Here is a 71,694-nt window from a genome sequence, read left to right on the forward strand (position 1 = left end):
ACCTTGAAATAATGTAGTTGACTTAAGTGCAATAGAAAGAGGCTCAACTGAAATTGCAAAAAGATTCTATGACTCTTTAGTGGGTGAGTGAGCAGCTCGACGTCCTGGTCCATATATGTTCCAATTAAATCGGTATGTATGGGAAGGTGGTTCTGTAGAGTGAGGTCAGGGATTTAGCTATTAAATTAAAGGACAGGACCACCACCCGTCCCAGTGTGTCCAGACACAGGAAGTCCATACAGTTCAGCACGTGGCTCAAGCTACGGTGCAGATGGGAGGGGTTCAGAATTCATTGTGTTTATTCCAAGGAACGTGGGATGTCAACAGAAGAGATGGAAGACGGTTTACACATAAACTGGAGTGGAGCTGATATCCTAAAGGGAAGGTTTGTCAGTACTGTGCATGAGAGTTTTTGGGAGAGTTGTTGAACTCGATTTGCAGGGGGATGGGATTCAGAGTTCGAGAGCAGATAGCGGAGCCGATATGGAGACAGATAGTGTTATGACCTCAGAAAAAGTCAGGAGTCAAAAAGTTGTGCATCATGCGACTGGTGCCCTGAGCTCCGTATATTTCATTGCAGGAAGCTTCTAAGAAGCGCAGTTGAGCTCAAGAGCATGAATCAACACAGTGAATATGATTTTTACAGCCACTATTGTGAATTGGGTGTATGAGGAATAAGCAGAACAGCACGATATTTCGGGTTTCCATAATTTTAGACGAGAGTAAACGGAAGGAATAACAGGAGGAGGGGTGACGTTATAGGGCTGAGAAAATGTCACCACACAACACAGTCAGAACAGAGAAGAGAACTCGTCTAAGTGAGGCTTTATGTGTGGAAACATAGAAACATAGAAAAGCTGCAACACAATACAGGCTCTTTGGCCCACAAAGTTGCGCCCAACATGACGCTACCTTAGAAATTACTGGGTCTACACATAGCCCTCTATTTTCCTAAGCTCCATGTATCTATCCAAAATTATTTTAAAAGACCATATTGTATCCGCCTCCATCATCGTTGCCGGCACCCCATTCCACGCACTCACCACTCTCTGAGTAAAAAAACTTGCCCCTGACATCTCCTCTGTACCTGCTCCCCAGTACCTTAAACCATTTCAGCCCTGGGAAAAAGCCCGTGGCTATCCACACGATCAATGCCTCTCATCATCTTATACACCTCTATCAAGTCCCCTTTCTTCGCTCCGAAGAGAAAAGGCTGATTTAACTCAACCTGTTTTCATAAACCATGCTCCCCGATACAGGCAACTTCCTTGTGAATCTCCTTGGTACTGATTCAATTTTTTTTTTTGTTTTTTTAATTGAAATTCACCATCAACCATACATTTCCATAAGATGTATCTCAGATATAGTACATATTTATCATATAGCCATATATGCCACAAATCTCCACATGATATTTATCTGAGGTTTGCATTTACAGAACAGAGAGGAAAGAAAGAACAAGCAAAAGCAGAAAACGATGTACAAGTAGGAAGTGATCTTATTTTAACAACATTGTTTTGTGAGAATAAAATCAGGCCTATGAGGTGTTATGTGGTTAAAATATTTTCCCCTGTATGAATCAAATTGTTCCAATTTATGAGTAACAGATGCTGTTTTCTTCTCCATTTTGTTAATGTCCATTATAATTTCCATCCTTGCGTTTAAAGCTGGGATCTCTTCTGATAATCATTTCCTAGTAAGAGTTTTTTTTTTTTACCAGCCACCAGCAGTATGTTTATTAAATATTTCTCTCTTTTCAACCATTCTTGAGGTACATACTTGTGAGGCGTCCAGCACTGAGCACCATACTCCAAGTGGAGCCTGACCAGGGTCCGAAGTAGCTGCAACATTACCTCTGGGCTACTAAATTCAATTTCGCGGTTTATGAAGGCCACTACACCCGTACGCCCTGTTAACCACAGAGTCAATCTGTGCAGTTGCTCTGAGCGTCCTGTGTACTCGGACCACAAGATCCCTCTGATCCTCCACACTGCCAAGAGTCTTACTACTAATATTATATCCTGCCATAATATTTGACCTACCAAAATGAACCACTTCACTTTTATCCGGGTTGAACTCCATCTGCTATTTCTCAGCCCGGTTTTACATTCTATCAATATCCCGCTGTAACTTATAACAGCCCGTCACTCTATCCACAACACCTCTAACCTTTGTGTCATCAGCAATCTTAATGACCCATCCCTTCACTTCCTCACCCAGGTCATTTATTAAAAAAAAGCAGGAAGAGTGAAGGTCCCAGAACAGATCCCTGAGGCACACCACTTATCTCCAACCTCCATACAGAATATGACCCGTCTACAGCCACGATGGAAAACCAGTTCTATGGGCAAGCCAGTTCTGAATCCACAAAGTAAGTCCGCTTGGATCCCATGCCTCCTTACTTTCTCAATAAGCCTTGCATGGGGTACTTAATCAAATGCCTTTGCTGAAATCCGTATAACCTGCATCTACTGCTCTTCCTTCATGAATGGAAGTGAGCAAATGAGGAATAAGAAATGTTTTGCGATGATATTGGAGTTAAACTGTTGACCAGCGAATACTCTGCTCTATTCGGAGGAGCAGATCTGCAGAGAGATTGCAGATTGTTAGAACCACAGAACCATAGAACATACAGCAGAGAAACAGGCCTTTAGGCCCTTCCTGGCTCTGCTGAAACATTTTTCTGCTTCGTCCCACTGACCAGCACCTGGTCCATATCCCTCCATAAACCTCTCATCCATGTACCTGTCCAAGTTTTTCTTAAATGTTAAAAATGAGCCCAGCATTTACCACTTCACCTGGCAACTCATTCCACAATTCCACCACTCTCTGTGTGAAGAAGCCCCCCCCCCCCAATTCTGCCTTTAAACATTTCCCCTTCACCCATGTCCTCTGGCTTTTTTTCTCCCGTAGACTCAGTGGAAAAAGCCTGCTTGCATTCACTCTATCTGTACCCATCATAATTTTATATACCTCTATCACATCACCCCCTCATTCTTTTACGCTCCAGGGAATAAAGTCCAAACCTATTCAACCTTTCTCTGTAACTCAGTTTCTCAAGTCCCGGCAACATCCTTGTAAACCTTCTCTGCACTCCTTGAATCTTATTAATATCCTTCCTGTAATTCGGTGACGAATACTGCACACAAGTCTCCAAATTCGGCCTCACCAATGCCTTATGTAAACTCCCCATAGCATTCTAACTCTTATACACAGTTCTTTGATTTATAAAGGCCTATATACCAAAAGCTCTCTTTACGACCCTGTGTACCTGTGAAAGTCACTTTTACGGTGTTTTGTATCTGTATTCCCGAATCCCTCTGTTCTACTGCACTCCTCAGTGCCCTACCATTTACCTTCTATGTTCTACCTTGATTTGTCCTTCCAAAGTGCAATACCTCATACATGTCTGTATTAAACTCCATCAGCCATTTTTCAGCCCATTTTTCCGTCAGGTCGAAATCCCTCTGGAAGCAATGGAAACCTTCCTCATTGTCCACTGCATCTCCAATCTTTGTATCATCAGCAAATTTACTGATCTAATTTACCACATTATCTTCCAGATCCATGATATAGATGACAAACAACAATTGACCCAGCTCTGATCCTTTTGACACACTACAAGTCACAGACCTCCACTCAGAGAAGCAATCCTCCACTACCACTCTCTGGCTTGACCTTCTGAGTCAATATCTAATTCAATTTACTACTTCATTATGTATACCTAGTGACTGAATCTTCCAACATAGCTTCCATACAGGACATTGTCATAGGCTTTACTGAAGTCCAGGTAGAAAACATCCACAGCCTTCTCTTCATTCTCTTTCCTGGTAACCTCCTCGGAAAACTGTAATAGGTTTGTTAAATATGACCTAGCACAATGAAAGCCATATTGACTCTCCCTAATATGTCTATGTCTATCCAAATATTTGTAGGTTCAATCCCTTAGTACTCCTCCATATAATTTACCTACTACAAACGTCAGACTTATCGGCCAGTACTTTCCCGGATTACTTTTAGAGCGTTCTTTAAACAACGGCTCCTGTACCCCCTTCTTAATGGTTGAGGGGTTATAACAGTTACAGACCCTGGTAATGTGAGTTCTGAGTACCTTATTTCTGATGGTTCAGGGGTCATAAGATTCCTGAACCTGGTGGTGTGAGTCCTGAGGCTCCTGGAACCGTTCCTGGTGGTTGAGGGGGTAATAACTTTTCCAGAACCTGCGGTGTTAGTCCAAACGTTCCTGTACCTCCTTCCGAGTGGTTGAGGGGAAATAACTGTCCCTGAACCTGGTGGTATGGGCATCCTTCCATATGGTTGCGGGGTTTTAGCGGTTCCTGTATCTTCTGGTGTGTGCCGTGAGTCTCCCGTACCCTCTTCCTGATGGCTGAGGGGAAATAACAGTTCCTGAACTTGGGGTGTGTGTCTTCAAGACAGATATCTACAGTGAGCGATCCTGTGAAAAATAGATGGTTGCAGGGTAATCTCTCTTCAGTGGGGGTACCCGTGACTATTTACACCAGCGATGACATGATGTCTCTCTGTGGGTTCAGAATTTTCTCTGTCAGCAAATCTCAGATAGCCACTCACTGTTCTCTGTTTCCCATTTACAGAATAAACGTGTTCACAGGGATGGATCAACAGGAAAGTCGCTGTTTATCTCATTAAACCTCACGATGAGGCGAAGAAAGAATGTTGAAACAATGGTTCAAAGTTGCTGGAAATGAGCCCAATCGAGGAAGAGGTTTGTGCCAGACCATGTGAGGATGACCCCACACTGTCCGAGGCCTGACAAAGTGAATCTCCCCCAACACACCGTCCCGTCACACACACTCCCGGGGGCAGACACAGAGTGAATCTCCCTCCACACCGTCCCGTCACACACTCCCGGGGTCAGTCACAGAGTGAATCTCCCTCCACACCGTCCCGTCACACACTCCCGGGGTCAGACACAGAGTGAATCTCCAACCACACCGTCCCATCACACACTCCCGGGGTCAGACACAGAGTGAATCTGCCTCCACACCGTCCCGTCACACACTCCCGGGGTCAGTCACAGAGTGAATCTCACACCACACCGTCCCGTCACACACTCCCCGGGGTCAGACACAGAGTGAATCTCCCACCCACACCGTCCTCGTCACACACTCTCCGGGGTCAGACACAGAGTGAAACTCCCTCCACACCGTCCCATCACACACTCCCGGGGTCAGACACAGAGTGAAACTCCCCTCCACACCGTCCCATCACACACTCCCGGGGTCAGACACAGAGTGAATCTCCCACCACACCGTCCCGTCACACACTCCCGGGGTCAGACACAAAGTGAATCTCCCTCCACACCGTCCCCGTCACACAGTCCCGGGGTCAGTCACAGAGTGAATCTCCCTCCACACCGTCCCATCACACACTGCCGGGGTCAGACACAGAGTGAATCTCCCTCCTCACCGTCCCATCACACACTCCCGGGGTCAGACACAGAGTGAATCTCCCAACACACACCGTCCCATCACACACTCCGGGGGTCAGACACAGAGTGAATCACCCTCCACACCGTCCCATCACACACTCCCGGGGTCAGACACAGAGTGAATCACCCTCCACACCTTCCCATCACACACTCCCGGGGTCAGACACTGTGTGAATCTCCCTCCACACCCGTCCCATCACACACTCCCGGGGTCAGACACAGAGTGAATCTCCCTCCACACCGTCCCATCACACATTCCCGGGGTCAGACACAGGGTGAATCTCCCTCCACACCGTCCTATCATACACTCCCGGGGTCAGACACAGGGTGAATCTCCCTCCACACCGTCCTATCATACACTCCCGGGGTCAGACACAGAGTGAATCTCCCTCCACACCGTCCCATCACACACTCCCTGGGGTCAGACACAGGGTGAATCTCCCTCCACACCGTCCTATCATACACTCCCGGGGTCAGACACAGGGTGAATCTCCCTCCACACCCGTCCCATCGCACATTCCCGGGGTCAGACACAGAGTGAATCTCCCTCAGACCGTCCCATCACACACTCCCGGGGTCAGACACAGAGTGAGTCTCCCTCCACACCGTCCCATCACACACTCCCGGGGTCAGACACAGAGTGAATCTCCCACCACACCCGTCCCGTCACACACTCCCGGGGTCAGATACAAAGTGAATCTCCCTCCACACCGTCCCGTCACACACTCCCGGGGTCAGTCTCAGAGTGAATCTCCCTCCACACCGTCCCATCACACACTCCCGGTGTCAGACACAGAGTGAATCTCCCTCCTCACCGTCCCATCACACACTCCCGGGGTCAGACACAGAGTGAATCTCCCAACAACAACACCGTCCCATCACACACTCCCGGGGTCAGACACAGAGTGAATCACAATCCACACCGTCCCATCACACACTCCCGGGGTCAGACACAGAGTGAATCTCCCTCCACACCTTCCCATCACACACTCCCGGGTTCAGACACTGTGTGAATCTCCCTCCACACCGTCCCATCACACACTCCCGGGGTCAGACACAGAGGGAATCTCCCTCCACACCGTCCCATCACACATTCCCGGGGTCAGACACAGGGTGTATCTCCCTCCACACCGTCCTATCATACACTCCCGGGGTCAGACACAGGGTGAATCTCCCTCCACACCGTCCTATCATACACTCCCGGGGTCAGACACAGAGTGGATCTCCCTCCACACCGTCCTATCATACACTTCCGGGGTCAGACACAGGGTGAATCTCCCTCCACACCGTCCTATCATACACTCCCGGGGTCAGACACAGGGTGAATCTCCCTCAGACCGTCCCATCACACACTCCCGGGGTCAGACACAGAGTGAATCTCCCTCCACACCGTCCCGTCACACACTCCCGGGGTCAGACACAGAGTGAATCTCCCTCCACACCGTCCCATCACACTCTCCCGGGGTCAGACACAGAGTGAATCTCCCTCCACACCGTCACATCACACACTCCCGGGGTCAGACACAGAGTGAACCTCCCTCCACACCGTCCCATCGCACACTCCCGGGGTCAGACACAGGGTGAATATCCCTCCACACCGTCCTATCATACACTCCCGGGGTCAGACACAGGGTGAATCTCCCCACCACACCGTCCTATCATACACTCCCGGGGTCAGACACAGGGTGAATCTCCCTCCACACCATCCTATCATACACTCCCGGGGTCAGACACAGGGTGAATCTCCCTCCACACCGTCCCATCGCACAATCCCGGGGTCAGACACAGAGTGAATCTCCCTCTACACACCGTCCCATCACACACTCCCGGGGTCAGACACAGAGTGAATCTCCCTCCACACCGTCCCATCACACACTCCCGGGGTCAGACACAGAGTGAATCTCCCTCTGCACCGTCCCATCGCACAATCCCGAGGTCAGACACAGGGTGAATCTCCCTCCACACACCGTCCCATCGCACAATCCCGGGGTCAGACACAGAGTGAATCTCCCTCCACACCGTCCCATCACACACTCCCGGGGTCCGACACAGAGTGAATCTCCCTCCACACCGTCCCATCACACACTCCCGGGGTCAGACACAGAGTGAATCTCCCTCCACACCGTCCCATCACACAATCCCGGGGTCAGACACAGAGTGAAGGTCCCTCCACACAGTCCCATCACACACTCCCGGTGTCAAGCACAGAGTGAATCTCCCTCCTCTCCGTCCTATCACTAAACTTGAATTGTTGGCGGGGGAGTGGGGGCTGCGAACCGAACTTAAGTGACTAGGGAAGAGGAGGTTGGCTTAAAGCTTGGAGACAGTGCGAGAGGGAGGACACGGAGCTTAAAGGGAAGGGACGAGCTCAGACCGAAAGCTTGCTATGTCTATACTACCTCAAGGAGTGTTGTGAACAAAGCAGAGAGCTTAGACCGTGGATCAGTGCTTGGAGAGATGATGTATTGGTCATTACAGAGGGTTGGATGGCTCAGGGACAGGATTTGTTCATTCAAGTGCCAGGTTTCAGATGTTTCAGAAAGGACTGGGAGGGTGGGACAAGAAATGGGAGCGTGGCACGGTTGATCAGAGCTCGTGTCACATCTGCGGAAAAGGTGGACGCCGTGGAGGGAATGTCTACGGGGGTCTCTGTAGGTACAGGAAGAGGTCATGAACTTTACAGAGTGTTTTTATAGGTTGCCTAATAGTAACAGGGATATCCAGGAGCCTATAGTGAAACAGATCCTGGAAAGCTGTAATAATAATAACAGTGTTGTCGTGATGGGAGAATTTAATTTCCCAAGTATCGATTGGCATCTCCCTAGAGTAATGGATTTAGATGGAATGGAGTCTGTTAGATGTGTTCCGGAAGGTTCCTTGACACAATATGTAGATTAGCCTACAAGAGGAGAGGCTGTACTTGATTTAGTATTGAGAAACTAACCTGGTCAGGTGTCAGATCTCTCCGTGGGAGAGGATTATAGAGATAGTGATGACACAAAGGTTGGGGGTGTTGTGGATAGGGTGGAGGGCTGTCAGAGGTTACAGCAGGACATTGATAGGATGCAAAACGGCTGAGAAGTGGCAGATGTTCAATACAGATTAAGGGTGAGGTGGTTCATTTTGGTAGGTCAAATGTGATGACAGAATATAGTATTAATGGTAAGACTCTTGGCAGTGTGGAGGATCAGAGGGATCTCGGGATCCGAGTGCATAGCACACTCAACGCAGCTGCGCAGGTGACTCTGTAGTTAAGAAGGAGTACGGTGTATTGTCCCTCATCAATCCTGGAATTGTGTTTAGGAGCCGAGAGGTAATGTTGTAGCTATATAGGATACTGGTCAGACTCCACTTGGAGTACTGTGCTCAGTTCTGGTCGCCTCACTACAGAAAGCATTTGGAAGCAATAGAAAGGGTGCAAAGGAGATTTACAAGGATGTCGCCTGGATTAGGGAGCATGTCTTCTGAGAATAGGTTGAGTGATCTCGGACTTTCCCCCTTGGAGCGAAAGAGAACGAGAGGTGACCTGATTGAGGTGTATAATATGATGAGAGGCATTGATCGTGTGGATCGTCAGAGGCTTTTTTCCCGGGGCTGAAATGGTTGCCACAAGAGGACACAGGTTTAAAGTGCTGGGGAGTAGGTATAGAGGAGATGTCAGTGGTAAGTCTTTTACTCAGAGAGTGGTGAGTGCGTGGAATGGGCTGCTGGCAACGGTGGTGAAGGCGGATACGATAGGGACTTTTAAGAGACTTTTGGAAAGGTAAATGGAGCTTAGAAAAATAGAGAGCTACAGTTAAGCCTAGTAATTTCTGAGGGATGCGAAGGACCTGTATTGTGTTGTAGGTTTTCTATGTTTCTACGTTTCTCCCGACTCCTTCAACCCCTTCTTCACCTACCACATTCCCATCCTCAGATATCCCCTTCATCCCCGATACGCATTCCACACCACTCACCACAAACATAGAGCCCCATCGTCTCTGCCACTCCTCCTCTCGCCCCAAACGCCTCCCTCACTGCGTTCACAGGGAATTGTGTGAGACAGTTGATGTCTGGATTTAGTCCTCCCTTCAACCCCATATCAGTTTCTCAGTTCTGAGCCGACACTGAGAGGGGACAATGGGCAGAGTGGGAGATTCAAACAACACACAGAGGATGCTGGTGGAATAGAGCAGGCCAGGCAGCATCTATAAGGAGAAGCACTGTCGACGTTTCGGGCCGAGACCCTTCGTCAGGACTAAATGGAAGGGAATATACTAAGAGATTTGAAAGTAGTGGGGTGAGGAGGAAATGCGAAATGATAGGAGAAGACTGGAGGGGGTGGGATGAAGCTACGAGCTGAAAGGGTGATTGGCGAAAGCGATACTGAGCTGGAGAAGGGAAAGGATCATGGGACGGGAGGCCTAGGAGAAAGAAAGGGGGATGGGGAGCACCAGAGGGAGAAGTAGAACAGGCAGGGTGATGGGCAGAGAGAGAGGGAAAAAACAACTAAATATGTCAAAGATGGTGTAAGAAGGGGAGGAGGGGCATTAACGGAAGTTCATGTCATCAGGTTGGAGGCTACCCAGCCCGTATATAAGGTGTTGTTCCTCCCAACCTGAGTGTGGCTTTATCTTGACGGTAGAGGAGGCCATGGATAGACATATCAGAATGGGAATGGGGCGTGGAATTAAAATGTGTGGCTACTGGGAGATCTGCTTTCTCTGGTGGACCGAGTGTAGGTTTTTCAGCGAAACGGTTCCCAGTCTGCGTCGGGTCTCACCAATATATAAAAGGCCACACTGGGGAGCACCGGACGCAGTATACCACACCAGCCGACTCACAGGTGAAGTGTCGCCTAACCTGGAAGGACTATCTGGGGCCCGGAATGGTGGTGAGGGAGGAAGTGTAAGTGCTGGTGTAAGCAATTGTTCCGTTTACAAGATAAGTGTCAGGAGGGGGATCGGTGAGAAGAGTTTGGGGGGTGGGAGTGGAACGAGTGGACAAGGGAGTCGTATAGGGAGCGATCCCTGTGGAAAGCAGAAAGAGAGGGGGGTGGAGGGAAAGATGTGCTTGGTAGTGGGATCCAGAGTGGGATATTCGCGCTGTTTCTCAAGAATTTCGTGCATTTTGGGTCATTGTGATGGGAACTTCACTCTGTGTCTGTCCCCCGAGAGTTTGTGATGGGACGTTGTGGAGGGAGATTCACTCTGTGTCTGACCCCGGAGTGTGTGATGGGACGGTGCGGGCGGAGATTAGCTCTGTGCCTGTCCTGGAGTGTGATATGAGACTGTGTGAAGGAAGATTACTCTTTACAATCTATATTAATGATTTGGAGAAAGGGACTAAGTGCAACGTATCGAAGTTTGCTGATGACACAAAGATGGGAGGGAGTGTAAGGAGTGCGGAGGACATTGAAACCCTGCAGGGGGACATACATAGGCTTAGTGATTGGGCAGACATTTGGCAGATGAAATATAATACTGACAAGTGTGTGGTCTTGCACTTTAGCAGGAAAAATAATAGAGCAAGTTATTATCTAAATGGAGAGAAACTGGAAAGTGCTTCTGTGCAAAGGGATCTGGGGGGTCCTGGTGCAGGAAACACAAAAAGTTAGTATGCAAAGTGCAGCAGATTGTCAAGAAGGCCAGTGGAATGCTGGTTTTTATTGCTAGGGGGATGGAGTATAAGAACAGGGAGGTCTTACTGCAGTTGTACCGGGTATTGGGTGAGACCACACCTGGAATACTGCGTGCAGTTCTGGTGTCCATATTTAAGAAATGACATACTGGCTCTCGAGGCAGTGCAGAGAAGGTTCACTAGGTTAATTCCGGGGATGGGTGGGTTGATGTATGATGAGAGGTTGAGTAGATTGGGACTCCTACTTATTGGAGTTCCGAAGAATGAGAGGCGATCTTATTGAAACATATAAGATTGTGAAGGGGCTTGATCGGGTGGATGCGGGGAGAATGTTCCCAAAGATGGGTGAAACTAGGACTAGGGGGCATAATCTTAAAATGAGGGGATGCCGTTCCAGGACTGAGATGCGGAGAAATTTCTTCACTCAGAGGGTAGTGGGGCTGTGGAATTTACTGCCCCAGAGAGCTTTTTAAGCTACTACACTCAATAAATTCAAAACGGAGATAGACATTTTCCTGGATAAAAATGGCATTAGGGGATACGGTGAGCGAGCAGGTAAGTGGACATGAGGGTAGGTTTAGATCAGCCATGTGATCTCCAGGACCAGTTTTCGATAGCCTGGATGGGCCGGAGAGGAATTTTCCAGATTTTTTCTCCTCAATTGGCAACTCGGTTTTTTTTCTCCGGGTGATCACATGGATTTGGGCGGGATGAATAATAAAATAAAATGGGCGGCATGGTGCCCTGTTGGTTGGCACTGTTGCCTTGTGGGGATTCGGTGAAAACTAGAGTTAAGATTGGATCAGCCATGATCTTGTTGAATGGCGGAGCAGGCTTGAGGGGGCCGATTGGCCTCCTCCTGCTCCTATCTCTTATGTTCTTATGAGATTCACGCTGTATGACCCCTGGAGTGTGTGATGGGACGGTGTGGAGGAGATTCACTCTGTGTCTGACCCCGGAAATGCTTGTTTTGCTGATGCCGTCTCTCTCTCTCTCTCTCTCTCTCCTCTCTCCTCTCTCTCTCTCTCTCTCATCCTCTCTCTCTCTCTCTCTCTCTCTCTCTCTCTCTCTCTCTCCTCTCTCTCCTCTCTCTCTCTCCACTCCTCTCTCCCTCTCTCTCTCTCTCTCTCTCTCACACACACACACACACACACACACACACACACACACACATACACCACTTCAGCACATCGCCACGGACACTAATATACTACTATACCATCTTCCCCCCACCCCTTCAGTTCCAAACCCCACTTCTCCTTTCGTCTTCGCCCTTACTCACCGTGGAGAATGAAACTGATCCCGGATCTCCAGCAGGCGGCGCCCTTCCTGGAAACGTCCCTGTCACATTTCACTGAGGGGAAGCACAGGTTGAGCGGGAGAGAATGGGATGTGAGAAAGTGGGGTAGAGAGGGTGTAAAAGACAGAAAGAGAAGGCTTAGTGTGGAGAGAACTGAGATGGAAAAGACTCACGGCGGGAGGGTGTACAGAGAAAGAGAGAGCGAGCGGGAGAGAGGTGCGAACCTGAAGCGCGATTGGTACATTTATTGGGAGAGATCGGGGAGACAGTGACTTCTGCGAAGAGCGAAAAGGATAATAAACAGAAGGCGATGGAGGGTGTTTCAGAGAGTTCCTGAACTCCATCTGTTGGGCTGACGTCCCTGCTATTCATTTGTTCTTTTAATGATGAACCAGTCAGTGTAGCCGCAGGCTTTCAAGACTTCTCTGAAATACTGATAACCCTCAACGTATGTTCTATTTGGAGAGGAGAGTGAAACCGGAGATACAGATCAGCGTGATTCATTTTCCTGTAAACTTCAATATCGAGACACCCATATTGTTTGTTGAAAACAGCATAGTCTAAAAATGGTAATCTTGTTTCCGCGACTGCTTCTGGTGTAAATATTCTGTAGATCTGAGAGAGAGAGAGAGAGAGAGAGAGAGAGAGAGAGAGAGAGAGAGGAGTGAGAGAGAGAGAGAGAGAGAGAGAGGAGAGAGAGGAGAGAGAGAGTGAGAGAGAGAGAGAGAGAGAGAGAGGAGAGAGAGAGAGAAAGCCTGTGAGCAGTTGTTCATTTCACTCGGAGGGAGGGGGCTCGCTCGCTTCGGTGGGGTGTTGGGTGTTTGTGACCGGGACCGTGGTTCCCCGCACACAGAGGGTCTGAATCCCCGGCGGTGAGCAGAGAAGTGTCCGACGGCCCAAACAAGGAAACAACCGCGGGGGCGGGGGAGGAGACGAGTGATAAGACTCTCCGGACAACAAGGCTCTGCATGAGTCACAAATACACCTCCTTCTTTCACTTCTTCACAGTGCATCCCTCTCTGATCCCCTTCTTCCACTCCTTTCGCCCCTCTGTTCTCTTTGTATCCCCCTCCATCGTCCCTCCCCTGCATCCCTCCACCCTCTCTGGAGCACTCTCTCTCCTCCCTCTCATTCTCTTCGCCCCCTCCAGGCCCTCTCTCTCTCTCTTTCCCCCTTTCAGCTCGCCCTCTGCCTTCTCCCTCTTATCCCTAAATTATCTTCAAATATCCCCTGCCGCTTTCCCTCCTCTCTATACCCATTCTCTCCTACTTCTGACCGTACCACCTCTTTATTTCAGCTCCTCGCTCCCTGCCCCCTGTCACCCATTTATCTCTCCGATCTCCACATCCTTCCCTCATCCCCCCCCTCCCCTCAATCTCCCCACTTTCACAGTTCCTCACCCCGCCGCTCTCATCTCTCGAGAACACTCGCTTTCACACCCTCAAACTGTCTCCTGCCCGACACCTCCTCCCCTGCTCTCGGCCTGTCTCTTTATCTGCACATCATCTGGTGTTTGTTGCTGCCGGTCAAACTCCCCCTGTAAACACAGGCATCCTTTGTCAATGGTAACATCCCGTTTCTGAGCTCAGGGACGCAGAGAGTCCTCGACAGAATGGACGACAGCGAGACTTCCATGAACGTGAAGTTCACAAAAACGGACTCAGAGACTCCTTCCCGATGTGTGTGGGGGGGGGGGGGGTGGGTGGCAGAAAGTGATGTGGAGGGAGCTTCACTCTGTCTGACCCCGTGAACACTGTTGAACACTGCAATGGTCTAAATATAGCAATCTGTTTCTCGCGACTTCCTCTAGAGTTAATTTGCTGTAGATTTGAGAGAGAGAGAGAGAGAGAGAGAGAGAGAGAGAGAGAGAGAGAGGAGAGAGAGGAGAGAGGAGAGAGAGAGAGAGAGAGAGATGAGAGAGAGAGAGAGAGAGCTGTGAGGAGTTGTTCATTTCACTCGGAGAGAGAGAGAGACAGTGAGGAGTTGTTCATTTCACTCGGAGGGAGGGGGGAGAGAGAGAGAGTAGGTGAGGAGTTGTTCATTTCACTCGGAGGGAGGGAGAGTCTGTGAGGAGTTGTTCATTTCACTCGGAGGGGGGAGGGGGAGTCAGAGAGATAGACAGGGAGAGAGAGAGAGAGAGAGAGAGAGAGAAGAGAGAGAGAGAGAGAGAGAGAGAGATGGAGAGAGAGGTAAGACAGAAAAGACAGAGAGAGAGAGACAGTGAGGAGTTGTTCATTTCACTCAGAGAGAGAGAGAGAGAGAGAGGAGAGAGAGAGAGAGAGAGAGAGAGAGAGAGGAGAGAGAGAGAGAGAGAGATAGCGAGACTGAGACAGAGAGCGAGAGAGCGACTGTGAGGGTGTTGTTGATTTCACTCGAAGGGCGGGTGCGAGAGAGAGAGAGAGAGTAAAAGAGAGACTGTGAGGAGCTGTTCATTTCACTCGGAGGGATGGGCTCGCTCGCTTCGGTGGGTGTTGTGTGTATGTCCCCGGGGTCGTGGTTTCCCCGCACAGAGAGGGTCTGAATCCCCGGCGATGAGAAGAGAAGTGGGAGGTCCGACGGTCAAACCAGGGGACCAACCGCTGGTGGCGGTTAGGTGCCGAGGGGATAAAATTCATCCTGTCAACAGAGGCTCTGAATGAGTGACACATATCCTCCCTTTCAATTCTTCTTCACTCGTCTCATCCATCTCTGATCCACTTCTTCCACTCTTTTCTCCCTTTCTCTTTCCATCCCCTCCATCGACCCTCCCCTGCATCCCTCCTCCCCTCTGTAACACTCTCTGTCCTCACTCACTTACTCTTCTCCCACTCCATGTCCCTTTCCTCTCTCTTTCTTTCCCCCTTCAGCTCGCCCTCTGCCTTCTCCCTCTTATCCCTAAATTATCTTCAAATATCCCCTGCCGCTTTCCCTCCTCTCTATACCCATTCTCTCCTACTTCTGACCGTACCACCTCTTTATTTCAGCTCCTCGCTCCCTGCCCCCTGTCACCCATTTATCTCTCTCCGATCTCCACATCCTTCCCTCATCCCCCCTCCCCCTCAATCTCCCCACTTTCACAGTTCCTCACCCCGCCGCTCTCATCTCTCGAGAACACTCGCTTTCACACCCTCAAGCTGTCTCCTGCCCGACACCTCCTCCCCTGCTCTCGGCCTGTCTCTTTATCTGCACATCATCTGTTTTTTTTTGCTGCCGGTCAAACTCCCCCTGTAAACACGGATTTCATTTGTCAACGGTTACATCCCCTTTCTGAGCTCAGGGACGCAGAGAGTCCTCGACAGAATGGACGACAGCGTACTTACATTAACGTGAAGTTCACAAAAACGGACTCAGAGACCCCTTCCCGATGTAGGAGTGGGGCAGAAAGTGATGTGGAGGGGAGTTTCACTCTGTCTGACCCCGGTGAACACTGTTGAACACTGCATGGTCTAAACATGGCAATCTGTTCTCTCGCGACTTCCTCTGGAGTAAATTTGGTGTAGATCTCAGAGAGAGAGAGAGGGAGCGAGAGAGAGAGTGAGGAGTTGTTCATTTCACTCGGAGGAAGGGGGAGACAGAGAGAGAGAGAGAGGAGAGAGAGAGAGAGAGAGAGAGAGAGGAGAGAGAGAGAGAGAGAGAGAGAGAGAGAGAGAGAGAGAGAGAGAGAGAGAGAGAGAGAGAGAGAGAGAGAGCGAGACTGAGACAGAGAGCGAGAGAGCGACTGTGAGGAGTTGTTGATTTCACTCGAAGGGCGGGTGCGAGAGAGAGAGAGAGAGAGAGAGAGAGAAAGAGAGACTGTGAGGAGCTGTTCATTTCACTCGGAGGATGGGCTCGCTCGCTTCGGTGGGTGTTGGGTGTATGTCCCCGGGGTCGTGGTTTCCCCGCACAGAGAGGGTCTGAATCCCCGGCGATGAGAAGAGAAGTGGGAGGGTCCGACGGTCAAATCAGGACCCAACCGCTTGTGGTGGTTGGGTGCCGAGGGGATAAAATTCATCCTGTCAACAGAGGCTCTGAATGAGTGACACATATCCTCCCTTTCAATTCTTCTTCACTCGTCTCATCCCTCTCTGATCCACTTCTTCCACTCTTTTCTCCCTTTCTCTTTCCATCCCCTCCATCGTCCCTCCCCTGCATCCCTCCTCCCCCCTGATCACTCTCTGTCCTCCGTCACTTACTCTTCTCCCACTCCATGTCCCTTTCCTCTCTCTTTCTTTCCCCCTTCAGCTCGCCCTCTGCCTTCTCCCTCTTATCCCTAAATTATCTTCAAATATCCCCTGCCGCTTTCCCTCCTCTCTATACCCATTCTCTCCTACTTCTGACCGTACCACCTCTTTATTTCAGCTCCTCGCTCCCTGCCCCCTGTCACCCATTTATCTCTCTCCGATCTCCACATCCTTCCCTCATCCCCCCTCCCCTCAATCTCCCCACTTTCACAGTTCCTCACCCCGCCGCTCTCATCTCTCGAGAACACTCGCTTTCACACCCTCAAACTGTCAACTGCCCGACACCTCCTCCCCTGCTCTCGGCCTGTCTCTTTATCAACACTTCATCTGGTGTTTGCTGCTGCCGGTCAAACTCCCCTGTAAACACAGGCATCCTTTGTCAACGGTTACATCCCCTTTCTGAGCTCAGGGACGCAGAGAGTCCTCGACAGAATGGACGACAGCGTACTTACATTAACGTGAAGTTCACAAAAAACGGACTCAGAGACCCCTTCCCGATGTAGGAGGGGGGCAGAAAGTGATGTGGAGGGAGTTTCACTCTGTCTGACCCCGTGAACACTGTTGAACACTGCATGGTCTAAACATGGCAATCTGTTTTCTCGCGACTTCCTCTGGAGTAAATTTGGTGCAGATCTCAGAGAGAGAGAGAGGGAGCGAGAGAGAGAGTGAGGAGTTGTTCATTTCACTCGGAGGGAGGGAGAGACTGTGAGGAGTTGTTCATTTCACTCGGAGGAAGGGGGAGACAGAGAGAGAGAGAGAGAGAGAGAGAGAGAGAGAGAGAGAGAGAGAGAGAGAGAGAGAGAGAGAGAGAGAGAGAGAGAGAGAGAGAGAGAGAGGAGTTGTTCATTTCACTCGAAGGGAGAGAGAGACTGTGAGGAGTTGAGAGAGACTGTGAGGAGTTGTTCATTTCACTCGGAGGAAAGGGGGAGACAGAGACAGAGAGAGAGAGAGAGAGAGAGAGAGAGAGAGAGAGAGAGAGAGAGAGAGAGAGAGAGAGAGAGAGAGAGAGAGAGAGAGAGATTGGGTAGTTGTTCATATTCACTCGGAGTGAGGGGGAGAGAGAGAGAGATTGAGAGTTGTTCATTTTACTCGGCGAGAGAGAGAGGGAGACAGAGAGAAAGACAGAGAGACAGTGAGGTGTTGTTCATTTCTCTCGGAGGGAGGGGGAGACAGAGAGATAGAGAGCGAGACTGAGACAGAGAGCGAGAGAGCGACTGTGAGGAGTTGTTGATTTCACTCGAAGGGCGGGTGCGAGAGAGAGAGAGAGAAAAAGAGAGACTGTGAGGAGCTGTTCATTTCACTCGGAGGGATGGGCTCGCTCGCTTCGGTGGGTGTTGGGTGTATGTCCCCGTGGCCGTGGTTTCCCGCACAGAGAGGGTCTGAATCCCCGGCGATGAGAAGAGAAGTGGAAGGGTCCGACGGTCAAATCAGGGACCAACCGCGTGTGTGGGGAATGTGCCGAGGGGATAAAATTCATCCTGTCAACAGAGGCTCTGCATGAGTGACACATATCCTCCCTTTCAATTCTTCTTCACTCGTCTCATCCCTCTCTAATCCACTTCCTCTCTTTTCTCCCTTTCTCTTTCCATCCCCTCCATCGTCCCTCCCCTGCATCCCTCCTCCCCCCGTAACACTCTCTGTCCTCACTCACTTACTCTTCTCCCACTCCATGTCCCTTTCTCTCTCTCTCTCTTCCTTTCCTCCGTCACCCCCGCTGTCTACTTTCTCCTTCTCACCCCTAAGTTCTTGCAAATATTCCCCGCCGCTTCCCCCTCTCTATACCCATTCTCTCCAACATCTGACACTCCCCATTTTTATCTCCGCTCCTCCCTCTCTGCCCACTCTCACCCAGTTCTCCCTCTCTGACTTCTCCCATACTCCCTCATTGTCCACTCCTGCTCTTTGTCCCCACTCTCACAACTCCTCCCCCCGCCATACATACCTCTCGAGAACACGCACATTCACACCCTCAATCTGCCTCCTGCCCGACAACTCCTCCCCCTGCTCTCGGCCTGTCTCTTTATCAACACTTCATCTGGTGTTTGTTGCTGCCGGTCAAACTCCCCTGTAAACACGGGCTTCCTTTGCCAACGGTTACTTCCCCTTTCTGAGCTCAGAGACGGAGAGAATCCTCGACAGGATGGACGACAGCGAGACTTATATGAATGTGACGTTCACAAAAACGGACTCAGAGACTCCTTCCCGATGTAAGGGGGTCAGAAATACGTTGCGAGGGAGATTAAATGTTTGCTTGACCACGGGGTGGGTGTGATGGGGCGGTGCGGAGGGAGATCCACCCTGTGTCTGACCCCGGGAGTGTGTGATGGGACGGTGTGGAGGGAGATTCACTCTGTGTCTGACCCCGGGAGTGTGTGATGGGACGGTGTGGAGGGAGCTTCACTCTGCGTCTGACATCAGGAGTGGGTGATGGGACGGTGTGGAGTACGATTCACTCTGTGTCTGACCACAGGAATGTGTAATGGGACGGTGTGGAGGGAGATTCACTCTATGTCAGACCCCGGGAGTGTGAGATTGGACTGTGTGGAGGGGGATTCACTCTGTGTCTGAACCTGGGAGTGTGGGATGGGAAGGTGAGCTGGGAGCTTCACTCTGTGTCTGACCCTCAATTTTCTGTCCCCAGCTGAACCTCATGTATCGTACGTGGAAGTTAATTTCAAGACCCCCTCGGCGCCCCTGGTCCGGACAGATCGAGGTCAGTTTCAACTTTGTTAGTCTGTACCTGTTTAGGTGACGTATCCGATCCTGTCGAGAGATCTCAGGGCAAACCTACAGTTTACCCTAATGATTCCGTGGTTGAGAATAACACGGAGGGAACGCGTGAGAGATGCGAAGAGCGGGGGACTCTCTTCGATGATCGGTGCGGAGTGTTGCGCCCTGGGAGGAGCGAAATAGAGGTAGCGCCGTCGGATGGAGTGTGGAAGGAGTGTTGTGGAAACATGGCATGGTATAGGGCGAGTGTAGGATGGGGCAATAAGGAGCGAGCTCTGTCTCGCGGGGGTGGTGGAAATGAGTTAATGTCGTGCCGTTGTGGTGAGGAGGGAGCACAGTGGAAGAGACGGTGAGGCGGGAGTGTGGTATAAAACTTTAACACCTCTCTCCCTTTTCTAACCCCACTGTCTTTTCTCTCTTTCCCCTTCTCTTACCCTGTCTCCTCTTTGCCTTCCTCCCCTGTTTCTTTCTCACTCTTTTTCTCCTGCTGTCTCCCACTGTCCCCTTCTCTTCGCCCTCTCTCATTGCCCCCGTCTCTCCTCTATCACAGTCACCGTCTCTATCACTCTCGGTCTTCCCCTCGCACTCTTTCGCTCTATCTCTGCTCACTCTTATAACCCGGTCAGCTCTGCCCATTCTTCCCACCTCTCTCTGTCGCTGTTTCCCGCTCATCTCCCCTCACACCTTCCCCTCCTCTATCCACCCCTCTCTCCCGCTCCCGACACTCTGCCACCCTCGCTCGTTCCCCTCTCGTTGAAATTCTCCTGTTCTCGTTACCACTTCCACCCTCTCCCTTCTCATTCCCCTCCATTCATCTCTCACACCTCTCACTCCGCTCTCCCCCCTCTACCCCCTTTCTCTCACTCTCTCCCCTTTCTCTCCCCGTTCTCTCTCCCAGTTCTTTCTGTCGCATTTTCCTGCCCAATGCCCGCATCGCGCTCTCCCATCTTTGTCCGTCGTTATCGTCTTTTCTCTGTATCCACGTCTCTGTCCTCTCTCCACCACCCTCACTCTCTCTCGCTCGCTGTCTCAGCCCTTCTCTCCTACTCTCTTAAATCCTCTTTCTCTTCCTTCACCCCTCGCTCTTCTCTCTCTCCCCGACTCCCTCACCCAATCTCTACCGCTCTCACCCTCTTTCTTAACTGTTCTCTCTCCCTCTCTCTCCCAGACGGTGTGACCTCCACCTACTCAGAGCTGAACTTTCGGAAAGAGGAAACCCGCATCGTTGAGGACGAAGATCCGCCCATTTCCTCGGGACCCGGCGGACTGCCAACCACTGCACAAACAGGTCAGAGTTCACAGTGATGACGTCAGTCTGCAGGGTCACTTGTTTTAGTCGCAAGAGTCCTAGTTTCGAATGCATCTATCTCCTGCACCTGGACCATATCCCTCCATACCCGTCATTCCATGTACCTGTCCAAGTTTTTCTTAAATAATAAAAGTGATCCTGCATTCGTCACTTCATCTGGCAGCTCATTGGACAGTCCCCACCGCTCTCTGTGTGAAGAGGTCCCGGCGCATGCTCCTTTACACTTTTCCCCCTTCACCCTTAACCCATGTCCTCTGTTTTTTTTTTCTCCCCTAGCCACAGTGGAAAAATACTTCTTGCATTCCCTCTCTGTATACCCATCATAATATTATAAGACCATACGACAAAGAAGCAGAGGAGAGCAAGTCGGCCCATCGAGTCTGCTCCGCCATTTTATCATGAGCTGATCTATTCTCCCATTTGTTCCCCCTCCTCCGCCTTCTCAGCATAACCTTTGATGTTCTGGCTACACAGATACCTATCAAACTCTGACTTAAATACACCCCATGATCTGAACTCCACTGCCGCCCTCTGGCAAAAAAAAAATCTTCGCATCTCTGTTCTGAATGGGCGCCCTTCAATCCGTAGGTCATGTCCTCTCGTAATAGACTCCCACACCATGGGGAACAACTTTGACACATCCACTCTGTCCATGTCTTTCAACGTTCGAAATGTTTCTATGAGGTCCCCCCACATTCTTCTCAACTCCAAGGTGTACAGTACAGGAGCGATCAAACGTTCCTCGAATGTTAACCCTCTCATTCCCGGATTCATTCCAGTGAATCTTCTCTGAACCCTCTCCAACGTCAGCACAGCACTTCTTAAATAAGGAGCCCAAAACTGCACATAGTTTTCCAAGTGCGGTCTTACCAGTGTCTTATAGAGCCTCAACGACACATCCCTGCTCCTAGAACTGAGTTACTCCAAAAATGAATTCCAGCATTGCATTCCCCTTCTTTGCCACCGACTCAACCCGGAGGTTAACCTTAAGGGTATCCTGCACGAGGACTCCCAAGTCCCGTTGCATGTCAGAACTTTGAATTATCTCCCCTTTTAAATGATAGTCTCCCCTTCTATTTCATCAATTAAAGTGCATGAACGTACAATTTCCAAAATTGTATTTCACTTGCCTCTTCTTTGCCCATCCCCCAATCTATCCAAGTCTCTCTGCAGACTCTCTGTTTCCTCAGGACTACCGGCACCCCGCCTAACTTTGTATCATCAGAAATCATAGCCACAAAGCCATCTATTCCATAATCCAAATCGTTGACATACAGCGTAGAAAGAAGAGTCCCCAGCACGGGCCCCTATGGAACACCACAGGTAACTGGCAGTCAAACAGAATGGATCCCTTTATTCCCACTCTCTGTTTCCTGCCGAACAGCCAACGATCTATCCAAGTAGATATACCTCTTTCAAATCTGCCCTCATTTTTCTACGCTCCAATGCCTTATACAACATCAACATAACATTCCAACTCTTATACTCTGATTTATAAAGGCCAATGTGCCAAACGCTCTCTTTCCTACCCTATCTACCTGTGACGCCACTTTTAGGGAATTATTGTATCTGTATTCCCAGATCACTATCTTCTACTGCACTCATCAGTGCCCTATAATTTACCTTGTATGAACTACCTTTGTTTGTCCAGCCGAAGAGCAATACCTCACACTTGTCTGCATTAAACTCCACCTGCCATTTTTCAGCCCATTTTTCCAACTGGTCCAATTCCCTCTGCAAGCATTGAAAATATTCCTCACTGTTCACTACACCTCCAAACTTTGTATCATCAGCAAGCTTGATGATCCAATTTACCACATTATGATCCAGATCATTGATATAGATGACAAGTAACAATGGACCCAGCACTGATCCCTGTGGCACACCACTAGTCACAGGCCTCCACTCAGAGAAGCAATCCTCCATTACCACTGTTTGGTTTCTCCGTTGGGCCAACGTCTAATCCAATTTACTACCTCACCATGTATATGTAAGAGGTTTCTTCTTACTTTATGTTACCACGACTGCGACCTAGGGACTGAATCTTCCTAACTAACCTGCCATGCGGGAGCTTGTCAAAGGCCTTACTGAAGTCCATATAGACAACATCCACCGCCTTCCCCTCATTCACTTTTCTAGTAACCTCCACGAAAAACCGTATTAGATTGGTTAAACATGACCTACCACGCACTAACCATGTTGACTCTCCCTAATGAGTCCCTGTCTCTCTAAATACTTGTAGATTCTATCCCTTATTACTCCTTCCAATGATTTTCCTACACCTGATGGTAATTTTACCGGCCTATAATTTCCCAGATTTTTTTAGAGCTTTTTAAAAAAAAAATAACGTAAAACGGAAGAGCTATCCTCCAATCCTCCAGCACCTGATCCGTGGATACCGACATTTTAAATATTTCTGCCAGGGTCCCTGCAATTGCAACACGAGTCTCCCTCAGGGTCTGAGTGTAAACCCTGTCAGGGCCTGGGGATTTATCCACTTTGACTTGCCTCAATACCAGTCTCCTTCAAGGACCGAGGGTAAACCATATCAGGGCCTAGGGGTTTATCCACTCTGACTTGCCTCAAGACAGCAATCACCTCCTCCTCTTCAACCTCTATAGGTTCCAAGACCTCACTACTTGTTTCCCTCATTTCCATAGGCACCTTGTCAGTTTCCTTAGTAAATATAGATACAAAAACGTTTTATGATCTCCCTCATTTCTTTTGCTTCCATACGTAGCCGACCACTCTGATTTTCAAGAGGACCAATTTTATCCCTTACTATCCTTTTGCACTTAATATACCTGCAGAAGCTCTTGATTATCCTCCAACTTGACTGCCAGAACTACCTCATGCCTTCATTAAACCCTCCTGATTTCTTTCTTAAGTATTTTCTTGCACATTTTATACTCCTGAAGAATTTCATCTGCTCCTTGTTTCCTATACATTTCATACATTCTCTCTTTCCTTATCAGAGTTCTAACATCCCTAGAGAACGAAGGTTCCTTAATCTCATTCACTTTGCCTTTATTCCTGACAGGAACATACAAATTCTGCACTCTGAAAAGTTCTCCTTTGACGGCCTCCCACTTACCAATCACATCCTTGCCAGAGAACAACTTGTCCCAATCCAAACGTTTTAGATCATTTTTCATTTCATCGAATTTGGCCCTTTTCCAGTTTAGAACTTCAACCCGAGGACCAGATCTATCTTTATTCATGATCAAGTTGACACTAATGGCTGTATGATCACTGTCCCTCGGTGTTTCCCCACACAGACTTCCGTCACCTGTCCTAACTCGTTTCCTAATAGGAGATCTAAAATTCCATCCTCTCTAGTTGGTACCTCCACATATTGATATAGAAAACTTTGCTGAAGACATTATACAAGCACTAAACCATCTGGACCTTTAACAATATGAGAGCCCCAATCAATATGTGGAAAATAAAAATCCCCTACTATCACAACTTTATGTTTCCTGCAGTTGTCTTCTGTCTCTCTGCAGATTTGCTCCTCCAGTTCTCACTGACTATTGTGTGGTCTGTAATACAACCCCATTAATGTGGTCATCATGTCTTTCCTGTTTCTCAGCTCCACCCATATGGCCTCGGTAGCCAAGCCCTCTAATCTGTCCTGCTTGAGCACTGTTGTAACATTTTCCCTGACTGGCAATGTCACCACCCCCACCCCCACCCTTCATCCCTCTGCCTCTATCACGTCTGAAACATCGGAACTCTGGAACATTAAGCTGCCGTCCTGCCCCTCCTGTAGCCAAGTTTCACTAATGGCTATGATGTGATAATTCCACGTGTCAATCCACGCCCTCAGCTTGTCTGCCTTCCGGACGATATACTCCTCGCATTGAAATAGACACGCCTCCGAAGATTGTAATACCCATACACAACACTTCTATTTCTGACTTTGCATGAACTTTTAACACAATTTATTTCCACCCCCGCTCCATGATCTGCTCTGGCCCTCCAGTTCCCACCTCCCTGCAAATCTTCTTTAATCCCTCCCCATTCAGTGCTCGTGGTTTTATACGTCTCTGTGGGGTCACCACTACGTTCCAAGAATTAAAGTCCCAAACTGACCGACCTCTCTGCACAAATCAGTCCCTCGAGACTAGACAACATCCTCGTTCTCCTCCTTCGCTCTCTTCCACTTTCACCCCAAACTCTGCCCCTCTCCTACACGAATCTCCTCCTCTACTCGGTTCCCGATTCTCCCCAACCACTCTCCTAAAAAAAGACTTTGCCCGTCTATGCCGTTCTATCTCCCCAGCTCCCCACTCTTCCCCCTCTGCCCAACACTCCTCCCCTATTATCTCTCCTTCTTTTCTCCTTCCCCCTCTCTCGTCCCTGTCTTCTTCCTTTCGCACTAACACCCCCTCTCCCCCTCAGTTCTCACTCCTCCTCGTCATCCACTTTCACCTAATCCTGTGTCCTCTGTCTCCCGGCACCCCGGAGTTTTGTACCATCTGAGACTTTGTTAAAGTCTAGGTAGATTACATCTACTCCCCGTGCCTGTTCCGGCCTTCCAGATCTAAGTAGCCCGACAGCTCTCCCTGGGTCTCACGCCATCCAGTACATCTCTCCCTCCTCCATCTTCCAGCCTCACTACTTCCCCACTCCCTCCCTCTCTCATCAGTCAATTCTTTCTCCGTCTCTCGCTCCCTTCCTCTCTCCCATCTCCCAGAGTGATCTGCCATCTGGGATCTTGTGACTGTACTTGTTAAAGTCAGTGTACATTTTATATGGCAATCAGGACCAGCGGGTAATCCGCAATCAAGTCGGTCAGTCTAATCGCCCTAGGCCTCACCCCATTATGCAGAGCAGCTCAACAAATGCCTTATTGAAGTCCCTGCACAACATGTCAACGACACTGTCTCATCAGCCGTCTTGGTCTCTCTCACCAAAGATGGAAAACTGACGTGTTCCCTCCGTGGACACTTGTCTACACTTCCTGTTGCTTTGGTGCAGCAGCCAGATTAATCATAAACCCCTACCCAACCCGGACTCATCCCATCGGGGTGGGGGTGTGGTGGGGTTGAGATATCCGATTATCGAATAGAGTGATCTGATGGCTTTCTGACCTCACGATCGACCTCGTAGTAGCCCCTTGCACCTTATCGTCTGCTTGCACTGCCCTCTCTCTGCAACTGTACCACTTTACTCTGCATTTTGTGTTTGTATTACGCTGCTCTACAACTATGAAAGGATTTGTATCCCCTCCTTTTCTCCTTCCCCCTCTCTCGTCCCTGTCTACCTCCTTTCTCACTGACACACCCTCTCTCCCTCAGTTCTCTCTCCTCCTCGTCATCCACTTTCACATAATCCTGTATCCTCTGTCTCCCTGCACCCGAAGCAGTGTATCATCTGAGACCTTGTTAAAGTCTAGGCAGATTACATCTACTCCCCGTGCCTGATCCGTCCTTCCAGATCAAAGTAGCCCGACAGCTCTCCCTGGGTCTCACGCCATCCAGTACCTCTCTCCCTCCTCCATCTTCCACCCTCCATACTTCCCCACTCCCTCCCTCTCTCATCAGTCAATTCTTTCTCCGTCTCTCCCTCCCTTCCTCTCTTCCATTTCCCAGAGTGATCTGCCATCTGGGATCTTGTGACTGTACTTGTTAATGTCAGTGCGCATTTTATCAACCAATCAGGACAAGCGGGTCATCCCCAATCAAATCGGTCTGTCTAATCGCCCTAGGCCTCACCCCATTATGCAGAGCGGCCCAACAAATGCCTTATTGAAGTCCCTGCACATCATGTCAACTGCACTGTCTCATCAGCCGTCTTGGTCTCTCTCACCAAAGATGGAAACGTAACATGTTCCCTCCGTGGACACTTGTCTACACTTCCTGCTGCTTCGGCGGTGCATCTGCCAGATTAATCATAGACCCCTACCCAACCCGGACTCCCTCCCATCGGAGTGGGTGAGTGGTGTAGTTGAGATATCAGATTATCGAAAGGCCCCCTAGAACGTTCAGATGGACTTCTGACCTCACGATCGACCTCGTCGTGACCTCTTGCACCTTATCGTCTGCCTGCACTGCCCTCTCTCTGTAACTGTGACGCTTTGCTCTGCAATCTGTGATTGTTTAACGCTGCTCTTCAACTATGAAAGGATTTGTATCTCTGGATGTCACTGGGACTTCGCCTCTCCGTGATGTATAAAAATGATCTGGATTAAATTGTAGAGAGGTGCTTTAGACACATAAAAATCATAGAACACATTCAGCACAATACAGGCGCATCGACCCACAAAGCTGTGCAGAACATGTCCCCATCTAAGAACTACCAAGACTTTACCCATATCCTCTGTTCTTCTCAGCTGGATGTAGCCATCCAGGAGTCCTATAAAGAACGTATCATTTCCTCCTTCACCACCGCCGCCGGTAACCCATTCTACGCACTCACCACTCCCTGTGTAAAAAACTTACCCCTGACATCTCTTCTACACCTACTTCCCAGCCCCTTCAAACTATTCCCTCCCGTGTTAACCATTTCAGCCCTGAAAAAAGCCTACATGATCTATACGATCAATGTCTCTCCTTATCTTGTACACCACTATCAATTCATCTCTCATCCTCCATCGCTCCAAGGAGAAAAGGCCGAGTTCACTCACCCTATTCTTATAAGGCATGCTCCCCAATCCAGGCAACATCGTTGTAAATCTCTTACGGTTTCCAGGTCCTTCATATAGTGAGAAACATTGAAAACCTACAGCACAATACAGGCGGTTCGGCACACAAAGTTGTCCCGAACATGTCTCTACCTTAGAAATTACTCAGCATACCGATGGCCCTCTATTTTTCTACGGTCCATGTATCTATCCAGAAGGTCCTTAAATGACCCTATCATGTCCGCCTCCAGCACCGTTGCCGGCAGCCCATTCCACGCACTCACCACTGTCTGCTTAAAACACGTACCCCTGACATGTCCTCTGCACCTACTCCCCAGCACGTTAAGCGAGTGTCCTCTTGGGGCAAGCATTTCAGCCCTTACACGACTCATCCTCCGTCGCTCCAAACAGAAAACGCCGAGTTCACTCAACCTGTTCTCATAAGGCATGCTCCCCAACCCAGGAAACATCCTCGAAAATCTCATTTGAATCCATTCTATAGCTTCCAAATCCTTCCTTTAGTGAGTCAACCAGAACTGAGCACAGTACTCCATCTGGGGTCTGAACAGTGTCCTACATAACTGCAACATTACCTCTCAGCTCCTAAATTCAATTCCACGATTGATGAAGGACGATTTGCCGTATTTCCTTTCTAACCACCGAGTCAACCTAAGTAGCAGCTTTGAGTGTCCTATAGACTCAGACCCGAAGTACCCTCTGTTCCTCCACACTGCCAAGAGTTTTATCATTAATACTATAATCTGCCATCATATTTGACCCACCAAAATGAACAAACCCGCACACTTATCTGGGTGGAACTCCATCAGACACTTCTCAGCCCAGTTTTGCATCCTATCAATGTCCCGCTGTAACATCTGACAGCCCTCCACACTATCCACAACACCACCAACCATAGTGTCACCATCAAAATTATTAACCCATCCCTCCACTTCCTCATCCAGGTTATTTATAAAAATCACAAAGGTTAGGTGGCGCAGAACAGATTTCTGAGGCACACCGCTAGTCGCAGAATATGACCCTTCCACAAGCATAATTTGCCTTTTGTGGGCAAGCTAGTTATTGATCCACAAAACAATATCCCATTGGATCCCATGACTTTTTACTTTCTCAATAAGCCTTGCTTGGCGTATCATATCAAATACCTAGCTAAAATTCATATACACTACATCTCCGGCTCTACCTTCATCAATGTGCTTAGTCACGTCCTCAAAAAACTTTATCTGACTCGTGAGGCACGACCTGCCTTTGACAACGCCATGATAACTATTCATATTTATATTAAACCTCTCAAAATATTCATAAATCCTGCTTCTCCGGATCTTCTCCATCAACTAAGCAACCACTGAAGTAAGACTCACTGGCCTATAATTTCCTGGGCTATCCCTCCTCCATTTCTTGAATAAGGGAACAACATTCGCAACCTTCCAATCCTCCGGAAACCCTCCCGTCTTCATTGATGATGTAAAGGTCATTGCCAGAGGTTCAGCAATCTCTCCCTCGCTTACCACAGTAGCCTGGGGTACATCTCATCCGGTTCCGGTGACTTGTCCAACTTGATGCTTTCCAAAAGCTCCAGCACTTTCTTAATTTCTACATTCTTAAGCTTTTTAATCCACTGCAAGTCACCCCTTTAATCCAGTCATTGGATTCTGGCATGGTGCCAGAGGACTGGAAAATTGCAAATGTCACTTCCCTCTTTAAGAAAGGGAGAAGGCTGCAGAAAGGAAATTATAGACCAGTTAGCCTGACCTCAGTGGTTGGGAAGATGTACATTTTAAATATTTCTGCCAGGGTCCCTGCAATTGAAAACGAGTCTCCTTCAGGAACCGAGTGAATACCCTGTCAGGGCCTTTGGATTTATCTACTCGGACTTGCCTCAAGACAGCAATCACCTCCTTCTCTTCAATCTCTTTAGGATCCATGACCTCACTACTTGTTTCCCCAATTTCCATTGATTCCTTGCCAGTTTCTTTAGTAAATACAGATACAAAAAAACATTTAAGTTCTCCTCCATTTCTTTTGGTTCCATACGTAGCCGACCACTCTGATTTTCAAGAGGACCAATTTTATCCCTTACTATCCTTTTGCACTTAATATACCTGCAGAAGCTCTTGATTATCCTCCAACTTGACTGCCAGAACTACCTCATGCCTTCATTAAACCCTCCTGATTTCTTTCTTAAGTATTTTCTTGCACATTTTATACTCCTGAAGAATTTCATCTGCTCCTTGTTTCCTATACATTTCATACATTCTCTCTTTCCTTATCAGAGTTCTAACATCCCTAGAGAATGAAGGTTCCTTAATCTCATTCACTTTGCCTTTATTCCTGACAGGAACATACAAATTCTGCACTCTGAAAAGTTCTCCTTTGACGGCCTCCCACTTACCAATCACATCCTTCCCAGAGAACAACCTGTCCCAATCCAAACGTTTTAGATCATTTTTCATTTAATCGAATTTGGCCCTTTTCCAGTTTAGAACTTCAACCCGAGGACCAGATCTATCTTTATTCATGATCAAGTTGACACTAATGGCTGTATGATCACTGTCCCTCGGTGTTTCCCCACACAGACTTCCGTCACCTGTCCTAACTCGTTTCCTAATAGGAGATCTAAAATCCCATCCTCTCTAGTTGGTACCTCCACATATTGATATAGAAAACTTTGCTGAAGACATTATACAAGCACTAAACCATCTGGACCTTTAACAATATGAGAGCCCCAATCAATATGTGGAAAATAAAAATCCCCTACTATCACAACTTTATGTTTCCTGCAGTTGTCTTCTGTCTCTCTGCAGATTTGCTCCTCCAGTTCTCACTGACTATTGTGTGGTCTGTAATACAACCCCATTAATGTGGTCATCATGTCTTTCCTGTTTCTCAGCTCCACCCATATGGCCTCGGTAGCCAAGCCCTCTAATCTGTCCTGCTTGAGCACTGTTGTAACATTTTCCCTGACTGGCAATGTCACCACCCCCACCCCCACACTTCATCCCTCTGCCTCTATCACGTCTGAAACATCGGAACTCTGGAACATTAAGCTGCCGTCCTGCCCCTCCTGTAGCCAAGTTTCACTAATGGCTATGATGTGATAATTCCACGTGTCAATCCACGCCCTCAGCTTGTCTGCCTTCCGGACGATATACTCCTCGCATTGAAATAGACACGCCTCCGAAGGTTGTAATACCCATACACAACACTTCTATTTCTGACTTTGCATGAACTTTTAACACAATTTATTTCCACCCCCGCTCCATGATCTGCTCTGGCCCTCCAGTTTCCACCGGAACTGCTCGTGGTTTTATACGTCTCCGTGAGGTCACCACTACGTTCCAAGAATTAAAGTCCCAAACTGACCGACCTCTCTGCACAAATCAGTCCCTCGAGACTAGACAACATCCTCGTTCTCCTCCTTCGCTCTCTTCCACTTTCACCCCAAACTCTCTGTCCCTCTCCTACACGAATCTCCTCCTCTACTCGGTTCCCGATTCTCCCCAACCACTCTCCTAAAAAAAGACTTTGCCCGTCTATGCCGTTCTATCTCCCCAGCTCCCCACTCTTCCCCCTCTGCCCCACACTCCTCCCCTATTATCTCTCCTTCCCCCTCTCTCGTCCCTGTCTTCTTCCTTTCGCACTAACACCCCCTCTCCCCCTCAGTTCTCACTCCTCCTCGTCATCCACTTTCACCTAATCCTGTGTCCTCTGTCTCCCGGCACCCTGGAGTTTTGTACCATCTGAGACCTTGTTAACGTCTAGGTAGATTACATCTACTCCCCGTGCCTGTTCCGGCCTTCCAGATCAAAGTAGCCCGACAGCTCTCCCTGGGTCTCACACCATCCAGTACCTCTCTCCCTCCTCCATCTTCCACCCTCCATACTTCCCCACTCCCTCCCTCTCTCATCAGTCAATTCTTTCTCCGTCTCTCCCTCCCTTCCTCTCTTCCATCTCCCAGAGTGATCTGCCATCTGGGATCTTGTGACTGTACTTGTTAATGTCAGTGCGCATTTTATCAACCAATCAGGACAAGCGGGTCATCCCCAATCAAATCGGTCTGTCTAATCGCCCTAGGCCTCACCCCATTATGCAGAGCGGCACAACAAATGCCTTATTGAAGTCCCTGCACATCATGTCAACTGCACTGTCTCATCAGCCGTCTTGGTGCCTCTTTCCAAAGATGGAAACGTAACATGTTCCCTCAGTGGACACTTGTCTACACTTCCTGCTGCTTCGGTGCATCTGCCAGATTAATCATAGACCCCTACCCAACCCGGACTCCCTCCCATCGGAGTGGGTGTGTGGTGTGGTTGAGATATCAGATTATCGAAAGGCCCCCTAGAACGTTCAGATGGACTTCTGACCTCACGATCGACCTCGTCGTGACCTCTTGCACGTTATCGTCTGCCTGCACTGCCCTCTCTCTGTAACTGTGACGCTTTGCTCTGCAATCTGTGATTGTTTAACGCTGCTCTTCAACTATGAAAGGATTTGTATCTCTGGATGTCACTGGGACTTCGCCTCTCCGTGATGTATAAAAATGATCTGGATTAAATTGTAGAGAGGTGATTTAGACACATAAAAATCATAAAACACATACAGCACAATGCAGGCGCATCGACCTACAAAGCTGTGCAGAACATGTCCCCATCTAAGAACTACCAAGACTTTACCCATATCCTCTGTTCTTCTCAGCTGGATGTAGCTATCCAGGAGTCCTATAAAGAACGTATCATTTCCTCCTTCACCACCGCCGCCGGTAACCCATTCTACGCACTCACCACTCCCTGTGTAAAAAACTTACCCCTGACATCTCTTCTACACCTACTTCCCAGCACCTTCAAACTATTCCCTCCCGTGCTAACCATTTCAGCCCTGAGAAAAAGCCTACATGATCTATATGATCAATGTCCCTCCTTATCTTGTACACCACTATCAATTCATCTCTCATCCTCCATCGCTCCAAGGAGAAAAGGCCGAGTTCACTCACCCTATTCTTATAAGGCATGCTCCCCAATCCAGGCAACATCGTTGTAAATCTCTTACGGTTTCAAGGTCCTTCATATAGTGAGAAACATTGAAAACCTGCAGCACAATACAGGCGGTTCGGCTCACAAAGTTGTCCCGAACATGTCTCTACCTTAGAAATTACTCAGCATACCGATGGCCCTCTATTTTTCTACGGTCCATGTATCTATCCAGAAGGTCCTTAAATGACCCTATCATGTCCGCCTCCAGCACCGTTTCCGGCAGCCCATTCCACGCACTCACCACTGTCTGCTTAAAACACGTACCCTTGACATGTCCTCTGCACCTACTCCCCAGCACGTTAAGCGTGTGTCCTCTTGGGGCAAGCATTTCAGCCCTTACACGACTCATCCTCCGTCGCTCCAAACAGAAAACGCCGAGTTCACTCAACCTGTTCTCATAAGGCATGCTCCCCAACCCAGGAAACATCCTCGAAAATCTCATTTGAATCCATTCTATAGCTTCCAAATCCTTCCTTTAGTGAGTCAACCAGAACGGAGCACAGTACTCCATCTGGGGTCTGAACAGTGTCCTACATAACTGCAACATTACCTCTCAGCTCCTAAATTCAATTCCACGATTGATGAAGGACGATTTGCCGTATTTCCTTTCTAACCACCGAGTCAACCTAAGTAGCAGCTTTGAGTGTCCTATGGACTCAGACCCGAAGTTCCCTCTGTTCCTCCACACTGCCAAGAGTTTTATCATTAATACTATAATCTGCCATCATATTTGACCCACCAAAATGAACAGACCCGCACACTTAACTGTGTGGAACTCCATCAGACACTTCTCAGCCCAGTTTTGCATCCTATCAATGTCCCGCTGTAACATCTGACAGCCCTCCACACTATCCACAACACCACCAACCATAGTGTCACCAGCAAAATTATTAACCCATCCCTCCACTTGCTCATCCAGGTTATTTATAAAAATCACAAAGGGTAGGTGGCGCAGAACAGATCTCTGAGGCACTCCGCTAGTCACAGGTGTCCATGCAGAATATGACCCTTCCACAAGCATAATTTGCCTTTTGTGGGCAAGCTAGTTATTGATCCACAAAACAATATCCCCTTGGATCCCATGACTTCTTACTTTCTCAATAAGCCTTGCTTGGGGTATCATATCAAATACCCTGCTAAAATTCATATACACTACATCTCCGGCTCTACCTTCATCAATGTGCTTAGTCACGTCCTCAAAAAACACTATCAGACTCGTGAGGCACGACCTGCCTTTGACAACGCCATGATAACTATTCATATTTATATTAAACCTCTCAAAATATTCATAAATCCTGCTTCTCAGGATCTTCTCCATCAACTAAGCAACCACTGAAGTAAGACTCACTGGCCTATAATTTCCTGGGCTATCCCTCCTCCATTTCTTGAATAAGGGAACAACATTCGCAACCTTCCAATCCTCCGGAAACCCTCCCGTCCTCATTGATGATGTAAAGGTCATTGCCAGAGGTTCAGCAATCTCTCCCTCGCTTACCACAGTAGCCTCGGGTACATCTCATCCGGTTCCGGTGACTTGTCCAACTTGATGCTTTCCAAAAGCTCCAGCACTTTCTTAATTTCTACATTCTTAAGCTTTTTAATCCACTGAAAGACATCCCTTTAATCCGGTCATTGGATTCTGGCATGGTGCCAGAGGACTGGAAAATTGTAAATGTCACTCCACTCTTTAAGAAAGGGAGAAGGCTGCAGAAAGGAAATTATAGACCAGTTAGCCTGACCTCAGTGGTTGGGAAGATGTACACTTTACATATTTCTGCCAGGGCCCCTGCAATTGCAAAACGAGTCTCCTTCAGGAACCGAGGGAATACCCTGTCAGGGCCTTTGGATTTATCTACTCGGACTTGCCTCAAGACAGCAATCACCTCCTCCTCTTCAACCTCTATAGGTTCCATGACCTCACTACTTGTTTCCCCAATTTCCATAGATACCTTGCCAGTTTCTTTAGTAAATACAGATACAAAAAAAAAAAAAAACATTTCAGTTCTCCATTTCTTTCGGTTCCATACGTAGCCGACCACTCTGATTTTCAAGAGGATCAATTTTATCCCTTACTGTCTTTTTGCTTTTACTATACCCGTAGTAGCTCTTAGGATTATTCTGCACCTTGACTGCCAAAGCAACATCATATCTTCTTTTAGCCCTCCTGATTTCTTTCTTAAGCATTTTCTTGCACTTTTTATGATCCTCAAGAATCTCATTTGCTCCTTGTTGCCTATATCTGTCATACATTTTTCTCTTCTTCTTTATCAGACTTCCAATATCCCTCGTGAACCAAGGTTCCTGATTCTTATTCACGTTGCCTTTAATCCTGACAGCAACATACAAACTCTGCACTCTCAAAATGTCTCCTTTGAAGGCCTCCCACTTACCAATCACATCCTTGCCAGAGAACAACCTGTCCCAATCCACACTTTTTAAACCATTTCTTCAAATTTGGCCTTTTTCCAGTTTAGAACTTCAACCAGAGGACCAGATCTATCTTTATCCATGATCAAGTTGAAACTAAAGGCGGTATGATCACTGTCCTTAGGTGATTGCCCTCACAGTCTTCTGTCACCTGTCCTAACTTAGTTTCCCAATAGGAAGATCAAAAATTGCATCCTCTCCAGTTGGTACCTCCACATATTGATATAGAAAACGTTGCTGAAGACATTTTACAAACTCTAAACCATCTGGACCTTTAACAGTGTAGGAATCCCAATCAATATGTGGAAAATTAAAATACCCTACTATCACAACTTTATGTTTCCTACCGTTGCCTGCTGTCTCTCTGCAGATTTGCTCCTTCAATTCTCACTGACTATTGTGTGGTCTATAATACAACCCCATTAATGTCGTCATCATGTCTTTCCTGTTTCTCAGCTCCACCCATATGGCTTCTGTAGCCAAGCCCTGTAATCTGTCCTGCCTGAGCACTGTTGTAACATTTTCCCTGACTGGCAATGTCGCCACCCCCACCCCCACCCTTCATCGCTCTACCTCTATCACCTCTGAAACATCGGAACCCTGGAAAATTAAGCTGCCGTCCTGCCCCTCCTGTAGACAAGTTTCAGTAATGGCTATGATGTGATAATTCCACGTGTCAATCCACGCCCTCATCTTGTCTGCCTTCCGGACAATTCTCCTCGTATTGAAATAGACACGCCTCCGAAGATTGTAACACCCATACACAACACTTCTATTTCTGACTTTGCATGAACTTTTAACACAATTTATTTCCACCCCCGCTCCATGATCTGCTCTGGCCCTCCAGTTCCCACCCCCCTGCAAATCTAGTTTAAACCCTCCCCATTCAGCGCTCGTGGTTTTATACGTCTCTGTGAGGTCATCACTTCGTTCAAGGAATTAAATTCCCAACCTGTCCGACCTCTCTGCACAAATCAGTCCCTCGAGTCTAGACAACATCCTTGTTCTCCTCCTTCGCTCTCCTCCACTTTCACATTACCCACCCTACACTCTCTGCCTCTCCCGTACACCCTTATCCTCCTCCTCCACCAATCTCCTCCTCTACTCGGTTCCCGATTCTCCCCAACCACTCTCTTAAAAAACCTTTCCCCGTCTATGCCCTTCCATCTCCCCACTCTCTGCCCCACTCTCTGCCCCACTCTCCTCCCCTATTATCTCCCCTCCTTTTCACCTTCGCCCTCTCTTGTCCCTGTCTACGTGCTTTCTCACTAACACCCCCCTCCCTCCCTCAGCTCTCTCTCCTCCTCGTCATCCACTCTCAGTTCAATCCTGTGCCCTCTGGCTCCCGGCACCCCGGAGTTATGTACCATCTGAGACCTTGTTAAAGTCTAGGTGGATTCCATCTACTCCCCGTGCCTGATCAGTCCTTCCAGATCCAAGTAGCCCGACATCTCTCACTGGATCTCGCGCCATCCAGCATCCCCCTCCCTCCTCTATCTTCCAACCTCTCTACCTAACTCTCTACTTATCCCTCTCCCTCCCTCTCTCACTGCTCCTTCGGCCCACAAAGCAGTGACGAACTCCCTAGGAGTTATAAATAGCCCTCTATTTTTCTAAGCTCCATGAGTCCAGAAGTCCAAAGATAGCCCCAATCGGTACCGCCGCCACCACCGCCGCCTGCAGCCCATTCCGCGCACACACCCATCTCTCCGTAAAAAAAAATCCAAGCCACTTAAAACCGCGCCCTCTCGTGCTAGCCATTTCAGCCCTGGATGAAAAACGTCGGAATATCCACACGATCAATTCTCTGATCATCTTATACACCTCCATCAGGTCACCTCTCATCTTCCGTCGCTCTAAGGTGAAAACGCCGAGTTCACTCAACCTATTCTCATAAGCCATGCTCCTCAATCCAGGCAACATCCCTGTAAATCTCCTCTGCATCATTTCTATGGCTTCCACGTCCCCCCTGTAGTGAGGCGACCAGAACTGAGCAAGGTGGGTCTGAACTGGATCCTATATACCTCTTTGCTCTTAAATGTATATAAAATGATCTGGATGAAATTGTAGATAGGTGCGTTAGCAGGATTGCTAATAATACCGCGAGGGGTGGTGTGTGGAGAGCGGAGAAGACTGGCTGAGCAGTGGGACGTAGATCAGTTACAGATATGGTTTGGAGACCGGGCAGATGGAGTTTAACCCGGACAAACCTAAAATGTTGCCCCTTAATAGGTCAAATGAAAGAAATGTCACACAATCAGAGCCAAGACCCTAAACAGTGTTGAAACATAGAAACATAGAAAACCTACAGCACAACAGAAGCCCTTTGGATGATAATGATGTGCCGAACATCTCCATGCTTTAGATGGGCAGAGGATCGTGGGGTTCATGTTCATTCCTCCCTGAACGAAATTATCCTCACAGGTAGATAGGGTTGTGAAGAAAGCTTATCGGTGTTAGCTTTCATAATTCGAGGGACAGACTTTAAGAGTCGCGAGTTAATGATGCAGCTGTATAAAACTCTGTTTAGGCCACACTTGGAGTACTGTGTCCAGTTCTGGTGGCTTCACTATAGGAAGGGTGTGAAAGCATTGGAAAGGGTACAGAGGAGATTTACCAGAATGTTGCCTGGTTTAGAGAGTGTGCATTATGATCAGAGATTAAGGGAGCAAGGGCTTTACTCTCCGGAGAGAAGGAAGATGAGAGGAGACATGATAGAGGTGTACAAGATATTAAGAGGAATAGACAGAGTAGACAGCCAGCGCCTCTTCCCCGGGGCACCACTGCTCAATACAAGAGGACATGGCTTTAAGGTAAGGGGAGGGAAGTTCAATGGGGATATTTGAGGAATGTTTTTCACTCAGACAGTGGTTGGTGCGCAGAATGCACTGCCTGAGTCAGAGGTGGAGGCAGATACACTAGTGAAGTTTAAGAGACTACTAGACAGGTATATGGAGGAAATTAAGGTACGGGGTTTACATGGGAGGCAGGGTTTGAGGGTCGGCACAACATTGTGGGCCGAAGGTTCTGTACTGTGCTGTGTTGTTCTATGTTCTTCCCTTAATTAGTCGGGGCATTGAGTACAAATGTCAGAGAGTTGTGTTGCAACTTCATAAAAATCACTAGTTAGGCCGAATCAGGCGCATTCTATACAGTTCTAGTCACACAGTGTTGAAACATAGGAACACAGAAAATCTACAGCACAACACCGGCCCTTCGGAGAACAATGTTGTGCCGAACATGTCCTTACTTTAGATGGGCAGAGGATCTTGAGGTCCATGTTCATAGCTCCCTGAACGGGGCTGCACAGTTTGACGGGATGGTTAAGAAGTCCGATGGCATTCTTGCCTTTTTAGTCGGGGCATTGAGTACAAATGTCAGGGAGTTATGTTGCAACTTTATAAAAATCACTAGTTTGTCTGAATCAGGCGTATTGTATACACTTCTGGTCACCCCATTATCGGAAGGATGTCAGGGCGTTGGGGAGCCTCCGGAGAGATTTAACAGGACTCTGCCGAGATTCGATGGCATGTGTTACAACGAGAGGTCGGACACCTGGGTTGCTTCCTCTGGAGCGGAGGGTGGGTGGAAGGGAGTCCCAGTGGGGGTCACGGCTGATTTCACGCACACACTGAATGGTCTCTCTCTACAGGTGCGCAGAAACAGGAGCCGGGACAGAACATCGGAAACAGACCGGATCGTAAGATCTACCTGCTCTGCCTCGTTACGTTCGCCCTCGTCGCGATAGTGGCCGGGCTCTCGATCTATGGTGAGTGGAACGGGCTCCGGGTGTAGTCATACCGCAAACAAGCAGAGAGGAATGAAATGTTAGCGCAAAGAAGCTCAAACTGACACCGACACGCCACTCACCGTGACGTGGAAACGCCCCTCAGAGTGACAGGGATACGTTTCTCACTGTGACAGTGACACGACCGTCTCCGTGACAGTGACAGGCGTCTCACAGTGATACAGACGTTACCCTCAACATAGCATAGAGAAGACCCTCACCATTATTATGACAGTGCCGTCACATCGTGCACGACAGTACACTCACCGTGACACCGACACACCTCTCACCGTGACACTGACACAGCATTCATCGTGAGAGCTACACACCCTTCTCCGACATCGACACTCCCCTCTCAGTGACACCAGCATTCCCCCACAGTGACCCGGACACTCTACACACCGTGACCCCGACTCCCCCTTTACTGTGGCACCGATACTCCCCTAAACGTGACATCGAGACTCCCCTCACTGTGACAGTGACGTACCTCTCACCATGACACTTACTCGCAACTCACCGTGACATCAAGCCCACACCATTACACCGACACTCCCTCTTACCGTGACACTTACACAACCCACACCGCAACACTGACACTCCCCTCACACTGACAGCACCACGCCCGTCACGGTGACACCGACACTCCCGTCACTGTGACACCGACACTCTCCTCATCGTGACACTTACATACCCCACACCGTAACATTGACACTGATCATCGTGACACCGACACTTCCCTCACTGTGAAACTGACACAAACCTCTCCATGACACTGATGCGCCACTCTGCGTGAAATCTACACACCCCACACGGTGACATCAACAGGCTCCTCATAGTGACACAAACATTTCCCACACTGTGTCACAGAGAGGTCCATCACTGTAACACCAACAGACATATCACTGTGACACTCACACACCCCTCACTGTGACACTCACACATCCTTCACTGTGACACCCTTCACCGTTACACTGACACAACACTCACTGTGACCCGTTCGGTAGCGTGACGCTGACTCAATGTGTCACTGCAAACGCTAAACATCCTTCGCCATCTCTCTCAGTATCACAGATTCGTCAGTCTAAGGAAACCTGTCACCGAAACTACCATGAGTTAAACTCAACCCTTCAATCCAAGCTTTCTGCGCTCAACTCTAATCTGTCCGATCTTAAACAAATGCACAGCGATCTCCGTCAACGGTTCACTGAGATGGAAACGAAGTACAGATCTGTCAACGAAACCAAGGCTCAAATCTGTGAATTGAAGAGATTGAAGAGCAGAAGAGGTGAGGCATCATCCCCCTCTTTCACCCGCTCCTCATCACAGGGCAGGCATGGAGAGAGGAAGCGTCACTTCGTGCTTATCATCGGGTGTGTGTGAAGAGATGGTATGGGGCGTGATTCACTCTGTGTTTGACCCGGTGAGTGTGCGATGGGGCTGCGTGGAGGAAGTTTCACTCTATCACTGAATCCAGGAGAATGTGATGGGAAGTTGTGGAGATGGATTCACACCGCGTCTGATCACGGGATTGTGAGACGTAGCATTACAGCTTCACACTATGTCTCACTCCGGGTGTGTATGGATCAAGCTTCACTCTGTGTCTGACAGCAGGACTGTGTTATGGAACAGTGCCCAGAGGGCTTCATCACATGTCTGACCCTTGAAGGGTGTTATGGGACCATGCAGAAAGAGTTTCACTCTGTCTGATTCCGGCAGTGTGTGATGGGACGGCGCAGAGAGGTTTTCACTCTGTGTCTGAAATCGGGAGTGTGTAACGGGACGGTGCAGTTGGAGCTTCACTCTGCGTCTCACTCCCGGAGTGTGTAATGGAATCGTAGAGAGACTCAGGGTGTTTGACTCCAGGTTTGAATGATAGGTTCCTGGAAAGAAGGCTTCAGTCTGCGTCTGATCCCGGAAGTGAGTGATAAGACAGTGCAGAGGGAGCTACACCCTGTCGCTGAATCCGGGATTGTGTGATAGGATGGTTTGGTTGGAGCTTCACTCTGTGTTTGATTCCCGGAGGATGAAATGGGAATGGAGAGAGAGAGAGAGAGAGAGAGAGAGAGAGAGAGAGAGAGAGAGAGAGAGAGAGAGAGAGAGAGAGAGAGAGAGAGAGAGAGAGAGAGAGAGAGAGAGAGAGAGAGAGAGAGAGAGAGAGAGAGAGAGAGAGTCTAAGTCTGACTCCGGGAGTGAGTGTGGGAACTAGCAGAGACAGTTTCAATCTGTGTCTGACTCCTAGAGTCAGTCATGCGACGGTGTAGAGCGAGGTACACTCTGTGTCTGAATCAGCAGTACGTGATGTGACGGTGTGAATGGAGCTTCACCCTGTGTCTGACTCCCAAAGAGTCTCATGGGATCGTAGAGAGAGAGCGTCTGTGTCTGAATCTCTGAGTGACTGTACAGAGAGAAGTTCACTCTGTGTGACACAGGATTTTGCGACTGGATGTTTTCGAGGGAGTCTGACCCCGTGAGTGTGCCATGGGTGGGGGTGGGCGGAACTAGACTTTGTGTGTGAACACAGGTGGGAGTGATGGGGCGGTTCAGACAAAGCTTCACTCTGTGACTCGCCAGGGAGTGTTTTGGGACGTAAGGAGGGAGATTCACGTTTCTTTAGACTCGGGAGTGTCTGATGGGACGGTGTGGAGGCAGCTTCCTTCTGTGTCTGACACTTTGCTCTGTGGTGTGTTGAGAAGCTCTTGAGCGAGAATCACTCTCCCTCTGACATTTAACGTGTGCTGAGGGAGTTTCTTTCCGTGTCTGACTGCTGGAGTGTGTGATGGGGCCGTGGAGAGAGAGATTCGCACTGAGTCTGACCAAGGCTCTGTGTGATTGGAATTTGCGGAGGGATTCTGTTCTCTGAACAAGAGAATGTGTGATGGGGCGGTGTAGAGGGAGCTTCACTCTGTGTCCTGACCCCGGGAGTGTGTGATGGACGGTGTGGTACGAGATTCACTCTGTGTCTTATCCACGAGAGTGTCTGATGGATGGTTTGGTGGGAACTTCACTCTTCCTCATCCTTGTTAATGTGCGATTGGACGGTGTGGGGAGGGGGGCGGGATTCACTCTGTGCCTGACCTCAGGTGTGCGTGATAAGACCGCATGGCGAGAAATACATTCTGTGTGACACACCGCGTGTGTGTGATAGGAAAGTCTGAAGGGAGATTCACTCTGTGTCTCACTGTTCCTTGTTCCTGATTTCCAGAGCAAACGTGTTCCAAGGACTGGGTCACAAATAAAGACCGGTGTTATTACGTATCCACGTTTCATACATCTTTCCGCAGAGCGATGCAAGAATGTTCAAACCGTGATTCAAGGCTGCTGGAAATCAATTCAAGTGATGAAGCGGTATGTGTCACAGCACGAGAAGATCCCACAGTAACACAGGAATCATCACACACCTCCGGGTTCAGACACAGAGTGAATCTCCCTCCACACCTTCCCATCACACACACCCCGGACCAGACACAGAGTGAATGCCCACCATACACTCCCAGCACACTCTCACCGTGTCTAATGCAGAGTGAAGTTCCTTCCACACCGTCCCGTCACACACTCCCGGGGTTAGACTCAGAGTGAATCTCCATCAACACCGTCACCTCACACACTCTGGGGGTCAGACACAGAGTGAATCTCCCTCCAAACCGTCACCGAACACACTCCCGGGGTCAGGCACAGAGTGAATCTCCCTCCACACCGTCCCATCACACACTCTCGGGGTCAGGCACAGACTGAATCTCCCTCCACACCGTACCATCACACGCTCCCGGGGTCAGGCACAGAGTGAATCTCCCTCCACACCGTCCATTCACACATTCCTGTTGTAATCAACAGAGAGAAGCTCCGTAGATAGTTTTCAATTTTTGGCATTAATCAAATAAATTTAATTTCCCAGAGCTTTGCATCCAACAAACTTCTGTACCGAAACCTTGCACACTGGATTGGAAAATGCGAAAGCGGGTGAGATTTGAACTGATAAGTGGGGTGAGATTTGGGCATTGACATAGTCCTGACGGAAGAAAATGGGATTAGTTTACGATTAGACTGTACGAGGTTGTCGGGAGCGTGTGGTACAATGGGAACGTTTTGGGGCCGACACGTGTCTGTCGGGGAAGGACAGGGTAGTGGGAATATTTCGGAAACTGTTAGGTGGCAGTGGGGAGAGTTCAATACACAGAAATTATTTCATTCTGGTACTGACGCATGTGGGTGAGGAGAGCGCGGTTCAGTGGGATCATTTTGGAGATACTCGCCGGGCTGTGAGGAGAGGGAGCAACAGTGGGATTAGTTTGGTGAATGACATCGATCTGAGGGGCGACAGTAGGACAACTGGATTAGTTTGGAGACCGATACAGGGCGGTAGACACACAATGGGTTAATGGGATTAGTTTGTGAACTGAGGCAAGGATGTGGGAGAGAGGGTGCCAGTGGTATAATTCTAGAGACCAACGAGAGGCTGTGGGGAGAGCGCGGAGTAGTGGGATATGTCGGGAGACAGACAAGAAGCTCTGGATAGAGGGAGGGGCAACAGGATTGATCTGGGACCGAAACAGGGCTGAGGGAAGAGTGTGGAACAATGCGATTCATTTCGAGACAGATATAACTGCGGTGAGACGGTGGGACAGTGGGGTTTGTTCGGGGAGTGAAACAGATCAGAGGGGAGGGGGTGGACCTGTTCGATTCGTATGGGGTCTGACAGAGGACTGTGGTGAGGAAGCGGTTCGGTGGGATTAGTTTGGGAGACGCAGTGCTGTGGGGGACATTGGAACCGTGGTATCGGTCCGAGTGCTGACACGGGTCGGTGGGGTGGGAGTCGTTGAGTGGGATGAGTTTGGGGAGTGACACAGGCTGTCAGGAGAGAGCGAATTCATAGGATTAGCTTGGGGACGGTCTCGGCTCGGGTTCTCTGCTGGAGCTGTTTTGTCTCTGTTGAAATTGTTTAACCCTCTTGGATAGGAATGTGAGCCTGGCCCTCCTGTACACTGAATCCCCGGGGCCGTCCGTCTGCAGAGACTGCGAGCCGCACGTAAGGAGTTACCCTTGTGATAGTGATCGGCGTTTCATCTGCGAGAAGTCGGCACCTTTGTTCCCGGATATTCCTGAAGAGATCAAGGGTCTCTGTCAACAGCAAGTGGAGTCGACATGAATCTAATGACTACCCCCATATTTTCCTCCTTCTCTCTCCTTCACTCTCACTCATAAATCCTTTCAAATTTACTCCCCACCCTCCTACTCCCTCCTCTTATCGCAAGCATATTCTCTCCACGAGACACCGACAAACCCCTCCCGCCGTCTATCTCCTTCTTTCTCGCCATTCCCCCGTCCCGCTCTTCCTAGCTCCCTCTACCTTTCTCTCTGCCCCTCAGCTCCCCTTATTCCCTCGAACTTACACCGCCCGCTCTTTCTCTACATCATCTGCACACCTCTTACACCTCTCTCCCCTTCCCTCCCCAGGAACTCTCTACCTCCACTCCCCGTTCTCTCTAAACCCTCCGTCTCACTGATCTCTCTCTCTCTCTCTTTCTGCTTTCCACACACTCTCATCTCAATCCTGTGCCGTCTGGTGCTCGACAACCCAACCCTGGATAAATGGCTATGCCCATTCCCTCTGTCTGTGCCCCTCTTGGCTTTAAGGAAATCTGTAAATTTACAACTGCTCTCCAGGAAATAATTCCAAATTTCCCTCCCACCCACCATATCTCAGTCCTCCGAGTTTCGGCCACATCCTTGCAGAACTCCTTGTACATTCTATCCAGTTCACTGACATTTTTCCTAAAGCAGGGCGGCCTCACCGCTATTTGATTTATTATCTGAAAATTACAAAACCTGGAATTTGTTGTTTTGCAGCATCGATACGGCGCAAAGATATAGAATCAATGTAAATTACCAAAAAAAAAAAGATAATAAAAACCTGAAAAATGTGGAGGTGGTGCACATGCGTTCGAAACCGTGGTGCTGGAGGGGAAGGAGGTGTTTCCGAAGTGTTGAGAGTTCAGCCTTCTGTACCCCTTCCCCGATGGTAGTATTGAGCAGGGGGCTTGTCCCGGGCTGAGGGGCCTCACTGATGGATGCCCCCTTCTCGAGGCATCACATTTTGAAGATGTCCTCGATGCTGGGGAAGGTGGTGCCTTTGACGATGGTTGAGTCTACATCCCTCTGCAGCCTCCTGTGTCCCTGTCCCTTGCGGCTTCCACCCCAGGCGGCGATGCTCCAAGTCAGAATGCTCCCGACGTTCATCTGTAGACATTTCCTGGTCTTCAGTGAAAGGCCAAATCCTTTCAATCTCCTGGCGTTGTAACTCCTTCTGTAATGAGAGAGCTACGGGTGGTGTTGAAGGTAAGTGTAGAGTATGGTCCAGAATACACTCAGACTCAGATTCTAAATAAACAAGACGACAGTGACGAAAATCCAAAGATTAAATCACAATCTGCAGCATTAGAAATGCTAATACAGCACGAGCCCTTTAATTACTGACGGGCAAGAACTGGCAGTCACAGCCTTAAAGGGAAAGTGATAGCTAACCACACACAGGGGAATGGAGGTTCCGAATCCTGGATGCCTGCCGATGAAGACACTTTCTTCGTGTTAAATGCCCAGTGTAGATTCTCTGAGATACTGACACTCAGCAACACATGAACTTCAAGCATGAACATAGGATAGAGAGGCAGAATTAAGCTCATTGGCCCATCGAGTCCGCTACGCCATTTCATGATGGCCGATCCATTTCCCTCTCAGCCGCAGTCTCTCGCCGTCTCCCTGTATCCCTACCTGACCTGACTAATCAAGATTCTCTCAACTTTTGCCTTAAATATCAGGCCGTAACCTTTGCAGTCTGCTGTGGCAACAGATTCCATCGGTTCATTCCAGTAAGGCGAAAGAAATTCTCCTAATCCGCGTTCGAAAATGACAGCCTTCTATTCCATGTGGGCAAACAGGCCTGAGACTCTCCCACAATAAGGAAATTTCTCTCCACATTTACTGCATCGAGCCCTTTAAGCATTTGAACATTTTCAAAAACACCAGGCGACACCCTCCCACATCCCACCGCCCCACCATTCTTCAGAGTTACAGCCATAAAACGCCCCAGATTAATTAATCGGTTCAATCCCGGAATCATTTCCGTGATCTTCCTTTAAACCCTTTCCAATGCAAACACATCCGGCCGGATTAGGTAAAGGACCCGGAACTGCTCACAATCTTCCTTGAGACCTCACCAGTGCTTTATAAAGCCTCAACTTTTCATCCCTGCTTTTGTATTCTAATCCTCTCGACATGAATGCGACATTGCATTTGGCTTCCTCGCCACCGACTCCGCCAGCAAATTCATCTTCAGGGAATCCAGCACAAGGACTCCCAAGTCTCTTTGTATCTCAAGTGTTTGAATTCTCTCCCCATTTATAAAACAGTCTGTGTCTTTATTTCCTCCACCAAAGTGCATGACCATACACATCCCGACACTGTGATCCATCCGCCGCTTCTTTCCCCATTCTCTCAATCTCTCTGAACCTTTCTGTAGCCTCTCTGCTTCCTCAGCACTATCTGTAGATCGGGGATTTCACTGCCGATCGGCACTGACTGAGGTTTCCCGATAAGGAGAACAGCTGACCGGTGTTGTATTGTCCAGGTGGTCCAGTGACCAGTGGGGAGCGAACAGGGTCGTATCGGATGTAGACCTATTGTGCTCATCGTCAGGGTGCAGCGTGTCCACGTCCTTACTGGAGAAGAGGTTAACTCTGGGTATGACCCGACTCTCAAAGCGCTTAATCACAGCAGTTGTGAGTGTCACTGGGCGAGTGTAGTTGAGGAAGCTCACCCTACTCTTCTCGGGCATGGAGTCATTTTCCGCATTTTCAAGTAGGGGGGAAATTCCCTCTGCAGCAGTGAGAGATTGAAGATATCCTCGGCAACTCCAGTCCACTCTACAGTCCTCCCCATCTCCGCCACCTTGTCCCTCATCTACACCCCTCCCCGTCTCCGTCACCTTATCCCTCATCTACACCCCTCCCCGTCTCCGTCACCTTATCCCTCATCTACACCCCTCCCCGTTCCCGTCACCTTATCCCTCATCTACACCCCTCCCCGTCTCCGTCACCTATCCCTCATCTACACCCCTCCCCGTTCCCGTCACCTTATCCCTCATCTACACCCCTCCCCGTCTCCGTCACCTTATCCCTCATCTACACCCCTCCCCGTTCCCGTCACCTTATCCCTCATCTACACCCCTCCCCGTCTCCGTCACCTATCCCTCATCTACACCCCTCCCCGTTCCCGTCACCTTATCCCTCATCTACACCCCTCCCCATCTCCGTCACCTTATCCCTCATCTACACCCCTCCCCGTCCCCGTCAATTGAATTGAATTGACGTTATTACTTCCATGCTTCATATACATGAGGAGTAAAAATTTTTATGTTATGTCTAAATATGGAATGTGCTATTTATACCAATTTGTAATAAGCATTAAGTACAACAGGACAGTCAATATAACAGAGAAATACAGTTGTCTCAGCGTGAATTAATCAGTCTGACGGCCTGACGGAAGACGCTGTCACGGAACATGTTGGTCCTGTGTTTTTTTGCTGTGCTACACGTTCTCGGATGGTAGCAGATGGAACGGTTGGTTGTTGGGGTGACTCGGGTCCCCGAAAATCCTTCACGCCCCTTTTACACACCTGTCTCTGTATATGTTCTGAATCGTGGGAAGTTCACATCTACAGATGCGCTGGGCTGTCAACACCGCTCTCTGAAGAGTCCTGCGATTGAGTGAAATACGGTTCCCCGACCAGGCAGTGATGTATCCACTCAGGATGCTCCCTATTGTGTCCCTGTGGAAAGTTCTAATGTTTCGGGGACCCAGACCAGGCAGTGATGTATCCACTCAGGATGCTCCCTATTGTGTCCCTGTGGAAAGTTCTAATGTTTTGGGGACCCAGACCAGGCAGTGATGTATCCACTCAGGATGCTCCCTATTGTGTCCCTGTGGAAAGTTCTAATGTTTCGGGGACCCAGACCAGGCAGTGATGTATCCACTCAGGATGCTCCCTATTGTGTCCCTGTGGAAAGTTCTAATGTTTTGGGGACCCAGACCAGGCAGTGATGTATCCACTCAGGATGCTCCCTATTGTGTCCCTGTGGAAAGTTCTAATGCTTTGGGGACCCATAACAAACTTCGTCTACTGTCTGAGGTGAAAGAGACGCTGTTGTGCATTTTTCACCGCACAGCTGGTATGTACAGTCCGCGTTAGATCCTCGGTGATGTGATTGCCGAGGAACTTAAAGCTGGTCACGCTCTCAACCGCAAATCCACTGATGTCAATAGAGCTCAGCCTGTCTCCAGTCCTCTTATAGTCCACAAACAGCCCCTTTGTTTTTGCGTCATTGAGGGATCTACACCCCTCCCCTTCTCTGCCATGCCCTCCCTCCGCGATGCCGATTTCCCGTTGTCGACCTCATCTCCAACAGCCCCAACGTCTCCGTTACTACCCACTCCCACCCAAACACCTCCTTCTCTGTGATCACAGGGAATTGTGGGGAGAATGGGGGAGAGCTGACGTCCCGTGTTACACTTCCTCCTCACCATCTGATATCGATCTCTCGGGCTGAGCCTCTTTGAGTTTCTATGTGGACCAAGGATTGCGTGATTGGACGGTGCGGACGAAGCGCCACCTGGTGTCTGACCCCGGGAGTATGTCCTGGGTCGGTGTGGAGGGAGCTGCACACCGAATTGGACCCTATTAAATGTGTGATATTTCAGTTGCAGGGACCTTAACCCTGTGCTTGACCTTGGGAGGTGTGTTTGAACCGTCAGATTTCCGTCAGGAGCAAATTCTGTGGGAAGCGGAGAGAGAGGGAAGAGAGAAAGTTGTGTTGAAAGGATAGGGGAGAAAGGAAGAGGAGAGATATTCAGAGACGGCTCAGTAAGGAGTACAGTGAGATGGAAAGGCAGAGGGATAGAGAGAGTAGAGAGACGGAACGAGCTGGAGAGGGAGAGAACAGGATAGTCAACAGGTGATAGCAGGCGTTTGAGAGAGAGGACATAGAGATACATGGAAAGGTAGAGGGTTGAAAAAGATATATAGGGACGGTGAGAAAGAGAAGAGTGTGGGTTGGAGGGAGAGGGAGTGGAGAGGGAGTGGTGGTTGTTGAAAACCCTTCTGAGTTTCTCTGAAGCTCCAGCTTCGTTTGGCAAGACTCTGTTTTTCCGTTCGCTTTGCTCCTTCCGGCTGTCTGCTGGGCTGACGTCACTGCTGTTTATTTTTGTTGTTGCTGTCTTGACGAAGGGCCAGTCCGGGTGGTCGCACGCCTTCAAGGTGTCTCTCAAATACCTGCGCTCCCTGTCTTTAGCTGTAATATTGGTGGGCTGACACTCGGCGCCGTGATGTCGTGTTCTGATAACCAACAATTATGTTCTAATGGGTGATCAGAGTCAAACCGTAGATGGTGATCCGTCTGTGCTGGTTTCCTGTAAACTTCAATATCCAGATGTCCATTTCCTTTGATAAGGACTCCACAGTCTAAAAAAAGGCAGTCCATTGTTCTCGACGCGTCCGGTGTAAATTTAATGTTTTCATCCACCGAGCTGATGTGTTCTGTGAAGGCTTTTGCATCATGTAGTTTGAGGTTAACCCTATAACAATTACAGCATGGAAACAGGCCATCTCAGTCCTTCCAGTCTGTGCCGAACGCTTACTCTCACCTAGTCCCACCGACCTGCATTCAGCCCATAACCCTCCATTCCTTTCCTGTCCATATACCTATTGAGTTTTTAAAAACAATATAGAACCTTCATCTACCACTTCTACTGGAAGCTCGTTCCACACAGCTACTACACTCTGAGTAAAGAAATTCCCGCTCGTGTTACCCCTAAACTTTTGCCCCCTAACTCTCAACTCATGTCCTCTTGTTTGAATCTCCGCTACTCTCAAAGGAAAAAAGCCTAAACACGTCAACTCTAACCCGCTCATAATTTTAAATACCTCTATCAAGTCCCCCCTCAACCTTCTATGCTCCAAAGAATAAAGACCTAATTTGTTCAACCTTTCCCTGTAACTTAGGTGCTGAAACTCAGGTAACAAATCCAAGTCAGCGTAGGAGCTTGACCCAGGTTCCATCCCCATTCCTGAACCAATGACCGGGGAATGTTCCAGATCCCTTGGCTTGCTACTGCCTGATAAAGATAGCTGGGTCAGATATAGTGTCTGTGTGTGTGTGTGTGTGTGTGTGTGTGTGTGGGGGGGGGGGGGTGATAGAGATGTTACAGTGATATTACGGTGTGGGCAGAATGCAGAGAGTTATAGAGACAGAGAAGGGGGAGATAGAGCTGTTACGGTGAGCGGGGAGAATAGACAGAGAGGGTGAGATAGAGAGAGATAAACACGGCGTAGCGGGTAGGGAGGCGGGAGACAGAGACACGGAGGAGAGAGTGAGGATAGAAAGGGAGCGGGGAGGTAAAGCGAGAGGAGGGGGAGAGGGAGATGCAGAGGAGCCGGAAGGCGGGTAGGGAATTGCGGAGGGAGGAGGCGAGGACTCCACTCTGGCCCTCAACTTTCCGTGTGCCGAGATTTACTTGTCCTGGTTTTGTGAGTCTTCACGGAGAGACAGAGACACACAGTCAGAGACGGCAAGAGAAGGGGGGAGGGTGAGGGTTCCTCACACAACTCGGTGGGGTTTGGGTGTTTGTCCCGGGGTCGCGGTTTCTCATGGAAAGAAGGGATGAGCCGGAGCAGTGGAAGCGTCCTACGATCAAACCAGGAACCGTCGGGTCGATGTAAATCTCCAGGACCATGGATTCTCTGTATTAGTGATACAAATCCCTCGGACATTCCCTCCAATTCCACCTCCTTGCGCCTGTGCTCTCTCTCCACACCCCTCCCTTCCCACTCCCCTCGCTCAAATTGTTTCCTCTCCCGCTCATTCGAGAACTCTCTCCCTCCATCGTCATTCTCTCTCTTTCAGTCCTCCCTTCCATGAGCCCCTCTTCACTCTCCCGCTCTCCCTCTCGTCCACCTTCTCCTCTCCGTTCCTCACATTCCATCTCTTATTCTCTCTCTTTCCCCCGTTTGCTCGCCCTCTCTTTTCTCCCTCTGTCGCTCAGTCCCTCAACAAGTCTCCCTGTCCTCACGTTTGCCGTCTCCACCTCTTACTTTTCCAGGTCACGCCTCAAACTCCCCCTTCTCTAAACCTATCTAACCAGACTGCCCTCTGTTAGCCACTTATCACTCTCCGGCAACACCAATCTCACTCCCTCCCCCCTATCTCCTCACTCTCACTGTTCATTGCCCCGCCACCCCCGACTCACTCGATCACACTCCCCAACATCCTCAGTCTCTCTCTTCCCCCTGGTCTCTTTAGCAGCTGCTCATCCGGTGTTTGTTTGTGTCGCTCTGATCCCCGTGTCGACACAGACTTCCTCTGACAACGGTTACTTCCACTCTCTGAGCTCAGAGACGCAGAGGATCCTCGACAGGAGGACTGAGCGATACTTACATGAATGCAAAGTTCGCCAAGATGGAATCACGGTCTCCTTCCAGAGGTGAGTGGGGCAGAAAGACGGAGGGAGAGAGTACCATTACGTGTCTGATCTAGGCTGTGTTTGATCGGACAGGTGGAGGGAGTTCCGCTCTCTGTCTGAGTCCTGGAGTGTTAGCTGGAATGGTGTGGAGGGAGATTCACTCTGGGTCTGACCCCAGGAATGTGTTATGGGACGGTGTGGAAGGAGATTCACTCTGTGTCTGACCCCGGGAGTGTGTGATGGGACGGTGTGCAGGGAGATTCACTCTGTGTCTGACCCCAGGAATGTGTGATGGGACGGTGTGGAGGGAGATTCACTCTGTGTCTGACCCCGGGAGTGTGTGATGGGACGGTGTGGAGGAAGATTCACTCTGTGTCTGACCACAGGAATGTGTGATGGGACGGTGTGGAAGGAGCTTCACTCTTTGTCTGACCCCGGGAGTGTGTGATGGGATGGTGTGGAGGGAGGTTCACTCTGTGTCTGACCCCGGGAGGGTGTGATGGGACGGTGTGGAGGGAGATTCACTCTGTGTCTGAACACGGGAGTGTGTGATGGGACGGTGTGGAGAGAGATTCACTCTGTGTCTGACCCCCGGAGTGTGTGATGGGACGGTGAGGAGGGAGATTCACTCTGTGTCTGACCCCGGGAGTGTGTGATGGGACGGTGTGGAGGGAGATTCACTCTCTGTCTGACCGCGGGAGTGTGCGATGGGACGGTGTGGAGGGAGATTCACTCTCTGTCTGACCGCGGGAGTGTGTGAAGGGACGGGGAATTCACTCTGTTTCCGACCCTCATTGCACTTCCCTGAGCTGCACCTGGTGTGTCATACGTTGGACCTAATTTCCCGGCCCTGCCTGAGCCCCGTCTCCGGACAGAGGGACGTCAGTTTCATCTTCGTTGGTTTGGCTGTGTTGAGGTGGCGTGGAGCTGACCCGAGTGATTCCCTGATTGAGAGGGAACTTTTGAGAGCGGGATATAAGATGGGGCATAGTGAACGGGTGGAGGCGTGTGTGTGGGCGCTGTGCATTTGGAAGGACGGGGTGTAGGTATCGCCGTGGAAGTGACTCTGTGGGGGCTGCGTTAACAAAGATGTATGGAGAGTGTGGCGTGGGAGAAGAAAATGCCGTGGGAAGGGGGCCGTGGTGTGAATGTCGTTGGAGGGGCGGTGCGGGGGAACGGGCATTGAGGTGTGATCGCTGGGTGATGACAGGTGATTTAGAAGAACCATTGAAGGAATGTTTAGCTCTGACGGGAATGGGGGCGGCGAGGGGGAGATTTCGATAACATTTTAATATCCACTCTCTCGCATTTCTAACCCACTATCCCCTCTCTCCACTTCTGCTTCTTGCCTCCCCACTCTCCCTTAATCTGTACCCCTCTCCTCGTCTCTGTTCCTTTCTTTCTTACTCTGTCCATTCACTTCCCCGCTCTTCCTTTGCCCCACCGATTTCCCCCCTCTGCCATCCCCTCTCTCCTCTTTCTTCCCCTCCTTCTCCCCTTTATTCTATCACCCACACCCCATCTCCCCCTTTTTCCCCCTTTCTCCACTCTCCCCTTTTACAGCTCTCTCTCTCTCTCTCCGTCCTCTGTCTCCTCTCTTCCTGTCTCTCACCTTCTGTCACTCTTCATCTGTCTCTTCCTCTCTGTCCCCTTTCCATCACCTTCTCCCAATCGTTCCCCTCTCTTCTTTGCCTTCTTCAGCGCACCATCTATCTGTGACCTCACCTTCAGGGAACTGTGCCCCTGTACCCCTGGGTCCCTCTGTACCAAAACACTCCCCAGGGCTCCTATCGGCCTGTGACTCCACTTTCAGGGAACTGTGTCCCTGTACCCCTGGGTCCCTCTGGTCTACAACACTACCCAGAGTCCCTGTCTACCCGTGACTCCACTTTCAGGGAACCGTATCCTTGTAACCCTGTGTCCCTCTGTTCCGCAACACTCCCCAGAATCACTGTCTACCAGTGACTCCATTTTCAGGTAACCGTGTCCCTGTACCCCTGGGTCCCTCTGTACCACAACACTTCGCAGGGTCCCTGTCAACCTGTGACTCCTCTTTCAGGGAACCGTGTCCCTGTACCTCTGGGTCCCTCTATTCTACAACACTCTCCATGGTCCTTGTCTACCCATGACTCCAATCTCAGGGAACCGTATGCTTGGACCCCATGGGTCCCTCCGTTCCACAATACTCCCCAGAGTACCTATCTACCTTTGACTCCACTTTCAGGGAAACGTGGTCCTGTACCCCATGGTCCCTCTGTTCTACAACACTCCCTAGTGTCCCGCCCTACCTGTTACTCCACTTTTAAGGAATGGTGTTCCTGTATCTTGGGTCCCTCTGTTCTGCATCACTTTCCTGGAATCCCCTCTCCCCAATGTGCCATCTCGGTTGTCATACTGAAATAAGATAGCTTGCACTTCTCTATTCTAAATTGCATTTGCCTCCTCGGCACAGCTCCCCAGCCGATCGAGATCCCTCTATAGAGATAACTATATTCTCAGTTTACCTAACAACCAACGATAGTTCCGTTTGAACATTACCAACAGTGGGCTTCCACTCTGGGAAACGACCATCGACATTTAATGTCTGTAAGTCAAGCCATCTGTGTCGTCGTTTAAATCTATGTTCATTACATCTACCATCCCTACCCCTCGGTCCTCGATAACCAAATGAGTCCCACAGATCTCCATGGATTTCACGTCATCCTCCAGAGTAGTTTACCATCTGGGCTGTTGCTGCCCGGCTGATATCAGACTGCTGAACCGTCCCCTGGTTCCCCTGGCTCTTGAGCTCACAATCTCCATCGTCGCGGCCGGTGCACCTCATTGTCCGCCTGCAACTCTTTTCCTCCGTACGCGTGAGACTTTATTTTGCTCTCTGTGATTGATTGGCCTTGTTCTCCAGTAAAGTGACCTGTATCTATGGATGTAACTGGGACCTCTCCTGTCTGTGATGTATATAAATAATCTGTTGACAATGTAGATCAGTGGGTTAGTAGATTTGCAGATGGGCCGAAGGTAGGTGGTGTTGTAGAAAATTTTCCAGAAGACCGTAAGACAAAGGAGCAGACGTCGGCCATTCGGCCCATCGAGTCTGCTCCGCCATTTCAGCATGAGCTGATCTAATCTCCCCTTTAGTCCCATTCCCCCGCCTTCTCACCATACCTTTGATGCCCTGACTACTCAGATACTTATCAATCTCTGCCTTAAATACACACAATGACTTGGCCTCCACTGCCGCCCGTGGCAACAAATTCAAGAGATTCACCACCCTCTGGCCAAAAAATTCGCAATCCATCTTCTGAATGGGCGCCCTACAATCCTGAAGTTGTGTCCTCTCGTACTAGACTCCCCCACCATGGGAAACAACTTTGCCATATCCACTCTGTCCAGGCCTTTCAGCATTCGATATGTTTCTATGAGGTCCCCGCTCATTCTTCTAAACTCCAAGGAGTACAGTCCAAGAGCGGTCACACGTTCCTCACATGTTAACCCTCTCATTCCCGGAATCATTCTAGTGAATCTTCTCTGAACCCTCTCCTATGTCAGCACATCCTTTGTTAAATAAGGAGCCCAACCTGGGATATTCACTGGGATATGGATCACTTACAGATATGGGTTGGAGAAAGGGCAGATGAAGATTAACCCAGGAAAAACGTAAATTGTTTGTTCTTTGGTGTGACAAATGCGAAGAGAAGGGTCTCTATTAAAGCCAACGCCCAGAGCAGCGGGATCTTGGGGCCCAGTGTCATTGCTCGTGGCTACACAGTTTGATAGGATGTTTGAGAAGTCTCACTATTAAAGCCAACGCCCAGAGCAGTGGGATCTTGGGGCCCAGTGTCATTCCTCGTGGCTGCACAGTTTGATAGGATGTTTGAGATGTCGAATGCCATGGTTGCCTTTATTAGTCGGGGCGTTATGTCAGCAAGGCAGGAGGTTATGCTGCAAGATTATAATGCTCAGGCTGGGCTGTATCAGGCGCATTGTGTAGAGTTCCGGTCACCACATTATCGGAAGGATGTCGAGGCTTTGGAGAGCCTCCAGAGAGGGTCAACAGGACGCCGCCCGGATTCGATGACGTGTGTTACAACGAGAGGTCCGGCACTTGGGTTGTTTTCCCTGGAGTGGCGGAAGATGCGGGGAGATAGGACAGAGGTTTATAAGATCATCAGAGGCACAGACAGAGTAGACTGACAGCACCTTATTTATTTTTTTACTCAGAGTTGAAATGCCCAGTAACAGAAGGGAATGTACTCGGGAAAATACTGTGAGTCTGTTCAGTGCTGAACTGCTTGCTCGGTCTTCTCTCTGTGATAACAATAATCCAGTTTCCAAGTCTAGCAGGCGGAATGCGCTGAACAGGCAAAACCAAGATTATTATCCCGGTTTTCATTCGAGTTTTCCGCACAGACAGCAGAGGTCTCAGTGCGGATCCGTGCCTAACGACACCTGTCACTGACGTGCATCGCAAACTTGTGAATGAATCTCCCGTGAGAGGGACAAAGTCAAAGGCCCGTCAGAAGTCAATTCTTTAACGCCCTACCTACCTGTACTATCAACGCAAGATCCCTTTGTAGGTCGGCATTTAAAATACCTGCCGTTAACTCTGTTCTTACCCTGCCCAGCCCATTATATTTGACATGGCCAAGCGCAAAACCTCACACTTACCCGGGTTAAACTCCATCTCCCTTTTCCTCACCCACAGTTACAACTGATCGATATCCCACTGAATCCGTGGGAGATCTTCCACACAGTCCACAATATCAACAAACTTTGGGCGATTCGCAAGTTTACAACCCACCCAACTCCATTTTCATCCATGTCTGTCCGATACATCAAAAATACCAGAGGTCCCGGGCAGGTCACTGCGGAACACGATTAGTCTCAGACCACGAGCGAGAATAAGCCCCATGCGTCACTTCCTCTGGCTCGTGTGGGCAGGCCAACTCAAAGTCAAAAGCTCAGTATTCAAAATACATTTGTCATCAAATCTTTATTCAAATATTTACCAATCTCTGAACAATATACAACTACGAAAAATCTATCAGACATTAGACAGTCGTTGCCGAGTACAGGAGTTGGGACAGTCAAAGACGCCGGCTGGAAAGTGGATGAGATTGAGAGAGGCGGGAAGGGGTGATCGTGGTGTAAGGAGAGAGCGCGGGTGGCGGGTGGAAGGGAATCCCACTGGGGGACACGGCTGAATTCACGCACACGCTGAATGGTCTCTCCACAGCTGCGCATATACAGGAGCCGAGACATAGACCGCGCCGTAAGATCTGCCTACTCTGCCTCGTTACGTCCGTCCTCGTCGCGACAGTTGCCGGGCTCTCGATCCATGGTAAGTCAAACAGACTCCGTGTGGAGTCACACAGTAAAGAAACGGAGTGGATTCAGGTGACCACGTAAAATCTCACAGTGACGCCGACACAACCCTCACTTTTGACACCAACACGCTCATTACCGTGACACGGATACACCCCACACCAACACCCCCTTCATGCTGACTCCGACTCGCCAATCAACGTGACAACAATAGCACCCTTACAGCGACACGGCCACGGACACTGAAGCCTCGTGTCACCGATGGGTTTCAATGAGATTCCCACTTCACCCTTCTGACCTCCAGTGAGTCCAAGACCAAGAGCTAAGAAATGTTCTTCATTCGACAAGCCTGAATTCATTTTGGTGATTCTCCTTTGAATCGTCTCCAATGTCACCACATCCATCCTTAGATAAGGGGGTCACAGCTGCTCATAATACTCCACCTGAGGCCTCACCAGGGCATTTTAAAGGCTCAAAATGAGATCCTTGCTTTTGCACTCTCTTCCGCTCGAAACCAATGCTAGCGTCTCATTTTCCTTCCTCACCACAGACTCAACCAACATAATCAGCTGCAGGGAACTCTGCACTAGGACTACTAAGCGCCTTTGTAGTTATTTATCCGCTTAGAAAATAATCTACGCTTTTATTTCCGCTACAAAAGTGCATCAACAGACATAGTGTTCCATCTGAAAATTCTTGTCCAGTCTTCTCATCTATGTCAGTCCTCCGCTTTCTCAACACTATCTGCGCCTCCACCTATCTTCGTCCCGTCCGCATACTTGGCCGCAAAGCCATCAATTCCTTCAACCAATGTATGAAGATGCGGTCGAAACTCAGACCCTTTAGAACACCCCTAGTCTTGAAGAAGCATTAGTATTGATCCACGATTTCATTGATCCATTTCTTCAGCTACCTCCTTCAGAACCCTGGGTGTAGCACATCTGTTCGACATGACTTTTCTACCTTCAGACCTCTCAGTTTCCGGAGCACCTTCTCTACACTTATGGCACCGTTACTCACTTCTGCCCTCAGACTGTCTGGAATTTCCGGCATACTGCTGGCGCCTTTCACAGTAAATACAGAAGCAAAATATTTATACCGTTCCGTCACCATCTCCCTGTCGTACATTACTATCTCCGCAGTATGATTTCCCAGTGATCCAATATCTACTCTCGGCTCTCTTTTACACGTTATATATCTGAAGAAACATTACATGAGATCCTTGCTTTTGTACTCCCTTCCGCTCGAAATCAATGTAACCGTCTCATTTTCTTTCCTCACCACAGACTCAACCAGCATATTCACCTTCAGGTAACCCTACACGAGATTTCCCAAGCGCCTTTGTAGTTTGCTCTCCGTTTATAAAACAATGGACGCTTTTTTTTTCCCGGTACAGCAGACGTTGTATTCCATCTGAAAATTCTTGGCCAGTCTCCTCATCTATGTAGGTCCATCTTTGTCCTCTCCGCTTTCTCAACACTACCCGCGCCTCCATCTGTCTTCGTGTCGTCCGCATACTTGGACGTGAAGCCATCCATTCCTTCATCCATATTATTGACATATAATGCACAAAGAAGCGGTCCCAACTCGGACACTCTGGAGCATTTATAGTTAGCGGCCGTCAACTAGAAGGGTCTCTCTTTATTCCCATTCTCTGCGTCCTGCCAATCCGCCACTGTTCCATCCATTCCAGTGCATTTCCTGTAATAACATCGGCGTTTAACTTGTTACTAAACCTCAAGTGTGGCAACTTGTCAAACAATGGAATTCTGAAAATCCAAGTACAGAATATCCACCGAGTCTTCCTGCTTATCCAGAGCCCGATTTCTTCAGAGTATTTCAACCTATTGATCATGAGAGATTTTCCTTCAAGGAAACTAGGTTGACTTTGGCCTATTTTATCATGTGCCTGCAACCCGAAACCACGCACTCAATAATCTACTGCTATATCTTGCCAGGCACAGAGATCAGAATAACAGTCCAGCGATTTCCTTTCCTCTGCCTCTCTCCGTTGTGGGAGGGTGGAGTGACACATGCAATTTTCGAGCCTCCGGAACCATGGCAGAGTCCAATTCTTCTTGAAGAAGCATTAGAAATGATCCACGATCTCTTCAGCCACCTCCATCAGAACACTGGGTGTAGAACATCTATTCAAAATGACTATCTAACTTCTTAACTCTCAGTTTCTCAAGCACCTTCTCTATATTTCTGGCACCGTCAATCACTTCTGCATCCAGACAATCTCGAATCTCAAGCATACTGCTGGCGTCTTTCACAGGAAATACTGAAAAAAATACATATTCAGTTCCTTCGCCATCTCCCTGTCCCCATTACTATCTCCCCAGTATAATTTTCCTGTGATCCAATATCTCCTCTCGGCTCTCGTTTACACTTTATATATCGGAATTAACCTTTGCAGTTCCGTGACTCGATGCACAAAGATTCTGCAGCTGAAGATTCTGTGTCATTTTTTTTCAATGATTTGATTTCATGTTTTATTTTACCAACAAAGCCAAACCGCTCTCTCGGCATACGTGAATATCTTTTCCGTGCAATGCTCTAATCAATATAGAAGAATAAAACAACAACAACAACGACGACGATAATAATAATAATAATAATAATAATAATAATAATAATAATAATAATAATAATAATAATAAACAAACGAATAAATAAATACATTTCAGTATACGCATATTGAATAGATTAAAAATCGTGCAAAATAGAGATACTATATATTAAAAAGCGAGGTAGTGCCCAAGGGTTCAGTATCCATTTAGGAATCGGACGGCGGAGGGGAAGAAGCTGTTCCTGAATCACTAAGTGTGTGCATTCGGGCTCCTGTTCCTCCTTCCGGATGGTAAGAGTGAGATGAGGGCATACCTGGGTGCTGGAGGTCATTAATTATCTTAAACTGGAATCCGAAGTTCTGTGACGACAGTTGTCTTCTCAAAGGAGGTGAAAACATCACAATGAAGCAAGGAGAGTCAGTAAATACTTTGCCAGCTGATCCGTGCTGAGACAGCAAGAGATTTAAAATGTGCATGGGGCCCTATGGGACTTGTCGGTGGGCTTCAGTCATCACAAGCAGTCGCTTGTTTTGTGGAGAGCCAGCAAGAGGTTTAAAAACTGACCGGGCCGTTTGGGATTCCTTTGCAGTCTTCCGTCATTGTGACTGATTACCAGACTGGTATATGGTGGAATTTAAGGTGGTGGGGGGTTATATGGGAGGCAGGGTTTGAGGGTCGGCACAAAGTTTTGGCCCGAAGGGCCTGTAATGTGCTGTTCTATGTTCTATGTTTAGGCAATTTGCGATGGCTAACAAAGAGTAGATAGATTTAACCGGGGCGGCCGTTATGTGAGAGATCCAGTGTGAGAGTGCAGGACATACCCGGGGTGCTGCGGGTCATTAATAATCCAGCTGATACAGAGATCTAGACGCCGACTCCTGCAACAACGCTTCAGGCACCGACACACCTCGCAGCGTGACACTTACACCTATTTCACCGTGACACCAACATGTCCTTCACCATCACATCAGAGTGACGAGAGTCACCTCTCACCATGACACTGACACATCCCTCACAGGAACACGGAAACAGCCTTTACCATGACACTGACACGCTCCTCTCCATGACACGGACACACGCCTCTCCATGACATTGACACGGTCCTCAGCGTGACATCGACACGTCCCTGACAACGACATGGACGCACGACTCAACGTGATACCGACACTCCCCTCACTGTTGACCGACTCGCGAATCACCGTGACACAGACACTCACCTCACCATTTCTCTCAGTGTTACAGATCCGTCAGTCTCTGATCGCCTCCGATCAAAAGTACCAGAGACTTTGGGAGCAACATCAGGAGATGAACAGGACCCAGCGCCAATGTCGACTGCAAATCCACGAGCCGAACTCAACCCTTGAATCCATAGCATCAGAGAATACCCGCCTGGATCTCTCCCAGACCACCTGTCTGAAAAACATTTATGTCCCAAACAACAACGTCTCCATCCTCGAACACAACTTGAATCACCTCGAACTGAAGTGTAAAACTCTCAACGAAACCAAGGCTCAAATCTGCCAACTGCTGACCAGCAGGAAAGGTGTGATAACATCCGCCATTTTACCGCTCCTAATCACGGCAGAGGGAGAGGCATCTAAACTCCTTGGCTGATCTCGGGAATGTGCAATGGGAAGGTGTGCTTGCAGTGACGCCGTGTGTGTGTGATGGGGCGGTGTGGGTGGAACGACATCCCCCGAGAGTGTGTGATCAGACTGTGTGGAGAGAGCGGCACCTAGTGTCTGTACCCGGGAGTGCATGATATTGCGCTGCCGAGGCAGCTTCTCTCAGCGTCTGACATTGCTGTACAGGGAGCGTCACTCTGCGTTTAACAACGGTGTCTCTGTTAGAAGCTGCGCTCTCTCTCTGACCCCGAGTATGTGTGACTTGACAGTGTGTGTGTAGAGATTCGGTCTGTGTCTGACCCGAGAGTCTGTAATGGAACGGTGTGGAGGGAGCTTCAGTCTGTGTGACCCCGGGAGTCTGAGATGGGAGAGGGTGCAGTGTGCTTTCCTCTGTGTGACCGCGGGAGCGTGTGTGATGGGACGGTGACGAGGCAGTTTCACTCTGTCTAACCACGGAAGTGTGTGATGGGACGGTGACGAGGCAGTTTCACTCTGTCTAACCACGGAAGTGTGTGATGGGACGGTGACGGGGCAGTTTCACTCTATCTAACCACGGAAGTGTGTGATGGGACGGTGACGGGGTCGCTGCACTGTGTGTCTGACACCGGTGTGTGTGATAGGATGGTGTGCAGTAAATGTTGGACTGTGTCTGCCCACCTGAGTGTGTCAAGGGACGGTATGGAGGGAGATTTACTCAGTTTCGGAACCCAGGCTTGTGTGATGGGACGGTGTGGAGCGATCCTCTTTCTGTATCTGACTCTCAGCGAACGCAATGGACAATGCGGAGGGATTTTCACTGTTCCTTGTTCCTGATTTGCAGAGAAAGCGTGTTCCCATGACTGGATCGGAAATGCAGGCCTGTGTTATTTCATATCCACGTTTGAAAGTTCTTACGAGGGGGCGAAGCAACTTTGTTCTATCTCTGATTCAAAGCTTCTTGAAATAAATTCAAACGAGGAAGAGGTATGTGTCAGATGGACAGAAGATATATCCACTCAGTGTGAAGCTCGATCCAGACGGCCCCATCACACATTCCAATGTAGACACAGAGTGAAGCTCCCTACACACCGTCCCATCACACACTCCCGGGGTCAGACACTGAGTGAATCTCCCTCCACACCGTCCCATCACACACTCCCGGGGTCAGACACAGAGTGAATCTCCCTCCACACCGTCCCATCACACACTCCCGGGGTCAGACACAGAGTGAATCTCCCTCCACACCGTCCCATCACACACTCCCGGGGTCAGACACAGAGTGAAACTCCCTCCACACCGTCCAACCGTAAATTTCAATCATTAATGATAGCAATTTAATTTCACAGAATTTTGTTGACAACGCTGTACGAGGCGAAGACAGTTCATACTGGATTGGAACATGCAAAACGGGGTGAGATTTGGGGTCATGTCGGATTTTCGAGAGAGATTGGGCAGTGGGAATAATTTTGAGAAGTGACACATGTCTATTGCGGAAGTGTGGCACGTGGAGCTTTTGGGGGCTGCCACAATTCAATGGTGAGTGCTGCATCATTGTGGATATTTTCAGGACAGGAACAGGTCAATGGGGAGAGTGTAGGGCAGTAGGAGTACTCTGTGGCCTGTCATCCCCTGTAGGAAGAGACTGGGCAGTGCGATTAATATGCTGACCGACGCAGTCTGTGTGAAGAAACTAGAAAGGGCGGATGGTATTTTGGTGATTGACATAGGTCTGTAGGGAGAAGGTTGGACAGTGGGATTATACTGGGGACAGGCACGGAGCTGATCGGTGAGAGTGGGAAGTGCAAGTATTTTGGGGACAGACACGCGGCCTTGGGAGTTATGGAGAGGGTGAGTGGGAGTATTTTGGGGAATGCGACAGGGCTGTGGGGAGAGTGGCGCAGCTGGATAAGTCTGGGGATTGACACCGTTCCGTGGGGAGAGGCTGCGGCTCTGGGAGTTATTTGAGGACTGACAGGGTCCTGCGGGGAGAATATGTGATCGTGGGGTTATTTTGAAACAGCTCTGTGGGTAGACCGTTGGCCAAGGTATTATTCCGGAACTGATACAGGGCTGCGGAGAATCAGTCAGTGAGAGTACTTTGGAAACTTTAACAGGTATGTGGGGAGGGAAAGGGTCAGTGGGAGTATTTTGGGGACTGACACCAGTCGGTGAGGAGAGCTTGGGTCAGTGGGAGTATTTTGGGGACTGACACCGGTCGGTGAGGAGAGATTGAGTCAGTGGGAGTATTTTGGAGACTGACACCGGTCGGTGAGGAGAGATTGAGTCAGGCGGAGTATTTTGGGGACGGACGACGGTCGGTGAGGAGAGATTGAGTCAGGGGGAGTATTTTCGGGACTGACACCGGTCGGTGAGGAGAGATTGAGTCAGTGGGAGTATTTTCGGGACTGACACCGGTCGGTGAGGAGAGATTGAGTCAGTGGGAGTATTTTGGAGACTGACACCGGTCGGTGAGGAGAGATTGAGTCAGGCGGAGTATTTTGGGGACGGATGACGGTCGGTGAGGAGAGATTGAGTCAGGGGGAGTATTTTGGGGACGGACACTGGTCGGTGAGGAGAGATTGAGTCAGGGGGAGTATTTTGGGGACGGATACCGGTCGGTGAGGAGAGATTGAGTCAGGGGGAGTATTTTGGGGACGGACACCGGTCGGAGAGGAGAGATTGAGTCAGGCGGAGTATTTTGGGGACGGACGACGGTCGGTGAGGAGAGATTGAGTCAGGGGGAGTATTTTGGAGACAGTTACAGGACCTCCTGCTTGAGATGTGTTATCCCTCTTGAAACTCTTTACCCTTCCTTGACAGGAAAGTGGGCTCTAACGTCGTGTACAAGGTGAAATCGGGAAAGTTCGAATGCGGTGAATGTAAATTTAGTTGGCTTGGCAGTTGCAAAGATGATCAGCACCGTTTCATTTGTGAGAAGCCTGCACCTTTGTGCCCGGATATTCCTGAAAAGATCCGGGATCTCTGTCAAAAACCCGTGGAGCCGACTTAAATCAAGTGGCATCATTCTCTTACCCCAATTGCAGCTCTCTCCCAGACTCTGACAAACCCATCAGCTCCTACACTAATCTCCTCTCTCTACCTATGGCACTCTTACTCGGCTTCTCGCTCTCTCTTTACCCTCGTTCCTCCAAACTCGTTCTCTCTCAGAACTCCTCCACTGCCGTCTCCCCCTATTTCATCCCCATTTTCCTTCCCCTTACTTTCAGGCCTCCCGCTCCCTGTATTAAAGGACTGTATTACATGTTTACCACCTGACTAATTATCTGTAACTTATCCGCCCTGAGCTTTGTATCTTTGCAGGATCAGTGCGTCTCAATAATGCAATATTCATGTAAGATGCAAAAAGAGAATAAATACTGGAAAAATGTGGACGTGGTACTCATACATTCAAAAATATGATGCCGGAGGGGATGGAGGTGTACCAGAATCCTTGCGATTTCAGTTTCCTGTGTCTCTTCCCGATGGTAGCAATGAGCAGGAAGTTTGTACCCGAGGTGAGGGGCCTCAGTGATTGATGCCGCCTTGTCGAGCGATCGCATCTTGCAGATGTCCCCGATGCTGGGGAGAGTTGTGCCCGTGATGGAGCTGGTTGAGTCCGCATTCCTCTGCCGCCTCTGGCGACCTCGTGCGTTGCAGCCTGCAGACCAGGCGATGATGCCACATGTTCCAGCGGTCACTTGCTAGTTTTCAATGAAAGACCAAATCGTCTCAAACTGCTCAATTTGTAATTACTTCTGTAACGAGAGACCTACGGTGGTGATGGGAAGAGTAGAGTATGGTCTGGAATACACTGAAACTCAGACTCGAAATAAACAGGACGGCAGTAAAGACATCTAAAGTTTATATCGCGAAGAATAGTTCTCGAAATTGATCTCCTATGGTTGAGCACTGAGTGCTCAGCACGGGGACGTCAACGACAGACTTTCCATGAAGCGATGTGGACGGGCAATAATTGTCAGTCTGATACTTAAAGGGGAAGTGACATTTCATCAAACTCCAGGGAATGGACGTGCCGACACTTAGTTGCCTGGCGCTGTTCTGTCAGGAGCATCACACCTTATCCGTGTTTGCATGAATGTGCTGGTCCCAGGATAGACCAACTGAGATGCTGACACCCGGCAACACAGGAACCTAAAATCAGACCATGAGATTTAGGAGCAGAATTAGGCCATCGAGTCTGCTGCGCCATTTCATCATGTCTGATCCAGGTCCCCCTCAGCCCCAATCTCCTGCCTTTTCACCGTATTCCTTCATGGTCTGAGTAATCAAGAATCTGTCAAACTCTGACTTCAATACCCCCAATGTCGACCTCCACAGCCGCCTGTGTAGCACATTCCACAGATTTACCATACTCTGGCTAAATAAATTCCTCCCAATCTCCGTTCTAAACGGACGGGCGTCCATTCCGATGTGGCTCCACTGGTCTTCGACTGTCCCATGACGGGAAACCATCTCTCCACGTCTACTTTGTCGAGGCCTTTAAAAATTCCACCGGTTTCAACAACAGCAACCCGCCCCGCGCCCCCTTCATTCTTCTGAGTTCCAGCCATCAAACGCTCCTGATCTGATAAGCGTTTCAATCCCGGAATCCATTCCCTGAACTTCCTTTCAACCCTTCCCAATGCAAGCACATCCGGCCGGATCAGATAAGCGACCCCGAACGGCTCACAACACTCCGTAAGGTCTCAGCAGTGCTTCATAAAGCCTCAACTTCGTGGCCTTTTTTTTTATATATTCTAATCCTCATGACATGACTGCTAACATTGTACCTGGCTACATCACCACCGACTCCACCTTTAAATTAACCTTTAGGGAATCCTGCATGAGGACCGCCACGTCCCTATGCGCCTCTTTTTTTTTTCAATTTTCTCTCCATTTAAAAAGTAGTCTCCGCCTCTATTCCTTCGACCAAAGTGCATGGCCATACATCTCCCAACGCAGTAATCCACCCACCGCTTTATTTCCAATTCGCTCAATCTCTCTGAACCCTTCTGTAGCCTCTCTGCTTCCTCAGCACCACCTGTAGATCGGTGACGTCACTGCCGGTCTGCATTGACTGCGGTTTCCCGATGAGGATGTCCATCATCCAGTTGCAGAGGGAGGTTCACCGGCCCAGGATCTGGAGCCTGTGGATCAGAACTGAGGGCATGATTATGGTGAACGCCAACAGCAGCCTGACGGTGGTTTTGTAATATCTCTCCTCATTCCCTGCAGAAGCCCTACTCTGTCAGCCCCGTCCACTCAAACACCCTCCTGCCTGTAATCACAGGTAATTCCGAGGATAATGGGGTTTTGATCTCTCCGTTCTGAGAGTTTCCAGACTTTCAGGCTGGTTGTGTGGTTTCTCATTACTTCCTCCCGCTGGCTCAAACTCAACACCGCTTCACCGCCCTCCCGCTCCTCCCCTCCTCCTCTTCCCTCTGCTCTACATCCGGTCGCGCACAAGTAACTGTCTCTGAGACAAACACAGAATTCGGTTTGGCGGGATCGCCGTAGTGCTGGTGATCGGTGAGAGAGGAGAGAGGGAGCTTCGCCCTGTTTCTTGACTCCGTTAGTGTGCTATGGGACAATACGGGGGAAGCTTCACTCTATGTAGAACAGAATGATCAAGAAATAATGGTGCAGAGTTCCCTGAAGTCGGAATCTCATGTGGATATGGTGGCGAAGAAAGCTTTTGGTATGCTGGCCTTTATAAATCAGAGCATTGAGTATAGGAGTTAGGATATAATGTAAAAATTATACAAGGCATTGGTGAGGCCAAATTTGGAGTATTGTGTACATTTCTGGTCACCGAATAATAGGTAAGATTTCAACAAAATAGAGAGAGTACAGATGAGATTTACTAGAATATTACTTGGGTTTCAGCACCTAAGTTACAGAGAAAGGTTGAACAAGTTAGGTCTTTATTGTTTGTAGCGTAGAGGGGTGAGGGGGGAGTTAATAGAGGTATTTAAAATTATGAGAGAGAGAGATAGAGTTGGCGTGGATAAGCTTTTTCTATTAGAGTAGGGGAGATTCAGGCAAGTGGACCTGAGTTGAGAGTTAAGGGGCAAAAGGTTAGGGGTAACACGAGGGGGGACTTCTTTGCTCAGAGAGCGGCAGCTGTGCGGTACGAGCTTCAAGTAGAAGTGGTAGAGCCAGTTTAGATATTGTCATTAAAAAACAGAATAGGTATATGGACAGGAAAGGAATAGAGGGTTATGGGCTGAGTGCAGGTCGGTGGGACTGGATGAGAGTAAGCGTTCGGCACGGACTAGAGGGGCCGAGTTGGCCTGTTTCCGTGCTGTAATTGTTATATGATTATATGGTTGTATGTGTCGGACCCCCGATCGGGAGTGTTTGGACAGTGCTGAGTTTCTGTGTCTCTCTCTTTCACCTTACTTCCCTCTCATCCTTTCCATATAACCTCCCTCATCCCACCTGCCTTCACTCTACCCCTCCATCCTATCCAAACATCCCTTCTCCTTTCCCCTCGCACCTGACTTGCAATGGAGAATGTGACCGATCCCGACTGCGATGGTAATTATGAAGGGAATGTCCGGCCATTTCACCTCCTGTCCGGAGGGCGGCGCCTTTCCTGGGTACAGAACTGCCGGCCGGTTTTTTATCAGATGTCCGTCAGGTGCGACTCCAGTGCGGGCGGGAGAGATTGGGAAAAGAGGAAGATGTGTGTGAGGGTGGTGGAGAAAGGGAGAGGGAAGAGAGAAACAGAGGGCTGTATGAGGACAGTGAGATCGAAATGAACAGGGAGAGAGGGGCTAGAGCTGGGAAGGGAGCTGAAGAGAGGAGCGAAATTGAGGCAGGTTAGGGGAAATCATGCAGGATAGAGAGGGGATAGTGAGGGGGAGGCAGTGAAAGGAGAGAAAGAAAAGTGTAGACCGAGGGAAATTGACTCGGATTGAGAAGGAAGGCAGAGAGATAGAGAGAGTGGGACAGGGTGGGAAAGGGGGGAGGAGGGAGGGGAAAGGATGGGGAGCGAAAGGGAGGAAGGTGGGGAGAGCAAGAGTGAGGGGCAGAGAGAGAGGGTGAGAACGGGGATCTGGGCAGTGATGGACGTGGTTCAGAGACGGAAAAGAGGGTAGAGAGTTGCGAGAGAGTGGAAGGTGGGGAAAGTGAAGAGCGAGGGTGCTGGTGATGGAGTAAAGAGAGAGGTAAATAGGGGTATAGATTAGAAGGGAGTAACAGGCAATGATGAGCTTATGATCAATGACCTTACAGGTACCTTATGTTGGCTGCTGTCCAGCCAAAAAGGGAACCTTACCCAGCAACAAGTGATTTCCCAGACATTGTTCCCTAATAGCGTTAGTCAGTTGTCCAAATAAAGAATTATCTGGTCGCACAAAGCTTTGTTGAGGTATAACATAACTAAATAGGGGAAGGACAGCTTAGAGGGGTGGTAAAAATGTGGAGAGTAGGGGGAGGTGTCAACATAAGGATCTGAGATTGTATCCAAGCTAACCTTGGCAGAAATAATTATGAAGAACCAATAATGATTTTAAAACAAATTGTATCTTAGCATGTGATCGAAACTATTCTAAGACTGTATTAATTCGCGGAATTATAATATTTCCTGTAATGATCAATGTTATAAATTGTGTGGAATTGTGTGCGAGGGGAGGGCAGTGTCCGGACTGTCTCTTTGGGAGATCAGTCTATAACTCCCCCCATAGCATGCTATGAATAAAGAGTGAAGTTTGACGAAGCATCGCTTGTTTTACGGTTTTATTGAATTCGGGGTACCTTGCGTTACTGCATCGGGTCGATCCGCCTTTGAGACTGGGAGAGAGAAAGAGGAGGTGAGAGAGACTGATGGTGGCGAGACAGGGAGGTGGGATGGAGAGGGGGAAGATAAAGTTAGAGAGGGTAGGGTAGAGCGAGTGGGGGAGATGCAGAAGTGACGGTGACGGTGGGGGGGGGGTGGTGACAAGGAGAGAGGGTATGGAGTGTGTGGAAGGGAAAAGGAGAGGGCGTGGCCAGTGGGCAGGGAAGGAGAGTGAGACACAGGGAGGAAGGTGCACGAGGATGGAGAGAGGAGTAAGAGGGAGATTGAGGGTTAGGGAAGGGAGTTAAAGGCTGTGTGGGAAAGGAGCGTGAGGAGGTAAAGCGAGAGGAGAGGGAGACAGCGAGGGTGGAGGGAGAGCTGGAAGAGACGGGGTGGTGTAGTGAATAGGAGAGGGAAGTGGAGAGGAATCCACTCTTGCCCTCCCCTTACCGTGCGCCGTCCCTTGTCGGGATGTTCCTGACCGGATTTCCCGAGCCTTCTTAAAGAGGCAGAGACGCACCGTCAGAGTCGGCAGCAGAGAAATATAGGGTGACGGGGCAGAATTCCCCCAATTGAAAGCCAGACCGACACCCTTCCCACCTCCTATGTTCCCGTCCTCACCACTCTACCCCGTCTATCTCTCCTTCTTTTTCAGAGCCTCACTCTCCTTCTGAGCGAGGGTCCCTCGATACGGGGGAAAATAATGTTCGCCTGCGTTGTCAAGTCCCACCTCCACCCTCTACTCCACTCTCAATCTTGACCGGAAGTTCCACCACGACCCCGGGATAACTTCACGACCTTTCCTGCCCCACCACAGGGAACTTACCTCCTTCTGTCCCGTTGCCCTTTGTCTCGCTCTCGAAACGTTCATTCCCACCCGACCATCTCCTCCTTTCACTTCCCTTCCCTGGATTTACCGCCCTCCCATACCGCTTGCAAGTCGGTCCCTCCCCCTCTCTCCAATCCCATATGTCAGCATGGTTCCTGACTCCCACGCAAAACCTTCCTCTCCTCGCCTCTCCACGAAGTCCCACGGAGAACAATCGGAAACCCATTTTACCACCGAGTTACAATGGAAGGTAGGGGTGCGGGAGGCAGGTGGGGCGGGAGAGTGGCTCGCAGGATTTTCTGTTGGGAGGGGTGCGGGAGACGGGTGGGGCTGGAGAGTGGCTCACAGGATTTTCTGTTGGGAGGGGTGCGGGAGACGGATGGGGCGGGAGAGTGGCAAAAAGGATTTTATGTTGGGTAGGGAGGGAAGGATGCAACGGGCGGAAGATATGGATAGGGAGAGACGGGATGGAGAGGGGAGAAGTGGAGGGTGGGGTGGGATAAAGAGGGAGGGATAGAGGAGGGTGGGGAGGGGGAAGTGGAACAGGAAGTGAAAGGCGAAGGGGTGTGACATGTACAGTCGGTGGGAGGGGAGCGAGATGAGTGAAAGAGGTGAAGAAAGGTAGCGGGGGAGCAGGGAGGGAGGGTGAGGTTCAGAGAAGAGAAGCGCGAGAGAGGATGTTGGAAAGTGGAGGTGGATAGTGAGAGGGAAGGGAGGAGGTACGGTAGTGATTCTGGGAGGTGGAGAGAGAAGCCAAAAGGTTGAGGAAGTGTAGAAGTAGGGTGATTAGTATATGGATGAACGGATGGAGCTGGTGGGGGAGAGAACGTGAAGGCGACAGAGAGAGGCAGAGAGATGAATAAGGGGAGAATCAAGGGGACTGATGCAAAGTTTGAGAAAGGAGGGAACGAAACAGATTTTCGGAGCAGTAAGTGAGAAGGGGAGGAGAAAATAAGTGAGAGTGAGCGAGTGTGAGGGAGGAATGGGGTCAAGAGTTCGCAGACCACCCACCACCTCCGTCAGTCCTTCCCGCATCTCCCGGATAGCATGGCGTCGTAGGATCCAGTGGTCCGCAGGGAGCGCCCTCTAGCGGACGGGAAAGGCATGCGGGTGCCTTTTCCTCCTTCTCCACCTCCTCTTCCCCACTCGCCCTCTTCCTCCTCCTCCAATCGCCTTTTTCTCTGCTCTGACCCCTCAACAAAAACAGTGACGTTCCCTCCTTCAGTTCCACCGACCTGCATGAAAGGCAGCGGATCCAGCAGAGGGCCGGTAGAGGCTGCATTCTGCGTCTGACCCTGGGGGTTTCCGATGGAAGAGTGCGGAGGAGAGGTAAGTTAACTCTGCGTCCGACCCTGGGGGTATCTGACGGAAGAGTACGGAGGAGAGGGAAGTTAACTCTGTGCCTGACCCTGGGGGTTTCTGATGGGAGTGTGCGGAGGAGAGGTAAGTTAACTTTGTGTCTGTCCCTGGAGGTTTCTGATGGAAGAGTGCGGAGGAGAGGTAAGTTAACTCTGTGTCTGACCCTGGGGGTTTCTGATGGGAGTGTGCGGAGGAGAGGTAAGTTAACTTTGTGTCTGTCCCTGGAGGTTTCTGATGGAAGAGTGCGGAGGAGAGGTAAGTTAACTCTGCGTCTGTCCCTGGGGTTTCTGATGCGAGTGTGCGGAGGAGAGGTAAGTTAACTCTGCGTCTGACACTGGGGGTTTGTGCTGGGAGAGGTAAGTTAACTCTGCGTCTGACCCTGGGGGTATGTGATGGGACTGTGCGGAGGAGAGGTAAGTTAACTCTGCGTCTGACCCTGGGGGTTTGTGATGGGAGTGTGCGGAGAAGAGGGAAGTTAACTCTGTGTCTGACCCTAGGGGTTTGGGATGGGAGAGTGCGGAGGAGAGGGAAGTTAACTCTTTGTCTGACCACAGGGGTTTGTGCTAGGTGAGTGAAGTTAACTCTGTATCTGACCCTAGGGGTTTGTGCTGGGTGAGTGAAGTTAACTCTGTGTCTGACCCTGGGGGTTTGTGAGGGGTGAGTGCGGAGGAGAGGGAAATTAGCTATGTGTCTGACCCTGGGGGTTTGTGATGGGAGAGTGCGGAGAAGAGGGAATTTAACTCTGTGTCTGACACTAAGGGCTTGTGAGGGGAGAGTGCGGAGGAGAGTGAAGTTAACTCTGTGTCTGACCCTCGGGGCTTGTGAGGGGACAGTGCAGAGGAGAGAGAAATTAACTCTGTGTCTGACCCTGGGGGTTTGTACTGGGAGAGGGAAGTTAACTCTGTGTCTGACCATGGGGGTTTGTACTGGGAGAGGGAAGTTAACACCGTGTCTGACCATGGGGGTTTGTGCTGGGAGAGGGAAGTTAACTCTGTGTCTGACCTTAGAGGTTTGTGCTGGGTGAGTGAAGTTAACTCTGTGTCTGACCCTGGGTGTTTGTGAGGGGAGAGTGAAGTTAACTCTGTGTCTGACCCTGGGGGTTTGTGCTGGGTGAGTGAAGTTAACTCTGTGTCTGACCCTGGGGGTTTGTGCTAGGTGAGTGAAGTTAACTCTGTGTCTGTCCTTAGCGGTTAGTGCTGG

The 71,694-nt window shown here is 49.5% G+C and overlaps 2 protein-coding genes across 2 annotated transcripts; both read left to right on the forward strand.

The window, feature by feature from the left end:
* Window positions 1-2,257: 2,257 nt before the first annotated feature.
* LOC140720460 (uncharacterized) lies at window positions 2,258-44,117 on the forward strand. The gene is made up of 9 exons (XM_073035312.1): window positions 2,258-2,371; window positions 4,614-4,744; window positions 19,230-19,301; window positions 20,487-20,606; window positions 38,383-38,499; window positions 39,581-39,802; window positions 41,720-41,862; window positions 42,410-42,474; window positions 43,471-44,117. Exons 2-9 carry the CDS (start codon window positions 4,693-4,695, stop codon window positions 43,658-43,660), a joined length of 981 nt encoding a protein of 326 aa, XP_072891413.1. The 5' UTR covers window positions 2,258-2,371; window positions 4,614-4,692; the 3' UTR covers window positions 43,661-44,117.
* Window positions 44,118-50,464: 6,347 nt separating this feature from the next.
* On the forward strand, window positions 50,465-63,911 carry LOC140720459 (uncharacterized). Its single transcript, XM_073035311.1, has 6 exons — window positions 50,465-51,045; window positions 56,258-56,362; window positions 60,154-60,462; window positions 61,365-61,507; window positions 61,870-61,934; window positions 63,344-63,911. Exons 1-6 carry the CDS (start codon window positions 51,000-51,002, stop codon window positions 63,531-63,533), a joined length of 858 nt encoding a protein of 285 aa, XP_072891412.1. The 5' UTR covers window positions 50,465-50,999; the 3' UTR covers window positions 63,534-63,911.
* The last annotated feature ends 7,783 nt before the right edge of the window (window positions 63,912-71,694 follow it).

This window comes from Hemitrygon akajei, unplaced genomic scaffold, assembly GCF_048418815.1.
Source record: "Hemitrygon akajei unplaced genomic scaffold, sHemAka1.3 Scf000043, whole genome shotgun sequence".
Classification (NCBI taxonomy): domain Eukaryota; kingdom Metazoa; phylum Chordata; class Chondrichthyes; order Myliobatiformes; family Dasyatidae; genus Hemitrygon; species Hemitrygon akajei.

Excerpts from the sequence above, each read along its gene's own strand:
- LOC140720460 (XM_073035312.1), top strand. The coding sequence starts at position 4,693 with ATGTTGAAACAATGGTTCAAAGTTGCTGGAAATGAGCCCAATCGAGGA. Across the intron at positions 4,745-19,229 it reads TGAGCCCAATCGAGGAAGAG|CTGAACCTCATGTATCGTAC; the intron begins GTTTGTGCCAGA and ends TTCTGTCCCCAG. Across the intron at positions 39,803-41,719 it reads GAGATTGAAGAGCAGAAGAG|AGCAAACGTGTTCCAAGGAC; the intron begins GTGAGGCATCAT and ends CCTGATTTCCAG.
- LOC140720459 (XM_073035311.1), top strand. The coding sequence starts at position 51,000 with ATGAATGCAAAGTTCGCCAAGATGGAATCACGGTCTCCTTCCAGAG. Across the intron at positions 60,463-61,364 it reads ACTGCTGACCAGCAGGAAAG|AGAAAGCGTGTTCCCATGAC; the intron begins GTGTGATAACAT and ends CCTGATTTGCAG. Across the intron at positions 61,935-63,343 it reads ATTGGAACATGCAAAACGGG|GAAAGTGGGCTCTAACGTCG; the intron begins GTGAGATTTGGG and ends CTTCCTTGACAG.